Source organism: Nyctereutes procyonoides, unplaced genomic scaffold (genome assembly GCF_905146905.1).
Source record: "Nyctereutes procyonoides isolate TBG_1078 unplaced genomic scaffold, NYPRO_anot_genome, whole genome shotgun sequence".
In the NCBI taxonomy this organism is placed as follows: Eukaryota; Metazoa; Chordata; class Mammalia; order Carnivora; family Canidae; genus Nyctereutes; species Nyctereutes procyonoides.
The window spans coordinates 23055796-23116743 of NW_026575034.1; the positions used below are offsets into that span (position 1 = coordinate 23055796).

General features: G+C 37.0%; 5 protein-coding genes and 1 pseudogene across 5 annotated transcripts; 3 read left to right on the top strand and 3 right to left on the bottom strand.

Annotated features, from left to right (window-relative positions):
• The first annotated feature begins 1855 nt into the window (after positions 1 to 1855).
• Positions 1856 to 2800, top strand: LOC129504946 (olfactory receptor 52K1-like). Its single transcript, XM_055317846.1, has one exon. The coding sequence runs from the start codon at positions 1856 to 1858 to the stop codon at positions 2798 to 2800; it is 945 nt and encodes a 314-aa protein (XP_055173821.1).
• Positions 2801 to 12635: 9835 nt separating this feature from the next.
• On the bottom strand, positions 12636 to 13583 carry LOC129504942 (olfactory receptor 52A1-like). Its single transcript, XM_055317843.1, has one exon. It carries the CDS (start codon positions 13581 to 13583, stop codon positions 12636 to 12638), a length of 948 nt encoding a protein of 315 aa, XP_055173818.1.
• Positions 13584 to 22858: 9275 nt separating this feature from the next.
• LOC129504940 (olfactory receptor 52A5-like) lies at positions 22859 to 23809 on the bottom strand. The gene has a single exon (XM_055317841.1). The coding sequence runs from the start codon at positions 23807 to 23809 to the stop codon at positions 22859 to 22861; it is 951 nt and encodes a 316-aa protein (XP_055173816.1).
• Positions 23810 to 35202: 11393 nt separating this feature from the next.
• LOC129505031 (olfactory receptor 52J3-like) lies at positions 35203 to 36138 on the bottom strand. The gene has a single exon (XM_055317959.1). The coding sequence runs from the start codon at positions 36136 to 36138 to the stop codon at positions 35203 to 35205; it is 936 nt and encodes a 311-aa protein (XP_055173934.1).
• A 17218-nt stretch (positions 36139 to 53356) lies between these two features.
• Positions 53357 to 54324, top strand: LOC129504892 (olfactory receptor 52D1-like; annotated as a pseudogene).
• A 3072-nt stretch (positions 54325 to 57396) lies between these two features.
• LOC129504893 (olfactory receptor 52K2-like) lies at positions 57397 to 58353 on the top strand. Its single transcript, XM_055317769.1, has one exon. It carries the CDS (start codon positions 57397 to 57399, stop codon positions 58351 to 58353), a length of 957 nt encoding a protein of 318 aa, XP_055173744.1.
• Positions 58354 to 60948: the final 2595 nt, after the last annotated feature.

Here is a 60948-nt window from a genome sequence, read left to right on the forward strand (position 1 = left end):
AGTCTTAAGCAGCTTGGTCAAGTCACTTAAGTGGCAGGACTGAAATTGTATCCCCAACATGTGTTATCTCAATGAGTTGACTGTTTTCACTGTATCATGTAATCTTCCAGGATCTGCCTATCATTGGGCTATGGTGTGTTTTTTGCCAAATGCAGTTGATATATTAAATAATTAGATCTAAATAACTCAATTTATGATGTATAAATGATACAGTAGTATTTTGGCAGATATGCCATTCTATTTTGGGCTCCTAAATATTTAGAATAAGTTAATTAGCAAAAAAAAGCAAATAATCCAAATCCATTGACAACTAAAACATAAAAGGAGGGATGCCTTGATGGCTCAGTGGTTGAGTGCCTGCCTTCGGCCCAGGGCGTGATCCTGGAGTCCTGGGAAGGAGTCCCTTCATGGAGCCTGCTTCTCTTTCTGCCTATGTCTCTGCCTCTCTCTCTCTCTGTGTCTCTCATGAATAAATGAGAAATGAAATCTTAAAAAAAAAAAAAAAAAAAAAAACAGAAAAGGACAAAGAGTTAATATTACTGCAATTCTCCTTTTAGAGCAACTTTATATGTGTTTTTTATCTCTTTATTTTAAGCTTTTATAGAAACTTTATTTCTTCTGTGATTATCTTTTATAAATATATAGGTGGAATGTTTCTAACAAAAGATGGAGTCTAAACCTTCATAGTGGAATTTAATTTCAATCATAGTAATAAGAAAAAAGTCTTATTCCTTTGTTATTTTTGTATGTATTATACATTTGTTCGGCTTCTACTTCTAATGTATTAAGTATACTCTTTATAACTTTCATCAAATTATTTATAAATTTTTAAATATGTATTTTATAGAGACTTTATTTATTCATGAATGAGAGACACAGAGATAGAGAGAGGCAGAGACACAGGCAGAGGGAGCAGCAGGCTCCAAGCAGGGAGCCTGACGTGGGACTCGATCCTGGGTCTCCAGGATCACACTCTGGGCCAAAGGCAGTGCTGAACCACTGAACCACCCAGGCTCCCCAATTTTTAAATATGTATTTTGATTCAAAATAGTTGTAGGTTAAAATATTTAGCAAATGCGATAGTCTTAATTTATATAGAAATATGCATTACCATTAATCTTAACTATATTCCCTACATAAATACACATATATACAGAAGATTAATAATTTACCTTTACTTTTATCCACTCCCCAACCATGCTTTATTGAATAATCTGGAATCTTAATATTAAATTATTATCAACTGAGGCATTTTGGATTCCACATTTATCATCCAAAATATCAGTTATTTCTCCAGAATAACATAATGCTTTCCAGGTATTAAATCAGCAGAATATCTAGGTTCTCTGTCAAAATCAACAGAGTCCAGAAAAGAATCCTAAGCACCAAGGCCAGTCTCAAGAACTAAAAAGTAGGATGAAGAAATTCAACTTCCTCAATTTTGAATGAAAACCATGCTTTATAGCTTGTTCTTACCCCCACCTTCTGCCTATAATGTTGAAAATGTTGGTCTCTAGTCAAATCTTGTATCTCGGAAAAAATTCCACAGGACTGCACACATTGATTATTAAATTGGATCAGAGCCACAGGAGAATCTCAAGTATGCAGTTGATATGTCTTTATTGAGCATTTATTCCTAAGACTGCTTCTACAGAGAGAGTAACCTAGGATTATCTCCCTCCACACTCTAAGTAGCTGAAGCATTCATTTGATCATTAGTTTGTATCATATAATTATGATTATCACCATACACTACTAGAATACCCAGCATTTTAGGTGCAAATGATTCAGTGACTTCACAGTGTCCCTGTTTATTTCTCCCTAGGAATCAGGCTTTGAAGAGCTCAGGTTAGGGATGACCTCTTGCAACAACTCCATTCCTCAACCTTTGATATTTGTTCTGGCTGGAATTCCTGGCCTGGAATCTTCCCATGGCTGGTTCTCTGTGCCTTTTTTCTTGGTCTTTGTTGTTACGATTTTTGGGAATACCACCATCTTATGCATCATCCGAGTAGAGAAGAGTCTTCATGAGCCCATGTTTCTCCTCCTGGCCATGCTATCTGTTGTTGACCTGTCCCTGGTCAGTGTCACTGTGCCCCGCATGCTGGATATCTTCTGGATGAATGCCAAAGAAATCAGCTTCAATGCCTGCCTCACACAGATGTTTTTCATCCCTTCCTTTTATGTCATGGAGTCTGGGATCCTCCTAGCCATGGCTTTTGACAGATTTGTGGCTATCTGGTTTCCTCTGAGATATACAACCATCCTTGCTAACAAGGTACTTGTGAAGATGGCACTGACTGTCCTGGCAAGGGCAGTGGCAGTGCTGACTCCAGCACCCATCCTGGCAGAAAGACTGGAAAGGTTCCAAACCCACATCATCGCTTACTCCTACTGTGCCTATATGGCTGTGGTGAAGATAGCCTGTGGAGACATCTCCAACCACATTTTCTATGGCCTCATGGTTCTTGTAGCATCTGTGGGACTTGATCTATTTTTTATCATTCTGTCATATGGGCTGATCCTTCATGCTGTCTTTCAGATACCCTCTTGGGAGGCACGGGGCAAAGCTCTCAATACATGTGGCTCCCACCTTTGTGTCATAGCTCTCTTTTATTCTCCTGTTGTCTTCTCTGTCCTGGCCCAGATTTTAGGCTACCATATGGCTCCTCATCTACAAATTATCATTGACAATCTTTACTTCCTAGTGCCTCCCATGGTCAATCCCTTGATTTATGGGGCCCGAACTAAGCAAATGCGGGAGCGGATGCTGCGGATCTTCCACTGTCATAGAAACTGAGAGTGAATCCAAGGTGGACAGGAAACCTGTGATACAGAGCTGGAAATCTTGTTAGGTTGGAGGAAGAGATAATGTCAGGTAGATCAGGGGCTTCATGGAAATAGGAATAGCCAAGACAAGAGAAGGACTCAGTCAGTGTGGGAATGTAACTGGGGCATGTTCTCTCCATCAGAATGTGGTTATCATTGTAAAACCTACATGAGCAGAACCTTCCCCAAATGTTTATGCAAGTAATAAAATAGGAGAATATTTTGTCATTAATTTTATTATTTAATCCCTTCAAATAAATTGTAAGCACATTTTTTCAAATGATGTAAAGTGAAATCAGTCATAGTCTCAAGACCTATCAGCAAAAATAATTATCCAAATTTTTTATTGATTTCATCATTTTCCTTCCACAGTTATGTTTCAGATATTTCACCAACATGGAATCATATAATGGAAAATAATCCTAATGAGAATAAATATGTGTAAATATCTATGATCATGTCTATGAGTAATGAGCTCATTTTTGGTCTGACTGGTTTAATAGAGAAGAGTCATCTTTAGGGAGTTAGTATGGATATGGTTACAGACTATGGAACTGATATACAGTGGATTAGGCTTGATAGGTAAGCATTTTACAAAGGAAAAAAAAAGACCTAGTAAAGTTACTTTCTTCACTAGCTTTGCTTTTCCCTTCCACCTATCTGACCTCTTATGCTTTCACAAATTTACAACACCCAAATCTGTATCTTAAACTCTGAATCATCTCTGCATTCCAGAATGTTTTAATTATTTTATTAATTTCTGTATTCCAGAATAATAGCCTTAGGAACCAGGCTACATATACACCTTAAACTCAAACCTTCCCAAACTAAACCCTTAGTCTTCTTGCCAGCTTGATTACCCTCTGCATTCCCTATTTTTGTTCTTTTGACTTAAGTTAAAAATCTTGAAATTACTTATTTTTATTTTCCTTCATCCAGCCTATGACCAAAACTTTCCTGCACATCTCCACTCCCTTCTTTTCTATCTCATACTTTTATCACTGTCAGTCTCTATACTACAGATTCTAACTTTTCCATGCTCAGTATATCTCATATTCAAAGTTGTCATTAACACTGCAACATTATTGTCTTTCCCAAGCAAATATATCATTTTGTCCACCTAAATCTTCACACCCTATTCCTCAAGATAAAGTCTTCACTCTACAGCATAGCACAAAAGTTATTGCATGACTTGACTCCAGTCTGCCTGGCCAGGTGCTTTATGATCACTAAGTCATAGAATAGGCAGCAATCCAATTAAACCTAGCTGCTTTACTTGCCAAAAAACCACATTCCTTCTTATGTTAGCTGATTCTTCATGCTATTTGGGAGCCATTTTCCTTTGATCTTTCTTACTCAAAATTCTTCCCACCTCAAGAGACCGTTTCTTCAATTTGCTTTCCTTAATACCTGTCTTCAAATGATATAAACCAGTCATTCTCCATATTGCCAGGCACTTTAGGTTTCTTTGACATTCATTTGTCTGTGATCTGTCCTGTACTTCATTTTTTTAAAGATTTTATTTATTTATTCATGAGAGACACACACACAGAGAGGCAGAGACACAGGCAGAGGGAGAAGCAGGCTCCATGCAGGAAGCCCGATGCAAGACTCGATCCTGGGACCCCAGGATCACACCCTAAGCTGAAGGCAGGCACTTAACCACTGAGCAACCCAGTCATCCCTTCCCTGTGCTTCAGATGCCAGTCTGCACATCTTGCCATTACTATTACACCAACATTCCTTTAAGGACATGCTGAGAAATTGAATTTTGCACTGCCCATAAGCAGGTTGTAATTCTCCTTGTCTTAGTTTTTCACAAATGGTATTAAAACATCAACTCATAAATCAATGGTTGACTATACATGTAAATCAGACCCATCTTTCTATCTCTAATGTTTATAATCTAAATTATCCCTAGGTCTACCCAGAACAAACATCACATATGTAATATTTATTTCGCACAAACATATACAAATATATACATGCTTTTTCTTTCATATACATGCTTCCAATCATCTTACTTGCCTATAAACATCTTTTTGTCTCTCTTTGTAATGTGCTATCATATTCATATTTACATAATTCATGTATTGTACCTGAAATACACAAGCATTCACAAGAACATGTGTGTGCATGTATACATGATGTACATTTCATTACCTCAATAAATATGTAAAATCACTATTACTCTCACGCTATTACTCACCTCACAATTGCCTGCACCAGTTTTCAAAGACCTAAGTTTGCTCAAGCAAATTAATGACTCCTCTCAGAATGACTACCTCTCACTACCACATGCTCTTTATCAACTTTTGGGACTCATCTTATGCAGTACTTTCTCTGTGAGCTTTTCCTCACCTCTCTAGTCTTTTTCTCCACTCTATATTGGGCTAATTTTCAGTGGCTGTCAATGTTACTCACTCCTTTCTCAATCATAACACATATCACTGAACATGATAATTGCCTCTTTAGTAATCTTTTCCTATACTGAGATGAGTGTTTTTCTCTAAACTTGTTTCCATAGTATCTAGAATTTCCATGTTATATATGAGTTTGATAAATATCTATTGAATAAATTAAGTCTTATTTCAAAACCTGTCTTTGATGAAGCAACAAGATCATAAAAGAATGCATAGATGTATACATTCAGCCCATGACTAAAAATTAAATAAAGGAAGGGACGTTGAAAGGAGGAAAGGAAAGAAGGTAGAGAAAAGGGGCAGGAAGTGGATAATGATTAAGAATGGAAGGGTATGAGAAAAGGAGGGAGGAAGGAGAAAAGCATTTCGTTTGCCTGGCCAGGATTCTTCTTCATTGAGGATCCTTTCATAGTCAAATCTCTTTGACTCTAGTTCTGAGTATTATTTAGGGCATGTTCTTTCACCTCAGTGGATGGACATCCAATATGTATTTTATTTCTAAAAGAAGTGGGCCAAGTTTTCATTTATCTTTCTAAGCCTATAGGTTGGGGACTCCAATGGTACTTTTCATTTTAAGCTGTCTTTGTTCTTTTCAGTCTAACCAGGCAGTTCTTCTGACTAATAAAGGATTTTAAAACTGCACACTGTTATTGAGAAGCTAGCTCTTACTTTAGGAGTATGTAAAGTTTTATGTTCAAGATCATAAATACCCAAAGCTTTTATGGTTTTTATAAGCACTATTTGAAAGTTAGACCCTTATTTAACTCCTTTTTCTCTATACATATTTTACTACAGGTGGCACTTTCAACATTAGCTGGAAGTTCCTTCATGAAACCCATCAATTCATTATGTATATTTTTTTATTTTCTACCTTAACAAAAGTGACAGTTTTGTCAGTTGTTCCACCATCACAAAGCACAAAACCCTCTCTTCTCTGGTACACAGTAACAATTCTTTCATTCTATTTAAAGCCGTTATTAGGGACGCCTGGGTGGCTCAGTGGTTGAGCATCTGCCTTTGGCTCAGGGCATGATCTCAGGGTCCTGGGATCGAATTCTACACTGGGCTCTCCACAGGGAGCCTGCTGCTCCCTCTGCCTATGCCTCTGCCTCTCTCTCTGTATCTCTCATGAATAAATAAACAAAATCTAAAAATAAATAAATACATAATAAATAAATAAAGCCTTCATTAACAGTCTTACGAGTACCTTCAAGCTTCAAGTTGGATTGAATACAGATACGGAATGTAAAGTCATATAGAAGAAAGAAGTACTCAGATATTCTCACTAATTAAATATCCCAACAACCATTCATTCCCAGTGCAAATAATCATCATTCCTTGTAGCTCTGACTCAACTCAACCAGTGGCTCTTAGAACTGCTGTGATTTTCTTCCAATTCCATCTACCACATGAAGAATGTCCATTCTTTAGAGGATTATTCACTTGCAATTTGAAAATCTCCGTTGATAGATTTTTTTCCCCTCACGCAATGGCACTATGTGGCACAATTTACATGATTTACATAATTCACACTCTGGTTGTGTGTTTCCATAGTGTTTGTAGCAATGAAGACCTAAAATTTACCTTCTTTTTATCATCCACTCCTAAAATAGATAAATTCTGGTGGCCACAAAAGAAATATAAACTTTGTCCAGCATATTCTTTTTATAATTGAAGAGACAGTTGCCAGAGCCTTCAAATTCTACTTTCATAATGTTAAGAATTCTAAGTTGTTTAGTAACATTAATCACTTTCAATTCCAGTTTGTTTAGTTTGCACGTGACACAAAGTTTTCCACCTCAAAGGAAAGAAATAACATTTGTACTTCTTAGTACCATTAAGAGACAAGACTAAGTTATGCCATTTAGCTGTCCTATCATGATTGCAAGATTTGTATTATTTTTTTCATCAGATGAGGAAATTAAAGCATACAGCTTAAAACAACATGTCCAAGGTCACATCTAATAAGCTCTGAATGTATCTCAGACATGCAATATTTCAAAGCCTTTTATCTGGGCTATCCCTACAACCTTCTTACCTGCATTATCATTTAGCTATGATTTCCCTTGTACAAAGTACAACTAACATGTAAAGCACCTTTATCTGACTAATGTCATCAACCTAGAATAATATTGTATTAATCTTCAAACATCTGGGACAAATAAAGTTTGATTCTCAAGCAGTTTGAAATCAACTAGAGAGAAAAAAGACATGTTTTTACCAAAATATGTATAATATGATGCAACTTTTGTTATTTTTAAATGAAAACATGGGGGGGGGGCGGGGTGCCTGAGTGGCTCAGTCAGTTAAGTGTCTGGCTCTTGATTTCACCTCAAGTCATGATTTCAGGTGGAGTTGAGCCATGTGTTGGGCTCTGCACTTAGTGGGGAGTCTGCATGGGATTCTCTATCTGCTTCTCCCTCTGTGCCTCCCTCTCATTCTTTCTGTCTCTCTCTAAAATAAATAAATAAATCTAAAAAACAATAAGAGAATAAAAATGAAAACATGGACTGTCGGTGGGAATGTAAATTGATATAGCCACCATAGAAAACAGAATGGAGATTCCTCAAAAAATTAAAGAGAACTACCATATAATCCAGTAATCATACTTCAGGATATATAACCAAAGGCAATGAAAACAGAATATCAAAGAGATATCTCTACTCATATGTACCTCTTTGAATCTATATTTTTATATCGATTGGGTAAAAACCTAGTAGTACAATTGCTGGATCATAAGGTCTATTTTTAACTTCTTGAGGAACCTCCAATCTGTTTTCCAGAGTAGTTACACCAGTTTACATTCTAACCAACAGTGCAAGAGGGTTCCCCTCTCTCTGGATCCTTGCCAACATCTGTTGTTCCTTATGTTGTTAATTGTAGCCATTCTGACAGGCGTGAGATGGTTTTGATTTGTATTCCCCTAATGATGAGTGATATTGAGCATCTTTTCACATGTCTCTTAGCCATTTGTATGTTTTCTTTGAAAAAGTTTCCATTCATGTCTTCTGCCCATTTCTTAACTGCGTTATTTGTTTTTTGGGTGTTGAGTTTGGCAAGTTCTTTATAGATTTTGGATACTAACCCTCTATCAGATATGTTCTTTGCAAATGTCTTCTTCTATTTCATGGGTTGCCTTTTAGTTTTGTTGATTGTTTCCTTAGAATGTTTTTAAATAATAAAAAATAAACAAATTTGCATTACTTTAAGTATTCTTTAAAAATAGTATTCTTATTTTAATTAAGAACAAGAAGCTATATATCAAGACTAGAAAAGGAATATAAATTTTTTTAAGATTTTATTTATTCATGAGAAACATATAGAGAGGCAGAGACAGGCAGAGGGAGAAACAGGCTCTGTGGGGAGCCTGATGTGGGAATCGATCCCAGGACCCTGGGATCACTACCTGAGCGAAGGCAGACGCTCGACCACTGAGCCACTCAGGTGGCTCCAGATTTTAATATAGCAAGATTTTCTTTAAAACATTAAAATTTTTCAATGAAAGCAACAAAAAATACACAGTGTTTCCCTATTCCCTCTATTTTTTAAAAAAGATTTTATTTATTTATTCATGGGAGACACAGAGAAAGAGAGAGGCAGAAACACAGGCAGAGAGAGAAGCAGGCTCCATGTAGGGAGCCGGATGTGGGACTCGATCTCGGGTGTCCAGGATCACACCCTGGGCTGAAGGCAGGCACCAAACTGCTGAGCCACCTGGGCTGCCCTCCCTCTAATTTTTCTTATTTCACACAGCTATTGTAGAAAATACTCTACTGTATTTTATTTTATTATTTTTTAAAGATTTTATTTATTCAGGAGAGGCACGGAGACGCAGGCAGAGGGAGAAGGAGGCTCCATGCAGGAGCCCAACGCAGGACTCGATCCTGGGTCTCCAGGATCATGCCCTGGGCCAGAGGCAGGCGCCAAACCTCTGAGCCACCCAGGCGTCCCTATTGTATTTTATATTGCATTTTTAATGCCTGCCTCATTAGTATTGTTAACAATTTTAAAAATAATAATAACTATCTTTTAAGCACCTTATCATTATGTGCTATACTTAAAACACATCTTAAATTGCTATGTTCATACAATAGTCCTTTTAGGCAATTGTTATTGTCCCAATTATAAAGATGAGGAAAACAATGCTCAATTTAAATATTTTAGTTTTCTTTTTGTAACACACAGTTAATAGTTGAGTCAGAAGTTAAGCCTAGATCTGTCCTATCACAATATACATGTTTTTAATCTTTTTATCATACTATTTTCCTTAAGAGAATTTCTTGAGGGCAGAGTCTACATGAACATTATTTTAGTCTTTCAGAGCCTTTCATACTACATGCACAATATAGATACTGAGTTAAAACAAAGTGAATGAACCAATAATTGGAGAAATGATAAATAGTTCTTATACCCGTTTTGGGTCTTGATCAGAGAGAGGGAGGAGGATTGAAAGTTTCCTTTAGTCTTATATTGCATACTTTTGTTTGAAGACAGCTACTTTACCTTATTTGGCAATCTTACTCTTTTGGTCTATTTTTTGTATATTTTTTCTTTTAAAAGGCTGTAGATGGAATTCTAGTCCCATAAAAGGTATACAAGAATCACAAAATTACTATAGGGTAAGAATTTAATCCAATATGTATCAGTATTTATGGTGAAGACAAGCATTATAAAAAAATAAAAATAAAAATCATCCAGTGAGCACTATGTTGTCTGCCTAGGAAACTAAGGATGCCCCCTCCCTCCTAGTAGAAAAGGCTATATTAACCAAACTCAGTTTCTCACTGAATCAGATAATGGGGAAAGTCTCCATGTATTGGAAAGCTGGTGTTTCCAGTTGCTCTTCTAAACAGTTGATACTTCAATTAGAATCCTTGTCATGAATATGAGACTGCCTGGTACTTGATGCCAATGTATTAATTCTCCCACAAGTCTATTTCATGGGGATTCTTTCTCTGGACTATAGTCCATGCAGCATCCAGCAGTGTTCCATTCCCTGCCTACCTCTCTGAGATCATGAGGGGACTTAGAACTTAGAATGTCTTCTGTGCTTTATTTATTTTTTTGCATGCTTATCCAAGAAAACTTTTTTTTTTGCTACATTTAAAAAGACTACACCTACTCTAACCTGTCCCATAAATCGCCTATAAATAGTCTCTGTTCATCCAGTTGATTCCCATGACTCTTTGTCTGAGACCTGGGAGCATGCTCTGTCCATGAGTGCTACATGTGAGAAATGTCAGAAGGTGATATTTCAGGAGTTACCATCTAATAAGAGATGGAGATTGCTAGATAAATACACTGTTTCTAGTCCCTCAATGGGACAGTTTTGAGGTGTGATCCTTACCTTTTTCTAAGTACCTCCAACAGGAAAGAGCTCTGTTAGTCCATAGCAGTAACTGTTTAGTCATGCACACATTATTGGCTTTCTTCCCTTCACTATGTTTCTTGCTCAGTGCCTTACAAAATTTTTTCTTGAATCAATTCCCAAATATACCACATACACTAAAATTATTACTTTGGTTTGCTTTTGGGGGAACCCCTGATAGGACCTCTTATGTCATATTCACCTGTTTAAAGATTGAGATGATCATAGGGTAAACTTTAATCTTCTCTTCGTACTATAAGTAATATTATAAGTCATTAGCTTGAACATCAAGAGGAGGGGGTTAAAACACTGTGGTAAATAGAGAAACGGACTGAGTTAAGATTATTGGTGTCCATGTGGTAATAATGATGGTCTATATGCTCTCAAGACAAAAAGACACTGAACAAAAAGGTATGATATGAAGAGGGAACTAAAGGAGATTTGGCTAAACATTTAAAATTTTTTTATTGGAGTTCAATTTGCCAGCATATAGCATAACACCCAGTGCTCATCCCACCAAGTGCTCCCCTCAGTGCCCATCACCCAGTCACCCCAACCCCCCACCCACTTCCCCTTCCGCTACCCCTTGTTCATTTCTCAGAGTTAGGTGTCTCTCATGTTTTGTCACCCTCACTCATTTTCTCTCCTCTCCCTTTATTCCCTTTCACTAATTTTTATATTCCCCAAATGAATGAGACCATAAAATATTTGTCCTTTCTGATCAACCTATTTCACTCAGCATAATAACCTCCAGGTCCCTCCACATAGAAGCAAATAGTGGGTATTTGACATTTCTAATGGCTGAGTAATATTCCATTGTACATATATACCACATCTTCCTCAGTGTCCATCGAAAGGTGGATAGATTTGGCTAAACTTAAAGCCTATGGATTTTCTATGCTAGCTTGTCAGACCTTTCGAAAGGTAAGTATAAGAATGGGATGCAAGAAGCTGTTTTATGTCCCTCATTAGAGAACTTGCTCAAATTGATGGGTTATGCCTCAAAACTTTCCAAAGTATCTCCTAATGACCTTTTTGGGGAAAAAAAAGTTCATAATGAGTTGCCACACTATACAGAAAATGAACTCCTTCCAAGGCCATCACTAGCAATGCTAGCTAATCAGTGGTAACTCTGAGAGTGGAATTATTTATTTACCCAATAAAAGGACTACATTTATGCAAATAAATAAAACCATGTATCAGATATTGATATGTTGATATAGTATTCCCTACTTCAGAATGATTTGTATATTTTGATCACTGATGAAGGCACAGATGAGCCTGCTTTTTCCTGAATCCATTGCTTAAGGAAATTAGATTCACACACACCTGCATATACTTCTCCACATCTACGTGAGTTCTAATGGTAGTGTTTTAAAAACTTGAAATCTTGGTTAATAACATTTCATCATTTTAAGTAAAATGCATTATTCAAACCTCACATTTTCCATAACTTCTTTTACAAGGTCTTCCCTGATTTTTTTTCTAAAATCTAAATTAGTTGCTTTTCACATGTGAAAATAAATCTTTTTCTATTTTCTTACCTTGGCTTAAATAACATTAAATTATATTTACTCAGTATTTTTATATCATCACTATATTGTGAGCTTTTTTTTTGTGAGCTTTTTGACATCATGGAATATGTCTTTGTCACTGTTATACATCAAAGGATAAACTACCTCTTCGTATTACAGAAAGATATAAGAGATCTGTAAACAAGGAAGGATAAAAAAAACAAGAAAGAATGATGAAAGGAAGGAAGACAATAAGAAAATATAAAAGAGAGAAATGGGAGAGATGATAGGAATTTATGAGATATGTTTATACTTTTCATTCAAGTTTTTCTCACATTTTGAGTTTTTTGGAGAATATAAATTCTTAAAAAAAAAGAATATAAATTCTTTAGAAGGGATCCTTATTAGGTAAAAGTTTCACCAGCATAGACATAGTACAAGGAGTTTGCATCTTAAATGGGTAAATCCACATTTTTCCTGTGTCATAGAACTTTTGGATCACTACTCGATGTCAGACCTCAGAATACAAATCTGAGCAACCCGCATGCGGATCTCCTTGGTCTTCACACCATAGATAATGGGGTTAAGGGCAGGCGGCACAAGCAGATAGATGGTAGACAAGAGAATATGAACATAGGGTGATACATGTCCAAAACGGTGGCTGAAGAAGGAAAAAAAGGCAAGGATATAAAACTCCAGGAAGACAGCAATATGGGCAGTGCAAGTATTGAATGCTTTGAGTCTTGCCTCTTTCTGGGGAAGACGAAAAACAGCCTGAAAAATCAAAATGTAGGAGATGAAGACAAAGATCATATCAAAACCTAGAATTGCAAAGGCTACAAAGAGCCCATATGATTTGTTAATATGGACATCTTCTGCAGCCAGCTTGACCACAGCCATGTGTTCACAGTAGGAATGAACAATAACCACAGAATGGAAAAGTTGCAAGCGTTTAAGTAGAATGGGTAAAATTCCAACTAGCACCGTTGCCCGGATGGCCACCATCAATACCATTTGAACTAGAAAGAAAGGTGTAAGAATGGATGTGTGTCTCAAGGGATCACAGATGGCAACATAGCGGTCAAAGGCCATGGCCAACAGGATACCAGATTCCATGCCCTGTAAGGCATGGATGAAGAAGAGCTGGGTGAGGCAAGCATCAAAAGCCATGGAGTAAGAGCCAAACCAGAAGATGGCCAACATCTTGGGAGCAATGGCTACACAGAGGCCTAGGTCAGTGGCTGCCAAAACTGCCAGGAAGATGTACATGGGTTGGTGAAGACGACGTTCTGTAGGGATGATGATTAACAAGAAGATGTTCCCCAGCAGAGCCACCAGGCACACTCCAAGGAAAGGAAATCCAATCCAAAACTGCACATGCTCTAGTCCAGGGATCCCAATCAGGGTCACTGTCTTTGGGTTCAAATATGACATGTTTATAGATCCCATCAGGTCAATAAATCCTTTCCTCACCACTGATTCTGATACCAATTCAGAGAAAAATTATAGATGAAAGGGAACAAGGAATTTTCATCACTTCTTCTATAACATGAAAAACATGCATGAAAATGTGGTCACATGACTTTGAATCTTTGGTAATCAACTTGAGCAACTTAAGTCAGTATTAAATAGGATTCTTGAATATCTTTTCCCAGAGCCAATGTGAGTAATTGTGCATGAGAAAATTGTAGAAATGGAATTTATGATTCTAAAAGCATTGATCTTGGGATCCCTGGGTGGCGCAGCGGTTTGGCGCCTGCCTTTGGCCCAGGGCGCGATCCTGGAGACCCGGGCTCGAATCCCACGTCGGGCTCCCGGTGCATGGAGCCTGCTTCTCCCTCTGCCTGTGTCTCTGCCTCTCTCTCTCTCTCTCTCTCTGTGACTATCATAAATATAAATAAATAAATAAATAAATAAATAAATAAATAAATAAATAAATAAAAGCATTGATCTTGCTATATTCTGAAGTGTCCTCAGATGGTGCTACAGATGACAGCATCAACGTTTTTGTCTATATCCATCTCCAAATTCCAGGAACATTTCAGATTAGTTGAAATTCTTTGGGGCACTTGAAGTCATATAATCCATTCTCAATCCTGTAGCCCTGTCCATTTTGTTAAAGCTCAGAATCTCCAGAAAGTGGCAGCCCTTCCCAGTCTTCTCATTTTCTCTGGTTTAGGGAGCAAAATACCTCCCTACAAATCCTAGAAAGTTATTCTCAGATGGGGGAGTGAAGGGATTTGTTCTCTCAGCAAATGTTGATTGAGTTGATTATGTACAGACCCATTATCCAGTTCTTGGAACTGAAGTGGAGGAGCTGTTCTTTTATCAGTAGAGGCAGAGTGCTCGCTTTGGCAGCACATATATATATCAGTAGAGGCAGAGCTTATTTGACTTCCTGGGATAATTCTGGATAGTTAGCTTTCAAAGTGGATATGTAAGCAGGATGAGATAGATGGTGATGTAAGTACTCACAGATCTTAGAGGAGACAGAAAGTTGAGAAGACTGAAAGGAAGTCAATTGAATAAAGAAGTACCATAAATTAGAATAGGATGGTAACATACAAATACAGATGTATTGGAAAACCAGTGTAGCTTAAATGTTTCGATGTTTTAATGTTTTAAATGTTTTGATGACATTAATGTGTTTCAGATGCAAAAAGTCAATGAGCCACTATACTGTCTATAATGGAGCTTGACATAGACCTAGGTGCTTTCATTCATTATACTGGTGTCAGTTGACCAATAAAATAATTTTCTACTTTTGATTACAGTATCCCACCTCACTCTCACCCCAAACTTCTGAAATTTTATAATTTACCTGCTCTCTCTCTTTATAAATTTATTCAGTAACTTTACGTACCTTTTTTTTTTACTTTTTCATTAACCATTCGAGTTTAAAGTCATCACAAAGTTTCATTTTGTTTTCCTTATGATTTTGTCGTAACCAAATTGTCAAATAGGGAATATCACTCTGACTAGGATTTTATGTATTTTTCTTTGAAGGGAAGCTGGAAGGATTACTGCTGTAAAATTATAGAAAAAAATAGGCTGGTTCATAGTCAGTAGGAATATATATGTGGATATAAGTAGGAAGTCCCTAATGCAGTAAAATCTAGAATACTAGTTGATTGAGAGTAGGAGATAGTTATATGATCTGTAGCTACATATATCAATGGACTATGACCAAAGGAATAAAGAGCTATATATTAAAATAATTAGAAAGTTTATGAAAAGAAATTCCCTATAATGCCTAAATAAATAAGATTAAGTGAGCAAGTGGATTCCCTAGAAATGATTGCTGATAAACATGAATATATCTTATTAAGGTGGCATGGGAAGATAAAGGCAGACTCTAAAGGAACTGTAAAAGATAATATATCTTAGATATATTTATAAGTGTCTCTGACAATGTAAGGATAAATGTATGTATACATTTGTATATCATATATATTTTATATAAATATATGATGCCCAAATATATAAAAATACATATAGTAAAAATAAAGTTTGAGGCATATGAGTGGCTCAGTGGTTGAGTGTCTGCCTTTGGTTCAGGTCATGATCCCAGGGTCCTGGGATGGAATCCCACCTCAGGTTCCCTGCAGGGAGCCTGCTTCTCCCTCTGCCTATGTCTCTGCCTCTCTCTGTGTGTCTCATGAATAAATAAATAAAATCTTTAAATAAAATAAAGTAAAATTTATATGGTACAATATATTTTATATATAGTGCTTTATATATATTACCATATATAGGTAAATTTTTGCATATAATGATGCTTTGGCATTTTACAAAACCCTTCTAGCTGGGGGATACCCAACCCTCTCAGGGTGGGCCAGTTAATTCTGAAAGATAACAAAGGGCCCAGCCAAGAGCGTGCCTCTGATAGACAAACTAACCAGTCCTCACCTCTTTTCTCTGGCCCTTTTATACCTGAAAGCAACATTCCTATGCCTTAATCATCATGGGGCCAAATACCAGGAAACTAGGCCTATACTTCTACCTGAAGATCCACCAGAATTTTTCAAAGTAGCCAATTCTAAACTGTTCATACCTCCCTGACTTCCTTTCCTAAGGAAATCGCAATAAAGGCCACAGCGTAAGCACCTAAAGGCTCTGCCCCACCCTCCCCACCTTCTGCTCTCCTCTGCCTCCTGATCACCCTGGTGATTTTCTGTGTGACCATGTAAGGTATCTGTGTCTCCTGTCTGTAGGACCTATTGATATGATTACCTCTGTTTTCCTTAGCTCTCCTCTGTTTCTTTTTGTCACTGATAACCTCACAAAAAGATTTTTTTAAAAAACTATGTAAAATCATTGGATAGGAATTTAGAAATATGACATATCATCTATTGCTGGCTCAAGGACTAACCTTACGTGGAATCTCACCCCAGTTCCTTAAGTTTACTCGACTATAAATGGGAGTAATAATAGCAGTTAATTCATTGAATTATTGGGAGGACTGTGTTACTTTATATGTGAAAAACTCAACACCAAGTATGGAAGAAAGTAGTCACTCAATGGTTGGTGGTTAGTGCCTTTCAGAACCTGTAGAGAACTTCTCTAAAGTCAGACACATCACTGCCTTCTTGAAAAAGACAAAACAAAATGTAAAACAAAAAATAGAGAAATGAGAAAATTTCCTGAAGAAAGAATTGATTAAAAATTCATGAGATGTTGAATTTTCTGGAGTGGAATGACCTTCCCCAGTTGGATCCACAAGACTGGACATTTATGGAAGCAGATGAGATGACCATTGTTACAAAAGAAAAATAACTTTGCAATCATGTGCAGACTTTGGTGGAGCCATACATCTCACTGATTTAAATTGATTTGCCCACTTCACCTTAGAAATAATCATGTCCTGCTTTAAAGTCTTATTAGGTCGTTGAAAAACACATGAGTAGGAAAGCCAGTCTCTAATAGCTTCTAAGACCAGAGACGTATATCTTATGCAAGATATGCATATGCGTATGCTTTTCTATAATAATCAGATCAAAAAATGTTCATTCCTGGTCACTGAGTAAAATAGGAGTGACAAAGGAAAGATACCTTATATGGAGGCAGGGTAAAGTATAAGAGAGAAGAGACAAAAATATACAATTTTGATGCCCCAAATAAAGAGAAAACTATATTTCAGGGAATGGGATATGAGCTGTAATTAGAGTGGCAACAAGCCCAAATAGCAAAACTAGTAAAGGCAATAAATAGGATGGTCCTATCTTTGATCTTCTCTCCCACATCTTATAGGTTCTCCGGCTCCAACTGCACACACACACACACACACACACACACACACACCCCATTCCAAAACACAGAACTGTCTTCTTTTTGACAAACCAAGCAATGTTAGGACTACTTTGTAGACAGCATTTGAGTAGGAGCCTGAAAACCTTATTCTTCTTGCCCTGCAGCAAATGAACTGGGATGTCAGTTCATAATTTCACTCACATGTGATTAAAAAGATGCTATTATCCTTGCACCTCTTCCACCTCTAAATGACTGGATCTAGTCCATCCCTCATATTATTGATAAATATACTTGGGTCAGAAAAAATAAAGTGACGTGTTTATTACTGAGGAAAGCATGTTACTGAGAGATGCAAGATGTAATTCACTATCCTTTCCTTATGTCTTAAAATTTGTTGCAATTAGAAACACAGAGCCATACCCAGGTCCCAATTCATGGAGGAGTAACTCACTCTGAGAAACAGATAGCTGATAGAATGTGAGATCAATGGATGGAACAGTTTTTGTTTTTCCTGCCAGACTTTGGATTTGGAACGGTGGTGCTAATAGCTAAGTGTCTTTTATCATATGTCTTTAGCTGTTGCTTTTCTCGGCCTTTGAATCTGAGGGATCCCAGGGCAATTTTCAGACCTGGCCCTGGAGAGCTCATCACATGTCTGAAACTCAGCTCTGTTTGGAGAAGAAACGTATCCCTTGCCTGAGGCACAAAGCCAGAAAGCACTGTTGCTGCACACAAAGTTATTTTCAAGGAATGAAAACAGGAAATCTCAAATTATGGGTCACTTTCAGATCATGGTAAATCTGAGATCATTAGGAATGTGAGGGGGAAAAAAAAAACATCTAAGAAATGGGAGGCACTTGGGTGGCTCAGTTGATTGCCTTTGGCAGAGGTCCTGAACTTGGGGTCCTGGGGTCCAGCCCTACGTGGGGTTTGCACTCAGTGGAGAGTCTGCTTCCCTCTCAGCCCCTACCCCATATTCTCTCAAATAAATAAGTAAAATATTTTTTAAAAATCTAAGAAATGGAAAATTTGTGAATTGAAGACAGAAGACAGCAATTTAGTTCACTTTCTGGCCTATGGCTAGACTTGTGGCTTAAAAGAACAGAAAAGGTGTTTATCTTTATAAATACAATGTTACTACAGCTGAAAACTTAGTTTCCTCTTCTTTACTCTGTCAACCTTAGACATAAAATAGCCAGTTATCTTACTAGCAAAATAAATTTATTCAGGAATAGCAGAGGACCTTTGATTCAGGACAAGCAAACTATGGTAAACCATTGACAAGTTTGAAGAGACAAAGGGAAGGTTAGCTATTATTAATTTTTTAGGAGAAAATTGGGGAGGGTTGTTTTGAACAAAAGTTGTTGGAGAAGAACAAGAGTTCGAGGTTGTGATGGTTTCTCATTGGCTGAGAATGGAGTGTGTTGTTGCCACGTCAGGGAGAGATCTTCCTTCTTTCTCTTAAAAGTGGGAAATAAAATTCCTATGTGAAGTGTCCTCCCTTGTTAAGATTTGTCTTCCTTCCATGCAGCCTGCATGTTTGATAATGTGGTGTTTTTTATACCTAAGGTCATGTAACACTATATTGTGTAAATGAAATTTGCCAAGAGAGTAGAATTTCAATGTCCTCAACAACAACAACAACAAGAAAGTAGATATCTGAGATGATAGATGTGTATTAATTTGATGGGCAAAATCCTTTCACAACATATACATATATCAAATCATCATGTTGTACATCACATTGTACTTACAATTTCATTTGCAAATTATACCTCAACCAATCTGGGAAAATGTAAAAAAGGAAAATTGTTCTAGAAGATGTTCGACTGGGTATGAGCCAACTCCCTAACTATAACCACCAGGTTGATGTCTCAGTTGTTGGGTATATGATCAGACTTCTGGGATTGTGTAAGTAATCTATGGCAGTATATCTCAGAAAAAAATATACTCAATATTTACTAGAAGTAAAATAGATGGGTAAAATATTTCCATATCTTTTATGTCCTTATTTTCCCCCTACCAGACCTGTGGTCAATCAGTTTTTCCACAAATTTGACTTTTAAGTTTATGCATTTGTTTTCCTTCTTACTCACCTTTTAAATTCTGTTCTGTAAATATCATCTTTATTTCGTCCCCATGATATCTTCTTCTTCCTTAGTTTTCAATTACTCTTTATGAATTACTTCATGGTCAGTTCCCCATCAACTGCATCTTCTTCTGTATCTTCAAATAATTCTTCTGTATTTGTTCCTTCCTTAAACAAGCAAGTCTATCCAACTCTTATAAAAGAAAATAACCTCTTTGGAAACTAAAAGGTCTCCAGAGAATAAAAGTTTTCATTTCCCAATTGCTCTTGTTTTCATCACAGCATGTCTCCTTTCTAGTAAATATTCTACCTCACTTTGTTAAAGGCATCTATGTTTATATTAGCAACCTGAGCAAGTACTTCCTTGTCTCCACAGAAGTTAGCATGCTCATATTTTTTTACGTGGATAACACCTAAATTTGAAATTATTTATTATGTTTATTTTATGCCCACATTGTCAAATGCTTCACTTTTTAATTCTCTCACCATTCCTTCATTTGTGGATTAATTTTCAAAATGTATGTTAGGTTCTCCTAGTGCTGAGGGTTAAAACTGTAGGAACAACTCTTCTGAATCTCTCTCTTTTTGAATCATATGTGGGTGTACACACATGTGTAAATAAGAATATACACAGGGATTAGAGCATGTTTAAGTTGCAATAGTGTGTTCCAGTATAGGGTAAGTAAGGGCCTCATGGATATTGGCTATGGTGTTGCAGTCAAGGAAAAGAAAATCCAAAGACACTGAAGTTGAACATACTAAGTGTAGGTAACTGGAAAGGAGAAAGCAAGAATAAGCTTATAAAAGACAATTTCTTTTTTTTTTTTTTTTTAGATTTTATTTATTTACTCATGAGAGATACAGAAAGAAAGGCAGAGACACAGGCAGAGAGAGAAGCAGGCTCCATGCAGGGAGCCTAATGTAGGACTTGATCCCAGGCCCCCTGGATCACAACTTGAGTCAAAGGTAAATGCTCAACCACTGAGCCACCCAACTATCCCCAAGAGATAATTTCTGGAAGATCATAATGATACAGAGAATATATGCCCTTATAGCAATTGTAACACTTAGGTTCGAGAGAGAGGGAGGGACGGAGGAACGGAGGGAAGGAGGGAGGGAGAGAAATTTAGGTTGGTTTTCTAGTAGAGGAGTATTAATGTTCTGAACTGTATTTAAGTAAGATGTCTGGCTATTCCTTTGGTGATTAGCCTAAATGGAAAATGGTTGAGACAGGGAACAATGTATAATCTGTATCAATTAACACAGACTAAATAATGCTGTAATAATATAAATTCCCTAAACCTCAGAAACTCATAATAACAAAAGTATATTCTTGCTTATGTGTCAGTTTTGCCACTTTAACCTGAGGTTTCAGCTAAAAGTGGAGCCCCTTTGTGAACCACTGCTATTGTTCTGTCACTGAGAAAAAGACACTATGAAAGTAAATAATGAATTTTAAATCATTAGTTCACAAGTGACACAAGTCTATTTACATCTCCTTGACAAAAGAAAGTCACATGATGTGATTAATATGGAATAATAATGCTCACAATAGTCCTCACAGGGAGAGGACAAATATGGATGACATTATTTGGAAAGTTTAGTAAACATTAGGAACTGATAATACAACGTTCTACATTGTGACTGCAAATGTCCAGAGAAAACGACTGGTTTGTAGTAGGTAGTATATGAGGTGGCAAGAAGAACCTGCTCTGGATATTTTAATAAAAACCTAACACACTAAGAGATTTAACCAGAAGCAAAAATTCCTACCAATATGTGCAGAAAAAGAGGTTTAAAAGTTCTGTACACAACCTTCATTAAAAAAAATAAATATCCAAATAAATAAATAAATATCCAGTAATTAGCAAGGTAGGAGTATCATTCACATCAACCCACAAGTTTAATTTTCATAGTGGATAGCCAATTAGAAATATAGCTGGCCTATAGCCCTTGGCATGTCAGCTCTTAAAAATATTTCCATGTTTGACTTTAGGAGAGCTTAGTATTTATACTGGTCTGTGCTTTCTTACCCTACTTCTGTCAACAATATCAGAGTAAGATGAACTTCTGTTTGCTCATCATGGTATTGTTTTCTTCTTTAGCAGATGTCAAAGAGAATATATAATTGTCAGCTAAATAGGTGAGGACTGTTGTGGGAACTAACACTGAAGATGAATGGCCGACTGGTCCTATTTGCATATTGTGTTCCCAGTACATGTACCAACAACTTTATTTATTATTTGCCATGCAAGTTGTGCTGGTTAATGAATGATTGCCTCTCAGCTCCAAGTTCACTTTTTGCCTTCTCTGTGAAAATATACCTTGGCCCTCTGAGTACTTTTACTCTCTGAGCTGGTTGCAATGCTGAACTTTGTCAATGGGGGCACTGGTAAGGCACTGCAAGAGGAGAGGGTTTTGCTTCCTGGTTCCTAGTGGCTGGTCAGTCCATAGACTACTCCGTGCATTCTGTATGCCATCTCTAGTCTACAGTGGGCTTCTGCAACTCTTGCAAATTTTCTAGGGCCCAAAGCTGTAGTAAATGAAGCAAGCAGCATCCAGTGGCTAGCGGTCCTTCAGAAACCCATGAACAGCTTTTTCTGGCATCTTGGAAGGTGGATTTCTGGCAAGTTCCACTGGAGCAGTATCACAGCCACTTTCCTGTCTTTCAGTAATCCAAGGCTGTTCCTTTTCTAATGAGGCCTGGTTTGCAGACCTGAGCTTTATAGTTTTTTTCTGTAATGCTTAGGTCTATGATTCATCTTAAGTTAATTTTGCTCTGGAATATAGGTAGTCATCAAAGTTCATTTTCTCATACAATTATTTAGTTGTTACAGCTTTCTATTTCAGGAAGACTTTCTAATTCCCATTGCATTGCTTACATATCATCTTAAAAAATCAACTGACCATATATGTATGACTTTATCTCAGTGTTTGATGGGTAACATAGAAACATAATGAATATTAGTCTTATTCTTAATTGAACAAATGAAAACACAGAATATCAAAATGTATGGAATACAAAAAAAAGCAATGGTTAAAATAAATCCATACTTGAAAATACATATATTCCAAAAGGGAAAAGCTTGAAACCAATAATCAAAGCTTCCTTAATGAAGGAGTAAAAAGAACTGCAAATGAAACACAAAAGAAAGTAAAGGAAGGAAATGATAAAGATTGGATTAGAAGTCAAATGCATTACAGTTAAAGAACAAGTGTCATCACTGTTAATTTGGATGATTTTTATGTCAACCTAGCTGTGGTTTTGAAAAAAAAAAGCCTTTAAGATAGAGCATGTGAATTCCCAATGATTAATACACAGAGTCCAAACTCCATCTCTACAAAACGAAAAGTATTGTCTACATGACCACAAACATTTGATAGATCACTGGTGGGATATATGACTCAGAAAAAAAATCTGTGCCACACGCTTACGAATTACCTTGTTTTTTACACCATAGACAATAGGGTTGAGTGCAGGTGGCACAAGGAGGTAGATAGTAGACAAAAGAATGTGGGTAGGGGGAGCAACACGTCCAAAACGGTGGCTGAAGAAGGAGAAGAAGGCAAGAATATAAAACTCAAGAAAAACAAAAATATGAGCCGTACATGTGTTAAATGCTTTGAGCCGTGCCTCCTTTTGGCGTAGATGAAAAACTGCCTGGAAAATAAGGATATAGGAAATGAGGATAAAAATCATGTCAAATCCCAGTATGGTAAAACCCACAAAAAGACCACATGCTTTATTGACTTGGGCATCTTCTGCAGCTAGCTTGACTACAGCCATGTGCTCACAGTAAGAGTGAGCAATCACAATGGAATGGAAAACATGCAATCTTTTGATTAGAATGGGTAACAGACCAACCAACACTGTAGCTCGAATTGCCACTATTACTATCATGCGACACAGAATGGAAGATGTGAGGATGGATGTGTGTCTCAGTGGATCACAGATGGCAACATAGCGGTCAAAAGCCATGGCCAACAGAATGCCAGACTCCATGCACTGCAAGGCATGAATGAAGAACAACTGGGCTAGGCAGGTGTCAAAGGCCATGGAGCAAGATCTGAACCAGAAGATGGCCAACATCTTGGGAGCGATGGCTGCACAGAGTCCTATGTCGGTGGCTGCCAGCACTGCCAGGAAGATGTACATGGGCTGATGCAGGCTGTGTTCTGTAGGAATGATGATTAGTAAAATGATATTTCCCAAAAGAGCCACTAGGCACACAGCAAGGAAAGGAAACCCAATCCAAAACTGCACATGTTCTAGTCCAGGAATTCCAATCAAGATTACTGTTTCGGGGTTCAAATATGATGTATTGATAGATGCCATGGAGGTTGGTATTGTCTTCTTGCTGCAGGTTCTGACACCTTCAGAAGAAAATTTGAATGAGAAGTGGAAAGGCTTCATCCTTTACTATCATTCTACTATACTGAGCACTGGATGGGTAAGTTCAGGTCTTAGGACGGCACATGGCCAGAATGTTATGATGAAGTTCAAAAGTACATGTTAGAATGGCAGAAGCAAACAATCCTGTAGACCATAACCAGAGCTAAAAAATGGGAAAATTTTGGAATCCCTACCTTAACTCTTGTGGAAATGAAAACCATGAAACTGAGAACACTGATTTTATATTTCTTAAGTTCTAGCCCAGTTTGCCTGAAAAGCCATTATTAGGTGTTCCTTCTTTACCTAGAGGCAAACTCAAATTCGTTGCAGTTGGAAATTCTTCTGGTGTTGATGCCCAGAAGAAATCCTATTTATGTCACCGTGTGTGCATTAGTTTATAATCGTATGAGAGCCTTCAGTTTTAACCACATTACTCCTGGTGTAAGGGAGGGCATTATTTATCTCAGAGTTGTTGGCATTGGTTCTCAAAGAGGTTTGTTAGAAGAGTTTGTCTTCCTTATATTTTTTTTTATCAAATATTTATTTTTATTTATCAAAGTATTGAACAAACTACTGATTTTCAGGGCACAAAAAGTGGACCTTAGAAGAAATTTGAAGAGGGTGTTTGTCTTACAGATATGGCCAGATGAAATTCATTCTCTAAATAATTAGTGCTCACTTATTTAGGTAGATTTGTGGATTAGGGAGTATGAAATAGGATAAAAGAGAAGATTGCAGAGGTACCAAATTCCAGAAGAATGTACAGTTTAAAATAGGATGGTGTATTAAAAAAAAAAAAGCAGAATCTGGTTAGTTTAGACCTGCTCTGAACTACCATAATTATACTTTCTTCCCAGTGGTTAAATATCAGCAGATCATTAAACTCCTTGAGCTTTTGTTAAGATTACATATCCTATTTTGCATGGTAGACTCCTTACTTTTGCTTTTTGATATTTTTATGCTATACAATGAGTGATTAGCTATGATTTGGATCCCGAAGCACCTTTTAGTACAATGCCCAGCTCTTAATACCTCCCTAGTCCTACAGTCTTTCCAGATTTGATTCATTTTTCTTTTAGGGGAATTCAAATCAATTTGACAAAACCTTTCTTTTTTCTCCCTTTGGTCTCAGTTTCATTAATTGCTCCCTAATATTTTAAACATTTCACATTTTGCTTTATTCTGTCCATGCCTCAACACTGATCCCAGTTGTTCCCACAGAGATTTCCTCAGATCTGACCTTCCATACATGCTGGAAGAAAAGAAATCCTTTATGAAGTAGTAGAAGTCTCTATTTCTTTTTTTTCTCTCAATGCCAATTTCTTGAAAAATATCAGATAAATAGCTGTTTCATGGTCCCATGGAATACATGTATATGGGTATAAAAAGGAGTTTTTGGTGAGATAATTCTTATATGAAAGAAAAAAATAATGGAAGGACATACCTCATTACCAGTGATGCTGCAACAATACTAATAAGTGGACTACAGTCACAATAGATAACTGTGAAAGCAATAAACATTGTTGTGAAAAATAATTTCCATTGACACCTCCCTGTGGTATCCGGGAGTATGTCATGGTGAAAATAGTGAAATATGTGAACATTATTGCTAATATTTATGTGCACACGTTGCCAGAAATAATAGAAGCTGAAAGGGAAAAAGATCTTATAAGTTAGAAATATCAGCATTTCCTTAAAAATCATTCAGAATGGATAAAGAAGATGTGGTATATGTATATAATGAATATATATTACTCAGCCATTAAAAGGAATGAAATGTTGCCATTTGCAACAATGTGAATGAAGCTACAGAGCATTTTGCTAAGCGAGATAAGTCAGAGAAAGACAAATACCATATGATTTCCCTCCTATGTGGAATTTAAGAAACAAAACCAATGATCATAGGGGAAAAAAGAGTGAGAGAAACCAAGTTCTCTTAACTACAGAGAACAAATTGATGGTTACCAGAGGGGAGGTAGGTGGAAGAGATGGGTTAAGTAGGTGATGGGGAGTAAGGAGAGTGCTTGCTGTGATGAGCAACAGGTGTTGTACAGAAGTGTTGAATCACTATATTGTACACCTGAAACTAACATTACACTGTATGTTAACTAACTGGAATTGAAATAAAAACTTTTAAAAAACATTCAGTGATTGATAGAAAGCAAATATAAATGTTATGCTTTACTTACTTGATGATAACCCCTTTATCATATTACTTTTCTTGTGTGATATTGTGACTTATAATAAGAAATATATATTTAGTCTCCATCCCCTTTCCTGGCACTGGGCTTCTAAAACTCTTGTCATTTTCTAAGTGATAAGAGCAATGGGACTATCTTCTGTTGTAATAGTAGATCTTTTGTCCTCAGTTCTTGAAATAGCCCCAGAGCAATAAAGGTAAAAGGAGTGTCTTTTATTATTCCTATTAATCACCTTTTAACCACACCTGAGATTGTGTTAATAAGGAGATTTTTGGAAAACCACTAGATAACCACAGGATGGGGCTGGTTGCCATAGTAACGAAACTTTTGATTAGTGGTTGAAACTTTCAGTCCTTCCCTGAACTTCTGCAGAAGTAGGGGGAGGGGGCTGGAGACTGACTTAATCACTGATGATTTAATCAACCACACTTCTGTTTAAAGCTTCCATAAAAATCCCTAAGGTATGAGGTCTGGGAACTTCCAGTTTGCTGAACATGTAGAGTTTATGAGAGTGTGACATGCCCAGAGAGGTTATGTAAGCTCCATACTCCTTCCCATAGCTGGCAGTATGCAAAATCTTCCATCTGGCTGTTAAGTATACCATTTACCTGAGTTCTGTAAGCCACTTTAACAAATTATTAAACTCAAGAAGGAGGTTATGGGAACCCCAGATTTTGTAGCCAAACTGGACATAAGTTCCCAGTATCCCAGTAGCCTAAGAGTCCAGTACTTTTAGGTAATCTAAAGTTAGTCTCTGAGATGGAAGGCAGTCTTACAGGACTGAGCTCTTAACCTGAGAAATCTGATGCTAATTTCAGGTAGTGTCAGAATTGAATTGAATATATAGGACACCCAATTGGTGTCTGCAGAAAATTGGAGAATTACTTATATGGAATCCCCTACCACCGCCACTGCATACATGCACATCTAGTGTGAGAAGTGCTGGTGTGATTGTAGAGAGAAAAACAATGTGTATGTTTTCCTTTCACCTAGTATTCAGCAAGTAGTTAAAATCTAGGACCAGAAAGTCAGATGACCTGTCTACCTATTCTGGATCCTTTACCATTTATGGACTCTTGCTAAAGAGCCATACTTATCACTCACAGTTTACTTATAAGTTAAAGACACTAGCCTCATTTGGCTCAGTGTTAAACGAGCTCATATCGTATCAGGAATAATTCAAGTGCTTGAAATATGATAGCTAATAAAAAGTCTGGTATTTTTGTCAAGGCAGAAACAGGCTGTGGCATAGAGAAGAGAAGTTAAACAAAACACAGAGATATGAAAATTTTCTCATAATAGAAATGAAAACTCCATGAAAAAAGGAAATCTCTAGACTCTAAGAGCTTTCTTCCATCATCTCATATTAAGATTGGTCGTTACTTCAAGTAGTCATCAAATAACACAATTGAAATAATAAAATGATAATCTAACTAGTTTACAGACTTTTTCTGCAATTAAAGTCATATGATTTTAAGTATCTAAGTATTGAAGTATTTGAAATAATTGTAATAATTACTTCCTCTTCACTGGATTTGAGTACATGGAACAAAAGTGGGAAAAATGAATGCATCTAGATTTCATTAAGTCCAATTTCTATGAAAGACAACAAGTCATGAGCTCAATTATCCTTAGCTATTAAAAAGTAATCTAACTCTCATCACATAAGGAGTTTCCTTCTTCCTATTTTTTGAATGGAAGAAGAAGAAGAAAAGGTAATAATTGGTGATCTCCGAAAGGCAAGAGGGTAAAAAGGAGATTGCGGTGTCCTTTTTACTTTGCCTCAAAGAAGACTGAGCTGCTGGGATCAGATACTAAATATTTTCAAAGCATATGATTCTCCTATCTTTCCTTTACTTTCTACATTCCTCAAATGCCTACCACATGGCAGTTTACTTCTAAATTATCATTTTTTGTTTTCAAATAACCAGGAAACATTAGAATTAACAAGGAGCTAGTCGGTCAGAACCCAGAAATCTTGGGAACAACCTTGCTTATGCCTTTGATTGCTTGGGATTCAGAAATACAAACTATGACTTAATTGCCTACAAAAATCTTTCAACTCTAAATTATGTTAATGTAGCCCCTCATCTTTTTAAAATAATTTTAATCACAGAGAAAATATGGAAAGAGAAATTATTGAGTAAAACAAGATTTAAAACCCCTACTGTATCAGTTTTTACTAAAAGAAGGTGCCATCAAAACCCAGCTACCAGTTCCCAATTTGTAGGGACAACAACTTACCTGGAAGGAGCCAAGAGTTGGCCTGGCATATGAATGAGATGGTTGCATCAATTTGTTTTCATCAAAATTTCCAGTACATATTAATAGAAGAGTGGCTTGATATTCTCATGTGCCTGGGTTGATTGCAAAGCATCACTATCCTTCTGATGCCCCTAGAGTATGATTATTCTTCTCATCCCAGTTGGCCATCCCAGTAGGCCAGGTGGTATCAAACCTAAAAAACAATGTCAGAAAGTGCTGTGTTTTCTAGAAAAAGGAGCTTCCTCAGGATGAGAATTGGGTAATATCTGGTCTTGGATCACATTTAGAGCAAGTTAATCCTGCCATGAGGGGTTATATAATATAATTGTATTGTGCTTACAAATAGAGTTATGGCACCACCATCACCACCATCACCACTACTTTAATGAATGTCAGCCAACTCTGTTTCCCAAAAATTTATAGTAGCTTTCAGATATGAATGAAATTTGAATACATTTTTTCAGGAATTTTTTTTCAGGAAATTTTCCAATTCCCCTCTGTTAATTGACATATTAGATAATTTACCGATATCACCTCTATGTTTCCATAGCAGTTGAGATCAATTGCAATGATGCTTATCTGATGGCATTCATGATCCATTCAAAATCCCCAGATAATAAGTTGCATAGAATATTATCCATAATATGTTTTCCCTTTCAGCAGTCTGGGGATATTTTAAATGTAGGCTATTCTTCTAACTTCAGAGTTTCAGTAGTTCACTCCCTTGCCATAGAAGGCCAATAATTCCCTGATTGCAGTGTGAGGCTAGCAAACTGCTTTCCTCTAGCAGACTCCCAGATAACAGAATTTTAGATCATAATGATCAGAATGTGGGCATGACTCTCCTGTAGATATTTTTTCCTCTGTATATGGCTCAACTGCCTGACATATTCCAGCTTCATGTGAAAATATCACTAGTTGGTTTATGTTCAGTGCTTTTAAGACAAGAGCCACTGTCCAGCTTCAGAATCATTCTTCCATCCTCGGTATTTGTGCAAAAATCTATTTAATTGGAGAAGAAAATACTTGCAGACAGAGCAGTTGTCATCTTCAATCTTTTCTTTTTTCCTCTCAGTTTTTTCCTCAGGAATCTGTCTATGTGTTGTTTATCTTTTCGGTTAGTCTAGCTCAGTTTCCACAGAATCATGTCTCATCAGTCCTCTATTGCTTCTTGTACAACAACTTAACCCCTGTCATTTCTCATACATGCATATGCAAATACTAAATTATTATAAAAATAATACATCCTCTCTTTTACCCAAAAATATTCAAGAGACTTTGCCCATTATATTTTATGACTAAGTTTGTCAGATAATAGTTTATATTCATTTATTCTTTTTTATAAACCACATTAATATGGATTCATGTTCATCTTTTTTATCTCTAGTGAAACCTGACCTGCAAAGAAACACATGTGCTTTTGGGCCAGGCAGTTCCACTATTTGGTATGCACTCAAGAGAAACAAATACATAAGTCCATAAGAAGATTTATATTATGATTTTTATAGCAGCTTTTGCATACTGGCCATTATCTAACATAGCCCATAAAAAGGACAATGGTTCCTGAGCATTCAATTTGATGATATCTGGTATGTGTATACTGTTGTGTAATCATCATCTAGAATAAAATTGAAAACTTCTGCTAGCCCAGAAAGCTTGCTCATGCCTCATTACAGTCATTCTCCAATTCTGTTCTTTCCCTGCAGGAAAATATTTCCTGATTTTTAACAAAGATAAGATTTACTTTTTCTTAGACTTCTTTTACATTGAATCTTAAATTATAATTTGGATCAAATTAAGTAGAAAATGTAATGAAGAATTTAAGCAGAGGAATAGAATTGGCAAAAGAAGGGAGTCATGAAACAAGAAAGGATATAAATAAATGCTTTGATGTTATTTCAGTTCAAATATTGAGTGGAATCTTGTAGGAGCATTCAGAAAAAGAAATTGGTGGTAGAGTGTGCAATTATTATGTATATGTATGTGTACATATAATGACAAGTTTTAATCTTATTCTTTATAGAAGAGATAGCCTTTGAATGATTGTTAACAGAACAAATATAATCACATTTTAATTGCATTATATTTTATTTATTTTTTTCCTAACTATATTGAAGGATAATTGGCAAATGTAATTGTATATATTTAAAGTGCACAATGTGATGATTTGATATGCATATAATCATTGTGGAATGATTACCAAGATTAAGATAATTAACATATTCATTACCTCAGATAGTTAAATGTGTATGTAGTAAGATTGTTTAATTTCTACTCAGCAAATTTCAAGTATAAATACCATGTTATTAACTAGCTACCACGTTGTCCATTAGATCCTCAGAGCTTATTTATCTCACAATTGAAAGTTTATACCCATTGACATATATCTACCATTTTCCCTTTCCCCAGGCCTGACATCTATTCTTTGTTTCCATGAACGTTTTTTTTTTTTTTTAAGATTCTAAATATAAGTGATACCATGCAATATTTATCTTTCTCTGTCTGGCTTCATTTAGCATAATGACCTCCAAATTCATTCATGTTGTTGCAAATGACAGGATTTCTTTTTATGGTTGTATAATATTACATTGCACATATTCTCTATCCAATCACTCATTGACAAATACTTAGATTGTTTCCATATCTTGGCTATTGCAAATAATGCTGCAATAGACATAGAACTACAGATAACTCTTTGAGTTACTACTTTTGGTTCCTTTGGACATATACCGAGGAGTGTGATTGCTGAATCAAAAGGTAGTTCTCTTTTTAATTTATTACAACCCTCAGATTGTTTTCTTTTTTCTTTTTTTAGATTTTATTTAAATTCAAGTTAGTTAACATACCATGTGATAGTTTGAGGTGTGGAATTTAGTGATTCATCACTTACATACAACACTTACATCACCACACAAGCCCTCCTTAATCTCCATAACTGGCAAGGAAGAATTCAAATTTTAATTAAAGGCACATTTGTTTTAAAAATAATTTTTATTTATTCACTTGAGAGGGAGAGAGACAGAGAGAGCACAAGCAGGGAGAGAGGCAGAGGGAAAAGGAGAAGTGGATTCCCGGCAGAGTAGGGAGCCTGACATTGAGCTTGATCCTAGGACCAGAGGATCATGACTTGAGCCAAAGGCAGATGCTTAACCATCTGAGCCACCCAATGCCCCTAATGGCATACTTTTTAATTATTACTTTATCATTTGTGCTGTATGTTGGTTTATTTTATATAGTTATTAACTTACAACATTCTTGAAGAATTTTTACTTTACTCTGTAAATTTTACTTTTAGATTGTTTTCTGTTTTATCAAAGTTTAAGATTGCCTTATGCCAGTGTTCTCTTCTAAGCTGCCACTCCCAGAAAATGCTAGGATTTTTCATCCCTCCACTGGTAAGATTTTATAGTATATGTGTAGCTGAATTTATTAAGTATAAGACTGTATTGTATTTTCAGTACTTTTCTACTGAGTCATTTTTTTGTCTTGAATGCAAATGAAAATAAATTGGATGGAACTGGAAGGCATTATGTGAGCCAAATAAGTCAATCAGAGAAAGATAATTATCACATGGTTTTACGCATATGTGAAATAGCACAGATGCTCATAGGAAAAGGGAGGGAAAATTGAATGGGAAGTCATCAGAGAGGGAGAAAAACCATGAGAGACTCTTAACTCTGGGAAACAAACTAAGGGATGCTGGAGGGGAGGTGGGGTGAGGGGGTAACAACTGGATGATGGGCATTAAGGAGGGCATGTGATGCGATGAACACTTGGTGTTATATGGAATATAAATTATTGAACTCTACATCTGAAACTACTAATGTACTATATGTTGACTAATTGAATTTAAACAAACAAACAAAAAAGAAAATAAATTTGGAGTGGAGATGAGAAATCTATTCCACAGTCAGGCCAATACATGTCTTTATAGTAAGAGCTTCAGTTTTTCTTGAAGTGTTTTTTTTTTTTTTTTAACTACTTTTAGGTAGAGGTGAAATTTCCAAAACTACCAGAAAGGAGGTGTAAAAGCTTCTAATACATGAGAATATTTTGAGGGAGGTTGTACATACTGAAGTATTAAGCTTAAAAATTGAAATACATCACGTACTAGTAAAGAATCACCACATATTATGTGTACCTTATCTTGATATATTATTATACATTCCTTCTTCTTAAATTATTATAATTCATTTTGCTGAAAGTGAAATCTACAAAACAACGAGGTGATATTCATTATGTTCTCTTACAAACACATTGAAAAATACATTACAGCCTTTGTCAAAGCATTCGGGAGGAACTGGGGACAATTAAAACTTTAAAGTCTCTAAGAAAATGGGCACTATGGGTAGCCTAGGTGGCTCAGCGATTTAGTGTCGCCTTCAGCCCAGGGGCTAATCCTGGAGACCTGGGATTGAGTCCCACATCAGGCTCTCTGCATGGAGCCTACTTCTTCCTCTGCCTGTGTCTCTGCCTCTCTCTCTTTTTTCTCTCTCTCTCTCTCTCTTTCTCTGTGTATTCTCATGAATAAATAAATAAATCTTGGATACTAGCCCTTTATCTGATAGGTCATTTGCAAATATCTTCTCCCATTCTGTCGGTTGTCTTTTAGTTTTGTTGACTTTCTTTTGCTGTGCAGAAGCTTCTTATCTTGAAGAAGTCCCAATAATTCATTTTTGCTTTTGTTTCTCTTGCCTTCATGGACGTATCTTGCAAGAAGTTGCTGTAGCCAAGTTCAAAAAGGGTGTTGCCCGTGTTCTCCTCTAGGATTTTGATGGAATCTTGTCTCATATTTAGATCTTTCATCCATTTTGAGTTTATCTTCGTGTATGGTGTAAGAGAAATTTCACAGAGGAAGACATAGACATGGCCAACAAGCACATGAGAAAATGCTCCTCATCACTGGCCATCAGGGAAATACAAATCAAAACCACAATGAGATACCACCTCACACCAGTGAGAATGGGGAAAATTAACAAGGCAAGAAACAACAAATGTTGGAGAGGATGTGGAGAAAGGGGAACCCTCTTACACTGTTGATGAGAATGTGAACTGGTGCAGCCACTCTGGAAAACTGTGTGGAGGTTCCTCAAAGAGTTGAAAATAGACCTGCCCTACGACCCAGCAATGCACTGCTGGGGATTTACCCCAAAGATACAGATGCAGGGAAACTCTGGGACACCTGCACCCCAATGTTTCTAGCAGCAATGTCCACAATAGCCAAACTGTGGAAGGAGTCTCCGTGTCCATCGAAAGATGAATGGATAAAGAAGACGTGGTCTATGTATACAATGGATTATTACTCAGCCATTAGAAATGGCAAATACCCACCATTTGTTTCCACATGGAGGGACCTGGAGGGTATTATGCTGAGTGAAATATGTCAATTGGAAAAGGACAAACATTTGGGGAATATAAAAAGTAGTGAAAGGGAATAAAGAGAAAGGAGAGAAAATGAGTGAAAATATCAGTGAGGGTGACAAAAAATGAGAGACACCTAACTCTGGGAAATGAACAAGGGGTAGTGGAAGGGGAGGTGGGCGGGGGTTGGGGTGACTGGGTGATGGGCACTGGCACTGAGGGGGCACTTGGCGGGATGAGCACTGGGTGTTATTCTGTATGTTGGCAAATTGAACACCAATAAAAAATAAAATTATTATTGTTAAAATTTTTTTAAATGAATAAATAAATAAAATCTTAAAAATAAAAGAAAATGGCAGTTAAAGGCTCCACACGCTTATGTATATCACCGTATTATTAGATAACTGATTCTCATTTTTTAATTTTAGGTAGTAGATAAACTACATGAACCATGCAGTGATGTAAATCACATTGTATCTGGTTTCTAGACACTTGGAGCCTGACCATTATTGTTCACTAAAGTAGGAGACCAAACAAAACATTGAGACAGCCCCATGGCAATTAGTTCAAGATATTCAATATATCTACTTATATTATTACCAGAGGAGCAAAGAAGGAAAATGAACTGATTCCTGCTTACCAATCTTCATTGGGAAAGAAAGGGTTGGCTTACACTAAAAACTGCCAAAAAATTCCAACAAAACACTAATCAAAGCAGACTCTAAAAAATTATTTCCCAGGTTCTTATCTACCATGGTATGACATTCACTTCTATTAGAAACCCATTATGTTCACACATCTTGTTGGTAAACAAGATGAAGGCTCATGTGGAGGCTGTACAGATAACTGCCAAAACTTAAAATAACTCCAACAGATGGGATGATTCTGGATTTGAATATATAACATCAGTTTTCCTTTATTAAAAATAAAAATTGCACTCTCAAGGCTCTTTATTTAATTCTAATTTACCTGTGAGTGGGCTGACACTTAATACTTAGATCATCTTTGGGGGAGAGTTGGGGGAAGGGTTGATTGTTTTTTAAAACTTTCTGAGCTATTTCCCTAAGATTATCTTCATTAGGTAAAATGGGGAAATTAGGAAATTTGAAAATAAATTTGAAAAAAAGATTTGACTATATATTCTGGAAAAGGATATTATAGTACTGTTATATACTCCAAAATTTATCTGGATGTTTACAATAGATAATTGGAATAAGCTTAGACTTACCAGTAGATGCTTTATGCAGAATTCTGTTATGTTATACGAACACCAAGGTTAATTAGAGAAACTTGCAAACATTAAATTGTAGGGACCGCCTGCCAGTCTCCTGATGTCTCTTTTCCTCAAGAATAATGAGCTACCACAGTCAGAGGCTGCAGCCTTTCAACAAAACTAATGAGAACTTAAAAACAGATTTAAAATAATACCAAGTATTAATATGGAGGTGGGGTTAATATTGTCACTGGATGCAGCTCTTTATTCCTAAAGATCAAGTTGTATAGTGTTCCTTACTTGCCAGTAAATACTCGGATCACACACTCTCTGATTTGCTTAGTCCTTACTCCATAGATGATAGGATTGAGAGCTGGTGGAAGGACCACATAGATGTTGGCAACAAGAATGTGGATATAAGGGGATATTTTTCGGCCAAATCGGTGAGTAAGGAAGGAGAAAAGAGAGGGTGTATAGAAAACAAACATGACTGCAGCATGAGAGGTACAAGTGCCCAGTGTCTTGTGACGGGCCTCTTGTGATTTGAGGCGGAATACGGCACACAGGATGTAGCCATAGGAGATTCCAACCAGTACCAGGACAAGAACAAGGAAAGAAGCAACAAAGAGACCATAGATAGCATTGATTTGAATGCTGGCACAAGCCAACTTGGCAATGCCCATGTGCTCACAGTAGGTGTGGGCAATAATGCGGGCATTGCAGAAGGGTAGACGGTAGATTAGATAGATCATGGGCAATGTGAGCACAACTGTACTCAGTACAACACCCACTCCAATTCCTGACAGCACTTGGACTGTCAGGATGGTTGTGTAGTGGAGGGGGACGCAGATAGCAACATAGCGGTCAAAGGCCATAGCCAGCAGAACAGCAGACTCCATTCCTGTGAAGGTGTGTATCAGAAACATCTGGGCCACGCAAGCTCCAAAGCCAATTTCATGAGCATTAAACCAAAAGATACCCAACATTCGTGGTACTGAGGTTGTGGAGAGGGCCAGGTCTGTGGCTGATAGAATGACAAGGAAGAAGAACATTGGATCCCGGAGGGTTCTTTCTGTCCATATGACTATCAAGATTGTGACATTGCCTATGAGAGCAATAAAGTAAGTACAACAGAAGGGCAATGAAATCCAGGCATGGGCAGTTGCAAGCCCTGGAATGCCTAAAAGAAAAAATGTGGATGGATGAAACATGGTTGTATTTTGATGGGTCATTCTGGATTTGGCTGGAATAGGAGGAGATATGTATGGTCTGTTCCTAGAAGAAGAAGAAGAAAAAAAAAAAGCACAAGAAAACTCTCAAATTGTTAGTTTTTGTTTTCTTGCAGTGCAAGAGAAGGCAGTGATATTGTTTCTTACCCATTTTCTTAAACTGAATTTACCGAAAGGAAGATCCCTAATACTGGACACAATTAAATTCAAGGGATGTGTCATTTATGATGATTACTAGCATAGTCAATGCTTAAAGATAATATGACATCTTAAGTTCTGTAGCAAAATATTTTATATTCTGGTACTTTATTTCATGAGTAAAGAATGGTATCTGGCTTAATATAAAATGTAATGACTTTCCAGATTGAGGATGTTGAGGACAAACAACAAATAAAAGCAAAGACAAAAATGTGTAGATACACGCTTTATGTAAGTGGCCACACTTACATAAACAGATAAAAAATCTATACATATATAATGATACCTTACATGTCAAATGCCTTCAGTATGTTTTATTTAATACTACTTTTTACATGCATTCAAATATAAAAAGTCACCATCCAAACCAACAGGTATTTCTCACTAAAGCATCCAGTAAACATTTGTAGATAAACACCATTAAACAAAGCTTAAATGGAGACAAGCACAGGCATTCGACAAGAACAACTTAGACCCCAGACATTTCTTACTAGAACAATGTCAATCCCTTTGTTGCTTAGATCATAGTAAATAAAGCATGAGGTAACAAAGATAACTTGAGCATAAGGCAACAAAGGGTTTGGCCTATTCTATACAAGGGGAACATCCAAGAGAAATAAGAGTCAGGTAAGTTGAAATAAAGGTGTTTGAGGGAAGAACTGATCATGGACATACCTCTCCCAGGTCAGGAATAATTAATACAGTTTTAACTTTACCCTGAGCAAATATCCAGGGGATTTTTACCGTATCTCCGATAATACATGCTTAACAGAGAAAATCAGATGAAACCAGGAAAGAGGTGGAAATTTGGGGGAAGCAGTAAGGCATGGGGTGGGGGGAAATAAAAGAGGGAAGAAACGTGGGAGGCTAGATGGAAAATAGGAAAGAGTAAATGAAAGAAAGAGTAATAAAAATTTCAGTCCCTCTTTAAATTTACGGTACCTGGAGAAAATAAAAACTCCAAATCATGATAAATCTATCTTCTTGAAGATCCTTAGGAATACTGACAAACTGGCTAACTGAGGTCTTCTGACAGTAGTAAGAAGTAGTAAGAAGATGCTGAAGTCCCTCTTCCAAGACTCTTTGTTCCCTGCTGCCTCCTTTGGTGTTTGCTGTTTGAGCTTACTTTCAGCCACAGTCCTGTTCTAACTTGGATTTTTCTCCTGCAAGAAGGGCCATTATCTTTACTATCCTGCGGTTGTCTGAGAGAATAAGAATTACAAAGTACTAAAACAGTTTCCATGTTTCCTATTACTGAGTACTGAGTGAATAATGTAGTAGAGGTTGTCATCAAAGACCTCACTCTTGGTCAGTAGCCTATAGAGCAGAGCCCTGGTAGATGCACAATATTCCTTTATGAAAATTAATTAAAACCTCCTCCTTACCTATGAGCAAAGAGATTCTGGCTAAGGCTCACTTAGATTCTTTGGTCAACATATAACCTATCGCCAGCGGGAATGAGAACTACAGTTCCTATTACGCCTATCAAATAGAGTTTGAACCTTCCTGCCTTTCGTCTCCTAAGGGACAGCTCTGAAAATAAACCCAAATAATTATCACCTTATGGCCATGGCTTTTAGAACCATGATCTCAAAGTCTCCTTGGTAAGGGCTGACATTATTCACCAGGAAGCAGACTAAAGAGAAACACACAAAAAGACAGAGATACTATCAAAATATATACACATATACATACACAAAATACGCACACAATAAATACTGAGTATATTCAAGTGATTGTAAATTTGCATGAAGTGTTTTTAGACATTACTCTTCTCTAAAATCAGGGCAAGCTATTTCTGATGTCTATGCTTCCCCTTCAAACGTGCTTATATTTGTGTAGAAAAAGAAAGTTCCTGATTTCCCAAGTTATTGAATTGTTAACATTATTCTTAAGAAGTTATCTTGCCTTATTTACTGTTACTTCTATCTACACATGCAGGGGTCTTAGAAGGTTTAAAGTAGTTTCTGTCCCATAACATTTAAAACGCATCCTAACTCCAAATTATGATCACCCATCTACTTTACCACACCTTGTTTCTCTTTGCTGTTTCATATATAAACATGTTTCTGTGAATAATATTCCCTCATTCTGTTTCCATAATAGCTGGACTATACTTGTACTTTTCCTCCCATCCCTTCCTTCTGGTCTTCTTCCTTCCTTTCCCCTTCCTTCTTTCCTTTCTTTTTTTTGGATTACAGCCACTGTAATGGTGTGAAGTCATCTCATTGTGATTTTAATCAGAGATATTGAGCATCTTTTTTACATGTTAATTGGCCACTTGTAGATCTACTTGTAGAGAGGACTAAAATAGGCAGGTACCTTAACAATATCATGTCTTCCAATCTGTGACCTGGGACATCTTCCTATTTATTGGTGTCTTTTTAAATTCCTCTCAGCAAAGTTTTCCAGATTTTAGTATGCAAATTTCTCACTTCCTTGATTAAGTTTGTTCCTAATTATTTTATTCTTTTTGATCCTATCTCCAAACTGTTACCACCATCTACTTTACCACACTATTTGGGTATTTTACTTTTCCATAAACTGCATTATTTTCTAATTTCCTTTTTGGTATGTTATTATTAGTGTTTAAAAATGCAGTCGGGGGCACCAGGGTGGCTCAGTGGTTGAGCATCTGCCTTTGACTCAGGTCTTGATCCTGGGGTCCTGGGATCCTGATCTCCCTCTGCCTATGTCTCTGCTTCTCTGTGGGTCTCTCATGAATAAATAAATAAAAATCCTTAAAAAATGCAACTAAATTTTGATGGTTGATTTTGTATCCTGAATTTTTACTGAATTTGTTTGTTATTTCTAAACTTTTTTTGGTGAAATGCTCAAGGTTTTTGCATATAAGTTCATGTCATCTGAGAACAGATACTTTTACACTTTCTTTTCCAATTTGGATGTCTTTAATTCCTTTTCAAAAATTTTAAAAGTAGACTCTATGCAGGGCTTGAATTTACTACCCTAATTACTGTAGTTTTAACTGAGCATTTTTTAGATGATTCTATTTTATAACATATCAATTGTACTTCTTTTTCTTTTCTTTTCTTTTCTTTTTTTTTCTTTTCTTTTCTTTCTTTTCTTCTTTTCTTTTCTTTCTTTTCTTTTTTCTTTTCTGTTTTTGACTCTTTTTAGTTATTGCCCTAGACTTTGTATTATACATTTACAACCAGTCCAAGTCTACTTTCAAATAACACTATACCAGGTCACTATGCAAGCACCTTATAATAACAAGTAACCTTAATACCTCTCTCCGTGCCTTGTATCATTGCTGGCATCCATTTTGTTTACACATGTATATGGGTATGTATTTATCTAACAGGTGATACTTTGCTCAAAATAATTATAACAACTATGTGTAAATATAGTTGTCCCACAGTCGTTGGACATTGTTTGCATGTTTTCTTTCTTTCTTTCTTTCTTTCTTTCTTTCTTTCTTTCTTTCTTTCTTTCTTTCTTTTTTTGTCTCATTTCTTTTTGGTTCTTTCTCCTTTTTTATTCTCATTTCTTTCTGGTTTTGGATGTTTCTATTGAGGTATTCTCATGATTAGAGATTCTTTATTTAGCTTTGTCCAGTCTACTAATAATTGTTTTTCTTCATTTTTCCTACTATTTTTGAACTTTAGCATTTCTTGTTGGTTCTTTCTTAGGATTTCCATCTGTCTGCTTTCATGGCCCATTTGTTCTTACAAGTTGTGTGTTTTGTCCAATAGAGCCTCCAGTATATTGATAATAGTTTTTAAAATTCATGGTCTGATAATTCCAACATCTCTGCCATACCTAAGTTTGGTTCTGACTTTTGCTCTTTCTCTACAAACTGTGTTTTTTGACTTTTAGTATATCTTGTAATTTCTTCCTGATAGCAGGACTTGATGTCTTCAGTTAGAAAACTGCCATAAAGGGATGCCTGGATAGCGCAATAGTTGGGAGTCTGCCTTAGGCTCAGGGTGGGACCCCAGGTTAGGGGACTGAGTCCCACATTGGGCTCCCTGTGAGAAGCCTACTTCTCCATCTTTCTGTATCTCTGCCTCTCTCTGTGTGTATCAAATAAATAAATAAATAAATAAATAAATAAATAAATAAATCTTTCAAAAAAAAGAAAGAAAGAAAAAGAAAACACCTTTAGTAATGTGATAGTCGGATGTAGGGAGAGGGGAGATATTCTGCTGATACATGATTAGGTCTCAGTTTTTAGTAAACCTTTGCATCTAAATACTAAAATTTCTGTGTTATACTTAGTTTCTCCCTCATTCTCCTTAGGAAGTACCAGGTGTCTAGGCTGGACTGAAGATGGCTATTTTCCTTTTCCCACCTGGAAGGCGAGAACCAGCTAGAATTGTGTGTTTCCCTTTGTTCAAGCAAGTTAAACCCTGATAAAATCCTAGCATGTTAGGGTTTGGTTAACTAGTTTTTCTTAAAGGCAGACCTTGTTAAGAACAGAATGCTCTAGTATATTCAAAATGGTTTGCTTTCCCCTCCCCCTGCTGGAAGCATGAGAGAATTTTTCTTTCATGACACTGTGAGGACCTGCTGAGCTCCTGAAGTAGAACTCACAAAAGAGTAAGGACCCATCAATGACTGGCTTCCCCTGGAGTTTATCTCTCAGGCTTGCCTATACTAAGTCTCTAGCCATTAGTCAATTATAGTTTGTATTTTCTTATCCTGGCTGCTTCCCATGGAGATTGTGCTCTGGTATATTATGATTTTTCTGTCTTAACTTACTGGATTCTTTAATGTTGGGGGGCAACAGTTTGCCCTGTAACCTTGCTTCTCTTATGGGTCTAATAAGAATTGCTGACTTTCCAATTAATTCAGCTTTTTACTTGTTAGGTCAAAGTGTGATCTTCAGCTTCTTACATATCAGACTGGAAAATTGAAGCCTGGACCCACTTGTTTTTTTTTGTTTGTTTGTTTGTTGGTTGGTTGGTTGGTTGGTTTTGTTTTGTTTTTTTAATTTTTTTTATTGGAAAAACATTTTTATTGGAGTTCAATTTGCCAACATATAGCATAACACCCAGTGCTCATCCCACCAAGTGTCCCCCTCAGTGCCCATCACCCAGTCACTCCAAACCCCCACCCACCTCCCCTTCCACTACCCCTAGTTCATTTCCCAGAGTTAGGTGTCAGTGAGGGTAACAAAACATGAGAGACACCTAACTCTGGACCCAATTGTTTTAATCCACTCTACCACTCTTTGGTTTGACTGGAGATTTTAAAAGTTACATTTAAAATAACTATTTATAGTGAAGGATTTACTATTATCATTTTATTGTTTTCTAAATACAGAAACTTTTTTGTCCCTTGTTTCTTCTCTTACTGCCTTCTTTTGTGTTTACTTAATTTTTAATGACACTTTTTGATTCCTTGAAATTTCCTTTTGTGTATATTTGACAAATATTTTCTTTGTGATTGCCAGAGGGATTACATGTAACATCCTAAAGTTATAATAATGTATTTTAAACTGATTACAACTAAACTTCGATCACATACAAAAATTCTACTCCTCCTTTTAGATCTCTACTGGCCACATTTTATTTTATTAATGTTACAAGGTACATCCTTATATATTGTGTACCCATTAACTTAGATTTATAATTATGTTTGTGCTTTTGGCTTTTATATCCTGTAAAAGAATAAAAGTGGAGTTTTGAACTAAAATTTTGATATATATATATATATATATATATTTAGATTTTGTATATTCATTTATTCATTTATCCATGAGAGACACACAGAGAGAGGCAGAGACATAGGTAGAGGGAGAAACAGGCTCCCTATGGGGAATCTGATACAGAACTCTATCCCAGGACCCAGGGATCATGCCCTGAGCAGAAGACAGACGCTCAACCACTGAGCTACCCAGGCACCCTGACACTGGTTTTTATATCTCTATCTGTTTTATCTTTACTGAAGAACTTTCTATTTTTGGTTTGGTTCGAGTTATTCTCTAGCTTTCTTGAATTTCAACATAAAGGACTCCCTTTAGCACTCCTTGTAGGGTAAGGAATAATGAACTCTCTCAGCTTTTGTGTATCTGGGAATGTCCTAATGTTCTCCTCATTTTTAAGGGCAGTTTTGCTAGATAAGGAATTCTTGATTACTTTTTCTAATAATTTAAATATACCATCTCCCTCTCTTTTGAACTGCAAGGTATATGTTCCAAGCTGACATTGGAATGAAGATGATGTATGAAAGGAATAAAGGATGTGTTCTGTATCTTTTCAGTTCCCTTCAGGTCCTATTAAGGGTTGATAAGTTATATCAAAATACTAAAAGATGACTACATCTGCAACTATAAACCTAAGACAGTGTACAGGTATACTACTATCCCTAAAATTAGGAAGATTACCAGAAATTTTATGAACAGTAAAAATACTACACCTCTCCCAACGATTCCATGAGGACCTGTTTGTGTCAGATGTAATTTCTGTTTATCCTCTGGGATTAATGTGTTAAAACTGCTAAATATAGAAACTAGATGTTTAGGTTCCTTTTTGGTTCTGAATCACTTTCTTTATGAGCTAATTAAGCTTGTGAAACAAGAGAAGGATGGAAAGAAAGAGATAGTCTGGGTGATCTAAGGAAAACTTTTAAGGATATGGGATTTTCTTTACATCTTTTTACTTTCCAAATGTCTTAGATTCAAGAAAGAAGATATAATTCTTTGAAGTAGAGGGAATACATATTTTTCACTCTCTTAAGATGAAAGAAAGAAAAAGATAGATTCCAGGAAACAAAGATTTTTTAAGGATATCATAGACCATATTTCATATTGTATGAACCTATTGAAAGAACAAAGATAAGATTACCTTATGCTCTCCATACTCAACAACAGGTTTCATTTCCAGGGACATGATATCACAAAGATTATACAATGTATTTGTTAAGAAAAATGTTTTAGAAACCAGTGTGCATATTTTGAGTGTGCACACTTTCTATTTCTGCTCTTGCAGTGCTCTGTATTATACCTGTAACTCCAACATGCATTTAGCACCTAAATGAGTGACAGCCCCTGCATTGGTCTAGATGATAACATTTCCTATTATGTGCTTACCCATGAATGTCTAGGGATACTTGTTTACCCATAGAATTTTATTTCACTTTTAATCTCTTGGTAACCTTTGAGTCCCAACTACACTAGATTTAATTCATTATATCATAATTCTACTCCTTTTTTTAAAAAAAAGATTTTATTTATTTTTTCATCAGAAACAGAGAGAGAGGCAGAGACATAAGCAGAGGGAGAAGCAGGCTCCATGAAGGGAGCCTGATGTGGGACTCGATCCCAGGACTCCAGGATCAGCCCTGAGCTGAAGGCAGATGCACACAATTGTACTTCTAATGAAAACTTGTTTATGCTTCTTTCCTTTTCCTTTGCTTATATGTGTGTGCATGTGAGTGTACATAGGTAGATATTCCATTATCTATTTCTATATCGAAATATCTATATTCAGATCCTATGGAACAAAGTCATATAATCATCACATTCCAGGGATCCCTGGGTGGCGCAGCGGTTTGGCGCCTGCCTTTGGCCCAGGGCACGATCCTGGAGACCCGGGATCGAATCCCACATCGGGCTCCTGGTGCATGGAGCCTGCTTCTCCCTCTGCCTGTGTCTCTGCCTCTCTCTCTCTCTCTCTCTCTCTCTCTGTGACTATCATAAATTTAAAAAAAAAATCATCACATTCCAGCATAAGTAGAAGGCTTTTCTTGACTCACTAAATTTAATTTGCTGTCATATCTGTATAACTCATCCTTATTTTTCCTTTGGGATAATTTTTTTTTGCCTTATAAATTACCTGTTTAAAATTAGAATGCAGTTACTTGTTTAAAGCTAAATCATGAAAAAAGCCATATTTGTGTTCTTCAACTGTTTTTAACAATAATAAACCCAGATTCTAGTAAATGTAAAAGTCTAGAAAAAAAGTGTTTTGGCATGATTTAGGAAAGCATATATAGAGGTAACAGTTTAAGGTCTTATTAGAATGTATGATATTTAAAAGGATTTGTTTGAGACAAAAGGAAGGCAGATTCTCCTTAAAACTGATGGCAGTACTATATACGTACTAAGTACTATCTTAATAGGAGATAGGAAAAGCAGAAAACTATTAACCAAGTGTTGCTCTACAGCTGAAGAATTTGTCTTGACTTAAAAAAGTAGTTCTTGGAGAGGTGGGGCAAGATGGCGGAGGAGGAGGGTCCCCAAGTCACCTGTCCCCACCAACTTACCTAGATAACTTTCAAATCATCCTGAAAGCCTATGAATTCGGTCTGATATTTAAAGAGAGAACAGCTGAAATGTTACAGTGAGAAGAGTTCGCGCTTCTATCAAGGTAGGAAGATGGAAAAAAGAAAGAAATAGATAAAAAAGCATCCAGGGGGGAGGGGCCATGAGGAGCCTGGCTAAGGCCGCAGAGCGGGTGTCCCCAGGACAGGAGAGCCCATCCCAGAGAAACAGGAGCTTCACCAATCTTCCCAGAGAGGCGCTCGCAGAGAGATACTGCAGGATCCCAGGAAGCGGGGTGATGCCCTCAGGCTCCCAGGGGCACTAACAGAGGAGGTGCGCCCCGGGGAGAGCGCACCACACCCCTCGGCCGAGCTCCCTAAAGGGCTACAGCAGGCAAAGGGCTGGACCAGGAGCAGCTTGGAGGCAGCTCCGTGGAGGTGGCTCTGCGGGTGAGGCTGCAGCCGGGGAGCGGGATTCCAGCGGTGCAGGCCCCAGAGCCCAGGGTGCAGGCCCCGGAGCCCAGGGCGCTGGGGGACACAGCCCAGGATCCAGCACTCCCCCGGGACAGGCGGGGGTCGGGAGGGCACAGGACAGCAAGGACTCTCCTGCCTCCGCAGGGCCCTGAGCTGTGCAGATCAGTGCACTGCCGCCGGGAGCGCCAGGCCCCTGCGGAATGAGAGCTGCGGTAGTTACTGCGAGAGCTGACTCTAGGACTGGAGAGCTGGATGCTGCCACTGTTGTTCCTCCTCTTGTTTTCACCTTGTACCTGGGACTGAGCAAGGGCCTCACAGGAAAAACAGCTCCCACTGAGCCCTGCACCAGGCAGGGGGCTGGGCAGCTCCCCCAGGTGCACACACCTGAGAATCAGCACAGCAGGACCCTCCCAAAGAAGACCAGCTAGAAGGACAGGGGAAAAGCAAGTTCTTGACCAAGCAGCACTGGAAAGTTCCAGGGGAAATCGAGGAATTTACAGTATATAGAATCAGAAGATACTCCCCCTTGATTTTTGTTTTGTTTGTTCCTGTTCCCCACCCCCTTTTTTCTTTTTTTATTTTTTTCCATTTTTTTCTCTCGTTTCCTCCTTTTTACAGTACAACGTGTTTTTGGCCACTCTGCACTGAGCAAAATGACTAGAAGGAAAAACTCACCACAAAAGAAAAAATCAGAAACAGTCTTCTCTCCCACAGAGTTACAAAATTTGGATTACAATTCAGTGTCAGAAAGCCAATTCAGAAGCGCAATTATAAAGCTACTGGTGGCTCTAGAAAAAAGCATAAAGGATGCAAGAGACTTCATGACTGCAGAATTTAGATATAATCAGGCCAAAATTAAAAATCAATTAAATGTGATGCAATCCAAACTGGAGGTCCTAACGACAAGGGGTAACGAGGTAGAAGAACGAGTAAGTGACATAGAAGACAAGTTAATGGCAAGGAAGGAAACTGAGGAAAAGAGAGAAAAACAATTAAAAGATCATGAGGATTGGTTAAGGCAAATAAATGACAGCCTCAGAAGGAAAAAATCTACGTTTAATTGGGGTTCCCCAGGGCGCCAAATGGGACAGAGGTCCAAAAAGTGTATTTGAACCAATCATAGCTGAGAACTTCCCTAACTTGGAAAGGGAAACAGGCATTCAAATCCAGGAGATAGAGAGATCCCCCCCTAAAATCAAGAAAAACTGCTTAACACCTTGACATTTAATAGTGAAACTTGCAAATTTCAAAGATAAAGAGAAGATCCTTAAAGCATAAAGAAATAAAGTGTAAAGAAATCTATAACCTTTATGAGAAGAAGTATCAGAATAACAGAATAACAGCAGACCTCTCCACAGAGACCTGGCAGGCCAGAAAGGGCTGGCAAGATATATTCAGGGTCATAAATGAGAAGAACCTGCAGCCAAGAATACTTTATCCAGCAAGGCTCTCATTCATAATAGAAGGAGAGATAAAGACCTTCCACGATAGGCAGAAACTGAAAGAATATGTGACCACCAAGCCGGCTTTGCAAGAAATATTAAGGGGGACCCTGTAAAAGACAGAGGAAGTCCAAGGGAACAACCCACAAAAACAGGGACTCAATATCTATCATGATGACACTAAATTCATATCTTTCAGTAGTAACTCTGAATGTGAATGGGCTTAATGATCCCATCAAAAGGCGCAGGGTTTCAGACTGCATAAAAAAGTAAGACCCATCTATTTGCAGTTCACAAGAGACTCATTTTAGATGTAAGGACACCTACAGCCTGAAAATAAAAGGTTGGAGAACCATGTACCATCCAAATAGTCCTCAAAAGAAAGCAGGGGTAGCCATTCTTATATCAGATAAATTAAAGTTTGTCCCAAAGACTGTAGTAAGAGATGAAGAGGGACACTATATCATACTTAAAGGATCTATCCAACAAGAGGACCTAACAATCGTGAATATTTATGCCCCGAATGTGGGAGCTGCCAAGCATATCAATCAATTAAGAACCAAAGTTGAGGGATCCCTGGGTGGCGCAGTGGTTTAGCGCCGGTCTTTGGCCCAGGGCGCGATCCTGGAGACCCGGGATCGAATCCCACGTCGGGCTCCCGGTGCATGGAGCCTGCTTCTCCCTCTGCCTGTGTCTCTGCCTCTCTCTCTCTCTGTGTGTGACTATCATAAATAAATAAAAAAAAATTAAAAAAAAAAAAAAAAAAAAAAAAGAACCAAAGTTGAGACATACTTAGTTAATGATAAACTTATACTTGGTGACTTGAATGTAGCGCTTTCTACAATTAACAAGTCTTCTAAGCACAAGATCTCCAAAGAAACAAAAGCTTTAAATGATACACTGGATCAGATGGATTTCACAGATATTTACAGAACTTTACATCCAAAGCAACTGAATACACATTCTTCTCAAGTGCGCATGGAACTTTCTCCAGAATAGACCATATACTGGGTCAGAAATCAGGTCTTAACCCATACCAAAAGATTGGGATCATCCCCTGCATATTTTCAGACCATAATGCTTTGAAACTAGAACTAAATCACAAGAAGTTCAGAAGGATTTCAAACACACGGAGGTTAAGGACCGTCCTGCCAAAAGATGAGAGGGTCAACCAGGAAATTAGGGAAGAATTAAAAAGATTCATGGAAACTAATGAGAATGTAGATACAACCATTCAAAATCTTTGGGATACTGCAAAAGCAGTCCTGAGGGGGAACACATCACAATACAAGCATCCATCCAGAAACTGGAAAGAAATCAAATACAAAAGCTAACCTTACACCTAAAGGAGCTGGAGAAAAAACAGCAAATAGATTCTACACCCAGCAGAAGAAGAGAGTTAATAAAGATGCGAGCCGAACTCAATGAAATCGAGACCAGAAGAACTGTGGAAGAGATCAACAGAACCAGGAGTTGGTTCTTTGAAAGAATTTATAAGATAGATAAACCATTAGCCAGCCTTATTAAAAAGAAGAGAGAGAAGACTCAAATTAATAAAATCATGAATGAGAAAGGAGAGATCACCACCAACACCAATGAAATACAAACGATTTTAAAAACATATTATAAGCAGCTATATGCCAATAAATTAGGCCATCTAGAAGAAATGAATGCATTTCTGGAAAACCACAAACTATCAAAACTGGAACAGGAAGAAATAGAAAACCTGAACAGGCCAATAACCGGGAGGAAATGGAAGCAGTCATCAAAAACCTCCCAAGACACAAAAGTCCAGGCCAGATGGCTTCCCAGGGGAATTCTATCACACGTTTAAAGAAGAAGCCATACCTATTTTACTAAAGCTGTTCTGAAAGATAGAAAGAGATGGAGTACTTCCAATCTCATTCTATGAGGCCAGCATCACCTTAATTCCAAAACCAGACAAAGACCCCACCAAAAAGGAGAATTACAGACCAATATCCCTGATGAACATGGATGCAAAATTCTCACCAAGATACTAGCCAATAGGATACAATTTATTAAGAAGATTATTCACCATATCCAAGTGGGATTTATCCCCGGGATGCAAGGTGGTTCAACACTTGTAAAGCAATCAATGTGATTCATCAGATCAGCAAGAGAAAAACCAAGAACCATAGGATCCTCTCAATAGATGCAGAGAAAACATTTGACAAAATACAGCACCCATTCCTAATCAAAACTCTTCACAGTGTAGGGATAGAGGGAGCATTCCTCAATATATTAAGAGCCATCTACGAAAAGCCCACAGCAAATATCCTTCTCAATGGGGAAGCACTGGAGCCTTTCTCCTAAGATCAGGAGCAAGACAGGGATGTCCACTCTCACCACTGCTATTCAACATAGTACTAGAAGTCCTAGCCTCAGCAATCAGACAACAAAAAGACATTAAAGGCATTCAAATTGGCAAAGAAGTCAAAATCTCCCTCTTTGCAGATGGCATGATACTGTGCTTAGAAAACCCAAAAGACTCCACCCTAAGACTGCTAGAACTCATACAGCAATTTGGCAGTGTTGCAGGGTACAAAATCAATGCCCATAAAACAGTGGCATTTATATACACTAACAATGATACAGAAGAAAGAGAATTTAAGGAGTCAATCCCATTTACAATTGTACCCAAAAGCATAAGATACCTAGGAATAAACCTAACCAAAGAGGTAAAGGATCTATACCCTAAAAACTATAGAACACTTCTGAAAGAAATTGAGGAAGACACAAAGAGATGGAAAAATATTCCATGCTCATGGATTGGCAGAATTAATACTGTGAAAAGGTCAATGTTACCCAAGGCAATTTACACGTTTAATGCAATCCCTATCAAAATACCATGGACTTTCTTCGGAGAGTTGGAACAAATTATCTTAAGGTTTGTGTGGAATCAGAAAAGACCTCTAATAGCCAGGGAAATATTGAGAAAGAAAACCATATCTGGGGGCATCACAATGCCAGATTTCAGGTTGTACTACAAAGCTGTGGTCATCAAGACAGTGTGGTACTGGCAGAAAAACAGACACATGGATCAATGGAACAGAATAGAGAATCCAGAAGTGAACCCTCAACTTAATGGTCAACTAATATTCGACAAAGGAGGAAAGACTATCCATTGGAAAAAAGTCTCTTCAATAAATGGTGCTGGGGAAATTGGACAGCCACATGCAAAAGAATGAAACTAGACCATTCTCTTGCACCATACACAAAGATAAACTTAAAATGGATGAAAGATCTAAATGTGAGACAAGATTCCATCAAAATCCTAGAGGAGAACACAGGCAACACCCTTTTTGAACTTGGCCACAGCAACTTCTTGCAAGATACATCCATGAAGGCAAGAGAAACAAAAGCAAAAATGAATTATTGGGACTTCATCAAGATAAGAAGCTTCTGTCCACCAAAGGAAACAGTCAACAAAACTAAAAGACAACCTACAGAATGGGAGAAGATATTTGCAAATGACCTATCAGATAAAGGGCTAGTTTCCAAGATCTATAAAGAACTTATTAAACTCAACAGCAAAAGAAACCAACAATCCAAATATGAAATTGGCAAACAACATGAACAGAAATCTCACAGAGGAAGACATAGACATGGCCAACAAGCACATGAGAAAACGCTCTGCATCACTGGCCATCAGGGAAATACAGATCAAAACCACAATGAGATACCACCTCACACCAGTGCAAATGGGGAAAATTACCAAGGCAGGAAACCACAAATGTTGGAGAGGATGTGGAGAAAGGGGAACCCTCCTGCACTGTTGGTAGGAATGTGAACTGGTGCAGCCACTCTGGAAAACTGTGTGGAGGTTCCTCAAAGAGTTAAAAATAGATATCTGCCTTATGACCCAGCAATTGCACTGCTGGGGATTTACCCCAAAGATACAGATGCAGTGAAACAGCAGGACACCTGCCCCCATTGTTTCTAGCAGCCATGTCCACAATAGCCAAACTGGAAGGAGTCTCGGTGTCCATCGAAAGATGAATGGATAAAGAAGCTGTGGTATATTTATACAATGGAATATTACTCAGCCATTAGAAATGACAAATACCCACCATTTGATTCAACATGAAGGACCCTGGAGGGTATTATGCTGAGTGAAATAAGTCAATCGGAAAAGGACAAACATTATATGGTCTCATTCATTTGGGAATATAAAAATTAGTGAAAGGGAATAAAGGGAAAGGAGAGAAAATGAGTAAAAGTATCAGAGAGGGTGACAAAACATGAGAGATACCTAACTCTGGGAAATGAACAAGAGGCAGTGGAAGGGGAGGTGGGAGGGGCGTTGGGGTGACTGGGTGATGGGCACTGAGGCGGGCATTGGCGGGATGAGCACTTGGTGTTATGCTATATGTTGGCAAATTGAACTCCAATAAAAAATAAATTTAAAGTCGGGTACTAAAAAAAATATATATATATAAAGTCGGGTGCTTAACTGAGCCACCCAGGAGCCCTTATCTATCGAGATTTATGTTTCAGAGCTAGATTGACATTCTAGGGTTATGTTTACAGTTAATATTGCCATAGCTAATAACAAATCTCCATAAATTACAATGCACTAAAATATATGAATGATTTTCCTATTAATATAACATGAAAAAAAACGATATATAATTAGAAAATGTACTAAAATGCTAGAAGCCTTATACACTAACTACTATTTTGTAACTCTGTTTTATTTTACAGAGAAATATGAAGATTTTTTAGATTATTGCAGTGGAAGTAGAATGGAAATTAAAATTTAATCCATACCTTTTAATTAGTTTAATATAAGAACTAGACTACGTCTACTAATGTGGCAGGACTGTGAAATAATCAGCAAGCAATAAAATGAATTTTAAAAATGCATAATTAGAAAGCAATAATAAATAATGTTTACTTTGTTTTGAATAATCTATGAACTATAATTGCTTTTTCTGTTTATTCAAATCTGGCTCAAAACATAAATCATGTTAAGGCCAAGTAAGCTGCTGTTTTTGTCTTTTGATATTTTGTTTCTTTCAAAAATATTTGCAGAGGGGCAAGATTTCTACTTTACTCTGAAGTTGGAGGAAGCCCCTGCTGAACTCATGAATAGAAAACTTAATTTAAAACGTAATGGCATCATTTACCATATGAATTATTATAATTAAGCATGTTAAGTGCGCTATGGCTCTCATGTCTGTGTTCTGAATACTCAAATATGAATACTGAAGATATTGTTCTTCATTGAGCCAATAAAAGTATCATCAAAGGAAGCATATGACTGAAAGGAACTGTGGTCACTACAAATGTCAATGAAGCCAGAAATAGTCCTTTAAAAATCAGCTATGCTGCCAGTGAATGCAGAAAGGGCAAAGCTTATGAGTCATTGACATAATCAAAGTAATACTTGAATGGGCTACTAATCAATTAAAAATACAAACTGAAATATTCCAGCGTTTTAATTCACATGGATATATATTTTTTTTGTGGTTTCAGAGGTCTCTTTATTTATTTTTTTTATAAATTAATTTTTATTGGTGTTCAGTTTACCAACATACAGAATAACACCCAGTGCTCATCCCGTCAGTCAAGTGTCCCCCTCAGTGCCTGTCACCCATTCAACCCCACCCCCCGCCCTCCTCCCCTTCCACCACCCCTAGTTCGTTTCCCAGAGTTAGGAGTCTTTATGTTCTGTCTCCCTTTCTGATATTTCCCACACACATGGATATATTTAATTTAAAAGACCATATTTCATATGTAAAGAGATATGACATTTATATTTCCAAAAAAATGTTTTTCTACATTTTTAAAAAAGAAAATAAAAGTGATCTAAAATAAAATAATTTAAAAAAAGTAGTTCTTTTCTTCATCCTTCTCAATTCCTGCTCATGCTCAACCACTTTATCCCAGGGCTTCTCTGCCATGGAGGTTTGACTGTCCTTTGGAACTGCAGGAAGAAGTATAAAGAAACCTACTTAGTCAGAAACTGATATCTCAAGCATCATGAGGTAAATTTAACAATCCAGTAAATAAACTGTTATGCATGTTTGAGAATTTGGGTTTCTGGATCAAGAAATGAAGGAAATAATCTAACTCTGAAAAAAATGACAATAAAAAAGTAGTCAGTGGGGTTAATGTTAAGAAATACCATATTTTAACCAATGGATATCTGTTGGTTCAAAAGTACGTAATATGTGCCATTCTTAAGTGAGACTTGATAGAGAGAAACAATAGGAAAAATGTGACATCATTGTTAAATTCTGTCAGATTAGTTACACATGCAGAGCAGCAAATGAAAGGTTAAAGATACAGATTGAGATTATTTTACTTCAAAAGTTGTGCCAAAGACTTCAATTTCATGTCCAGAAAGGGACAAAGACCATATATTTCTATTCCCCAAGGGGAAAGGCAGAGTGGATTGTAAGGGTCCTTTCAATAACTCCTTGATATTTTCACAAGGCCTCTGCTGATCACTTCCAGTTATGGAAAACTCATTGACCCGAGGGAAATACTGAATGAAAGCTCAAGAAAGAAATTCACTAACCTCACAGTAAACATTTGTTGAATTAAGTATAAGTCGGACTAAAGATGAAATCTTACTGCAAATGAAGAGATGAGGTGACATATAGACCCCTAAGATAATATGAGTATTATCTTTCTGTACTTCTAAACAGTCATTTAGTATGTTATTACTAAATTTAGTATTATGATCCTAGTGAATTTAAATACACCTAATTATGAATTTGAATTGTTTTTAGCAACAGATCATGAAGGATCTTCTGGAATCAGATTTCCATGTTTTCTGCATCTGGTTGTAATCATCTATCATAGCAACTTTATTTTTAAAAGTACTGATAAGCACAGGAAAAAAAGTCATGCCTCCTTTCAACACCTCTTCTGTCACCTCCTTATTGATGAGCATCCCAGGACTAGAGGACCTGCATATCTGGATTGGGATCCCCTTCTGTTCCATGTACATGGTGGCTGTGGTGGGGAATGAGACCATCCTGGCCGTGATGAGAGCAGAGTGAAGTCTCCATGAGCCTATGTTCTTCTTTCTCAGCATGCTCTCCATCACCGACCTGGTCTTCTCCTCATCCACGCTTCCCTGCATGCGCTGTGTCTTTTGGCTCGGAGCCCATGACATTGCCTTTGATGCTTTCCTGGATCAAATGTTTTTTATTCACAGTTTTACTGCTATGGAATCGGGCTTTTTCCTGGCCATGGCCTTTGACTGTTCTGTGGCTATTTGTCATCCACTGTGCCATACCACCATTCTCACCCATGCTCACATCACCATAATGGGTATTACTGTGGTGATTTGGGGTGTAACCTTCTTTTCTCCACATCCCATCCTGCTCAAACAGCTGCCTTACTGCAGAACACGAATCATTGCCCACACTTACTATGAGTTCATGGCTGTAGTGAAGCTGGTATGTGTGGACATAGGGGCCACCAAAAGTTATAGCCTCAGTATGGCTTCTATCATTGGCTCATCTGATGCCATTCTCATTGCTATATCCTATGCCTTCATCCTCCACTCTGTGTTCAGCCTGCCATCCCAGGAAGCTGGCTTTAAGGCTTTGGGCACACGTGGGTCACGTGTCTATGTTATTCCTGTTCTATTCCACAGCTGGTTTTTCCATTTTCACTCACCGTTTTGGGAAGAATGTGCTTGCACACATCCATATTTTTATTGCAAACATATACCTTTTGGTGCCCCCTTTTCTCAACCCCATTGTGTATGGGGTAAGGGCCAAAAAGATGCGGGACATCTTAGGACATTAAAGGTCCTAAGGACCTTAAAAGGGTTCTTAGGACATTAAAGGTCAAAGTTGCTTGATTTTAGTTGGATTGGCAAAATAAATGGAAATAAAAGAGATGATATAAGTAAAATAACTAGCTGCTCTTAATCCTGCAAGCTGAATTGCATTTACTGCCTGAAAGTTCTCTTTTATTACTATATGTCTGTGAATTCCAAAAACTGTAATCCAACAAGTTATTTAGACTTATTCATTTATTAAATATTGAAGGACAAATTGTTAATCTTCTTCTAAGTGTGTTTTGGAGGATAATTACAAATAGCGAGTGAACAGTTGGCTCAGTTGGTTAAACCTCCAATCTTGATCTCAGCTCAGGTCTTGATCTCAGGGTGATGAGTTCCAGCTCTGTGTTGGACTCCCATGCTAAGTGTGGGGCCTACTAAAAAAACATAAAAATTGAAAAAAAAAGGACTATGGAAAGCCATACCAACTCTAGGTCAGTGAAACAGAGAGAGGAACCAGCAGTTCAATCATAGCTCAAAGATATGAGTCTCTTCAGAACATAAAGACTTCTAACTCTGGGAAATGAACTAGGGGTGGTGGAAGGGGAGGAGGGCGGGGGGTGGGGGTGAATGGGTGACGGGCACGGAGGGGGACACTTGATGGGATGAGCACTGGGTGTTATTCTGTATGTTGGTAAATTGAACACCAATAAAAATTAATTTATAATAAAAAAAAAAAGATATGAGTCTCTTAGTGGAAGCTGAAACCATAGAAAGATCTGGAGCCCTGGAGCAGACAGATGCAGTTGAAGATAGTGAGAAATAGGGAGAAATAAACCTGGCTTTCTTTCCTTTTCCTTAATATTTTCTTGCCAGTGCCTCCACTGAACAAACCCAGCATAAATATAGGTGATCTGTGATCCTGGGAAATATAGCCTATAATGCTCATCATCACTCCTGAAATACAGAAATAGGAGAGGAGGATGAGGAAGGACATATCTATAAAGAAAACATACCCACTATTTGCATAATATCCCAACCAAAATGCAAATAACATTTGTTTGTTTTTTTGTATATGGGGATAATTAATATCCCACAATTGATCAAACAAGTAAAGTTCAGGGGGATTCACAAACAGCAACATGACCAGAAAATATCCTGGAGCTTCAGTTGTTTTTCAGAACTAAGTAAGATTCAAGTAAGTTACTTAAAAATATCTGGAGTCATGTGGGGATGTTAATATGCATGCCCTAATTAATTCATAAACATGCGTCTTTCTGGTATCCCCCACTCCTAGCTCTCATCATATAAATTGTAAGAAGGTATTAATTCACAGCACCTGTGTGTGCTTAAGCCCAAGAGGTGTGATGAGTCAAGTATCTCTCCAGATCTGACATCCAGAGACCATCTCCTATTGGTTTCTAAGCGAAAAGCGTAGGTGGTGAAGACACTAGTGACAAAGGATTGATTTCCTTCAAGAGACAAAATTATGCCTGGAGAGACTGGGAGAGATTGCTGAAATTGCTTACAATTAGATAGCATTCTCATGAGTGGTGATAGGCAAGTTATTCTTTACAAGCCTCTGGTCCCCCAGGATAAGAGGTATAATGGCTCTTGTATTTATAGCCAATATTAAGCTGACCTTCAGGGTGAGCAATGAGACCATCTCATTGTAGAGGTAAGATAATTAGGTTATAGCCTGCAAAATTGGAGTTGAGTTGGGATGGGAAAATTCAGTGCTTCTGTGAGAAGTGAATGATGGAGCCTAGCATGGGGTCCTAGATCCAGTCTTAAGTAGTTATGGCTCTCTGGACGGTGGTTAAACTTCTTGACAGAAAAGTAAGGTATATGAAGATGAACTCAATCTTTAAGCTGAGAGGTAAGCTTTGTTCAGAATTTTTGTTAATCTACTCCTAGGATTTAATCCTGAACTGCATTGGTCAAAACCTTTAAAAAAAAAATCATACTTAGTTCTATTCAGAGTGAAAGGATATCTCATGCTATATAAGCTTACCATGTACCAATATTTGAACCAAAATAATGATTTATCAATTCAAAATTTAGTATTGTTAGGATACCTTTCCAAAATAATTTTACACCAATTCTAAGGCATGCTTTTTGGCAAGCTGACATGTGGGAGCCAAGAGTTGCATTTAAAAGTTGGCTTCAGGAATCAGACCTGTAAACACAGGCAACAAACCATTGCCAGAGGGAAGGGCGGTGGGAGATGGACAAAATAAGTGAAGAGGAATGGGAGGTAGAGGCTTCCAGTGAGGGAATGAATAAATCACAGGAATAAAAGGCACAGCATAGGGCATATAGGGAAAAAAAAGTTTACTCTGGAAACAAAAGTCAGTATGAAGTGTGTTGTGTGATTGAAGAATGTATTATGCACCTTCTGGAAAAATTTGATGATCTTTTACAAAAAAAACACAAATATCTGGTAATTTGAATACCCATATTTTCCAGATTTGGTCATTTTCTCTATGTTCTTTGCTAAGAATTTTCGTATCATTCAGTTGAACTGATTTTATAAAGATAAGTGTCCTTCATTTATTAGCTCGATGACTCACCTTTAAAAATATATCAGTTTGATTCATCCCTATCAATTCTGCCTTTTTAGCTAATTTCCCCAATTGTTATTTAGTATTTTCCAAGTCATCTTTTCTTTAAACCTATAAGTCCTATCATTAGGAAGGACAGAAAGAAGAGGGTCTAAAATATCACAAATCACTGATCTCATTCATGACAGTGGTAGTTACACTTTTTTTGCTTGTCTCAAATAGTAGAAAATTATATTTTTATACTCAGCAATATGTTAACTACTACTTCTGTAATACTATAATACTACTGAAATGCATCTGGCTAACAGAGCAACACTTTCTGAAAAAAGGCAAGGAGATAGATGATAGATAGATGATAGATAGATAGATAGATAGATAGATAGATAGATAGATGATAGATAAATGATAGATGCTTTTCTACTAGTATTTCTTACATGAAAAAGTATAGTCCCATATATTTGATGCATTTCAAGATTATACTACTGAAGAAATAGTTCAATAGCCAACATCTCTCCCACCCGTAATGAAAAAATTGGTTTTCATATATTTATAATTTTTGTGATTTTTTAAAAATTTGGACAGGGTCATGGAATATGTACTGTTAAATTACAACAGGACCAGTCTTCGCCCTACCACCTTCCTACTACTTGGCATTCCAGGATTGGAGGCTGTCCACATATGGATTTCTGTCCCTTTTTGCCTCGTCTACTTAGTATCACTGATGGGAAATATTGCTCTTCTATTAATTGTCAAGACAGACCACAAACTGCATGAACCTATGTACCTCTTTCTATGCATGTTGTCAGTAGCTGATTTGATGCTTACTTCTTCTACACTTCCCAAGATACTCAGCCTCTTCTGGTTCAATTACAGAGAGATCTACTTTGAAGCCTGCCTCCTTCAAATGTACCTCATTCATTCTTTGTCTACTATGGAATCTGGATTTATTTTGGCCATGGCTTTTGACCGCTACATAGCCATCTGTCACCCATTAAGACATTCCACTCTCCTAACACCTGCAGTGATTGTAGGTTTGGGTTTGGGCATTGTTTTCAGAGGAGCTATACTCCTCAGTCCACACCCCTTTTTACTGCGGTGGCTTTCCTATTGCAGAACTAATGTCATCTCCCATACCTACTGTGAGTTTATGGCCCTAATAAAACTGGTTTGCACTGAGACCAAGATTCGTAGAGCCTACAGCCTAATTGTGGCATTCCTTACAGGGGGGTTGGATTTCATATTGATCATCTGTTCCTATGTCCTTATTCTTCTCACTGTCTTTAATCTCCCATCCAAAGCTGCCCGCCTCAAGACCTTAAGTACATGTGTCTCCCATGTATGGGTCATCTTAGTGTTTTATACACCAGCCTTCTTCTCTTTTCTCACTCATAGGTTTGGTCACCACATTGCTCCACATATTCATATTTTTGTAGCCAATATATATCTTCTTATTCCACCTATGATGAACCCTATTATTTATGGTGTGAAGACAAAAAGAATCAGGGAGAGATTTTTTAAATTCTTAACAATCAAATGTGTTTGAAAGCATATCGTGTTTCTTTTAAGATTGCCCTTTGTTTTCTTTCAAAAGTTTGACACTTCACTGAAGAATATCTTCTTTTCATTCTATTTCAAATTTGCTGAGCTTCTTGTATATGAGGATTAAAGTTTTTTCTTCAATTCTTGAAAATTTTCAGCCATTATTTCTTTAAATGTTATTTCTGTTTCTATTCTGATTCTAGGATTTCCTTTCTAAGTATGTCGGTATTTTTGTTAGTATCCTGCAGATCTTTGAGGCTCTTTATTTCTCTGTACTATTTTTTTTTTGTTGTTGTTGTTTTGCTTCTTTAGCTGGATAGTCTCAATTGGCCTCTTTTTAAGTTTGCTTATTTGTTTTTTCCTACAAGTCTAAATATGCTTTCAAATACCTGGAGTGAATTTCACATTTTGTTTATTATACTTTTCCATTATATTTGGTTCTTTTAAAATAATTCCTATGTCTTCATATTCTCTATTTGATGACACATAATTCTCAAACTTTCTTTTTCTTCTTTAGACTTGCTTTCTTTTAGTTCTTAGAACTTATTTATAATAGCTGATATCAAGCCTTTAATTAGCAACCAAGATTTTTATTTTGAGTGCTTGTTTTTGTTTGTTTGTTTGTTTTAAACCTTGTGCATGTGCTATGCACTCAGGTATGAGGCTTTCTAGATTCCTAGGAATATTTTGGAACTTTTCAAATCCTCCCATGGACATCTCATTCTCTGTTTTTTGTTTGTTTGTTTAAGTTTTATAGTCAGTTTTTTGTTAGCCCACTCAGTAAGTTTGCCTTAAGATACTCTAATGTTAAAGAATTGCCACTACAAATGCCTTTTCTCAGAGGGTGATTTCTGAGTCATGTCAAATAAAAAAATAAACAAACAAAGGAAACAAAGCCTTTTAATGGGGCATTTTAGTGAGCTTCCAGTTGTGTCAAATAGTGACAGTTTATTTTGGTGGTGAATTTTGGACTGCCATCCCAATTTTATTTCTTTCCTTGGATGATTAAATGTTGGTTTTCAATGATATAGAATGTATTTGTAAGGACTTTTAATGCCTATGTCTATTAATTCTAGTATCTGTATCATTTCTGGGTCAGTTTCAATTGATTCATTGTTATCACTCATTATGAACTTTGTTTTTCTACTTCTTTTCATGACTGATAAATTGGAACAGATACCAGGCATTATATATTTTACCATGTTGGATGCTAAAAATTTTTTTGTATTTCTGTTTTAAAGCTTCATTCTGAGACTTGATTAGATTGAAAAATTGGTCGATCTTGTCAAGTGTTGTTTTTAGGCTGCATTATGTGAAAGCAGAGCATCTAGTACTCATTTCGCCCCACTCTGTGGTCTCCCTATATCTTTCTATGTCTACTGTGATATTGTTATATAGAGACTATAGATACAGATTTCACAATAAATTATGAAAAATCCCAGTATGGCTTCTCAAAAAGGGTTGGCTTCAAGTATTGGCCCAATTTTTTGCGTGTGGTTCTTCCTCCAGTTTTGGGTAGACTGATTCACACATGTTTTGGGTAGAGTAGCTCAAACTAATCTGAACTAATTAGTTGCTGCACATTTTTCTCATGTGGAAAGATGCCTATCCCCCCATCTTTTACCTCAGTGGAAACTCAGTGGAAAATCCTGACAGAGGCTTTCTGGCAGATACTACAGAAACACAGTGGAGTGAAAAGAAGAGTAAGGGAAAATATTATTACTTGGTTTAGGGACGTAGGACCAGGGGCAACATGACACCAATGTCTGCCCTGTCTGTATTCTGAACCCACTGACAATTGAGGCATTTTAAAGCAAATACTTTGTATTAAATATACCTTTATTAAAAGCAGAGCTTCATTTGGAGGATATTGCTTTCATCTGCATGAACTTTGCCTCTATTTTTATTTGTAAGAAAATCTAGACATAATTACCCAGTCATTCACAGTCAGGGCTTTATTGCTATCCATCTTTGCACAGGTGTTTACCCATATCAAATTTAGGGCACAGAAGAGCTAAGCAGAACTGGAGCCCCCTGAGGGCAGCTGGCTCTAGGGTATAAGGGAAGATTTCCCTTTTCAATGAGGGAAATATTTTATTTTATTTTATTTTATTTTATTTTATTTTATTTTATTTTATTTTATTTATTTTATTTTATTTTATTATTTTAATTGGAGTTCAATATGCCAACATATAGACATGAGGAAAAGAAAATCTATGTACCATTTATTATCATGGCTGCAACTCCCATCATCATTAATCACTACTGCTTATTAATGTGATTACTATGTTATTCATTCTATTTAACACTACAGCTATATTAATTTATTCAAGCTTCATATAGACATTATGATATATGTACTACTAGGTCCATATTTTAAACTGTAGGAAATTTGAGCTTGTAAAGACTAAATTATTGAAAATGGTTGTACAGTCAGTAGATGGCAAAGCCAACCCTGAAACCAGGTCTTCTACAGCATAAGGTTCATCAGTTTTACCTAAAGATGCTCCTGCTGGCCTTAACAATAAAAGGAGGTTCGTCCATTTATAAACCTTAGCCACTTAGTTCCCCAGTTTTACAGAAGAAGACTAAACACCTT

Bases quoted from the DNA above. Each gene is read 5' to 3' on its own strand.
- LOC129505031 (XM_055317959.1), bottom strand. From the start codon at position 36,138: ATGACCCATCAAAATACAACCATGTTTCATCCATCCACATTTTTTCTT.
- LOC129504893 (XM_055317769.1), top strand. From the start codon at position 57,397: ATGGAATATGTACTGTTAAATTACAACAGGACCAGTCTTCGCCCTACC.
- LOC129504942 (XM_055317843.1), bottom strand. From the start codon at position 13,583: ATGGGATCTATAAACATGTCATATTTGAACCCAAAGACAGTGACCCTG.
- LOC129504940 (XM_055317841.1), bottom strand. From the start codon at position 23,809: ATGGCATCTATCAATACATCATATTTGAACCCCGAAACAGTAATCTTG.
- LOC129504946 (XM_055317846.1), top strand. From the start codon at position 1,856: ATGACCTCTTGCAACAACTCCATTCCTCAACCTTTGATATTTGTTCTG.